Consider the following 72,089-nt stretch of genomic DNA (forward strand, 5'->3'; position numbering starts at 1 on the left):
CTCTTCTTTGATCTTAAACAAGCAATTGTTTTTCGTTAGTGGCAGAATTTCACCTCAAGTGTTGAGATGTTTCCATAAGCCCACTACAAGCTTATTATTTTCGTTGTTGGTTGTCACATCCCTAGCTTCTGGTTTGCTCTGAGCCAGCTAGTCATGTGTTGCATCATGTTTAAATTTTGCCTAAAATTGAAATGGGGATGTTCAAACCCTAGCATAAAATCAACTCAACTAGGGTGAATTAAAATCTTTTCAATAAACCCAAAAGGTTCCTAAGAGAAGTTCATGATTTCTGGTTAAGGTGGAAACCTCTGCCAAAAATGATGAATATATCCTTAGGTCATTTTTGGATTTTTGAATTAAATCATATAGTATTTGACTTTGGGCATTTAAATACTATAAATAATTTAAATGTTCAAATAAATGTTGGAAATTGTTAAGGGTCACTGAAATAATTCAGAAAGCACCCATAATTGTTTCCAGGATTTTATTAAATGATTTGGTATTTTAAATCAAATCAAAAACAAAATAACAGAAATAGAAAAGAAATAAAAGAGAGAGAGAGAGAAGGAAGTTACCTGGCGCCCACTTACCTGGCCCAGCACGGCCCAGCCCATCTCCACTCCCCCCCCCCTGTCGTCTTCCTCTGCCAGTAGGCAGAGGCGAGGCGTGGCGCGCGCCCGAGAGGCCTCGGCCACCTCCTGCTTCCCCCTGGCCACCTCCTGCTTCCTCCTCGACGCCCCGGAGACGCCACGCATCTCCCTGCCTCTCTCCCTCACTCTCCTGCGCCCTCTCTCCCTCCCCTGACTCTCTTCCCCGAGCTCACCCGAGAGTCGCCATCGCCGCCGCTCGCCATAGCCACGGCCACCGACCACCACTCGCCTCGCCGACCAATCCAGAAGGACCGCAGCGTCGTCCTCATCACCTACGCAGAGCCAAGCTACGCCGGACGCACTGCATCACCGCCTTCTTCATCGTCTTCAAGCTCCGGCCCCGAGATCGCCGGCGACCCCGCGCTCGCCTCGCGGCCTCCCCGAGCCCACTGACCACCCTTGCAGACTCGACATGAGCTCCTCTTCATTTCCCCTCCGTCTTTTCGCTCGATTTCGTGCCGTATCCATCATCTCCGCCGAGCCCGAGAGCCCATTGCCGCCGGCCACGAGGTCGCCGTGGCTAGAGCTCATGCGCGTCACGTCCAAGCACACCACCGTGCTCAGCACCACGCCAGGATCCCAAAACCCTAGTCTATTGCTCCTGTGGTGCACCGTAGCCACCGCTCGCGCCTCACCCGAACTCCGGCCGCCGCCGTCGTCATGATTGCCGTCGCCTCCGGCCACCCTAGCTTCTCCCGTTTGCCCTGTTAGATGCGCGCGAGCCTGGGCATCCCGTAGAGCCCGTCCGCCGCTCTTTTGGTCATCGGAGGGCGAATCCCGACGCTCTCTGCCGTCCCTGGCCTCGCCGGCGATGAGCCTCGGGTCAACTCCGGCGAGTTTGACCTGGGTGTGACCCCACTGCCCGGTTTGACTCTTCCCTCTCTCCCACTGACATGCGGGCCCCGCCCGGCTAACCAAGTTAGTTAGGGTTAATTTAATTAGGTTAGTTAGTCCAGACACTGACACGCAGGGCCCACAGGTCAGTTTGACCTGGACCAGCCCGTTGACCTGCTGACGTCACCATGAGGTCATGCTGACGCAATAATTCCTTTCTGGAATTTAAATAAATCCTAAATGATTTATTATTTCAGAAAATGCCCTAAACTTCAATAAATCATAGAAATTCAACCGTAACTCCAAATTAAATAATTTATATATGAAAAATTATCAGAAAAATTCAAGGAATCCATCTGTACCACTTTCATGCATGTTAGAACAACTTATAGCTGCTGTTTAGCACAAATCAATTAAATGGCATTTGAATAATCACATATGGAGTTTGAATTTGAATCTTGTATTCAAACCAACTTCATTTAATCTGTTGCTAGTTGCATTAGCCCAAAACACATTCATTTTGCCATGTCATGATCATGCATCATATTGTGCATTGCATTGATTGTGTTCCCTTCTGTGTTGCCGGTTTTTGTCCCCTCTCGATAGACGTGATACCGATGATGTGATCGTTGACACTGATGAAGACTCAATATTATCTTCAGAAGTGCCAGGCAAGCAAAACCCCTTTGTTCATTCCGATACAATCCTACTCTCTCGCTCATGCTCTCTTTTAATGCATTAGGACAACAACGATTCAACTGTTACTTGCTGCGGTAGCTGAACCCCTTTATCCTTTGCATGACCTGTCATTGCCACAGTAAATAGATGAAACCCACTAGCATGAGTAGGAGTTGTTTGAGCCCTGTTGTGCCTACTCATTCATGTTTGTTTGTCATGCCTGCTACTGCTTAGAGTTGAGTCAGGTCTGATTCATCGGGGATGAATCAGAGGTGTGTGAACATGTCCTACTGTGTGTGAGCTAAGTGTGTGAACACGATTTGGTAAAGGTAGCGGTGAGAGGCCATGTAGGAGTACATGGTGGGTTGTCTCATTGCAGCCGTCCTCAGGAACTGAGTTCTGTGTTTGTGATCCATGATTCAGCTACTACCATACATTGGGCCCTGAAATATGACCCCGCTCGACTTCTTATTCACCCTAGTCCTCTGTCCAGGAGTTGCAAGTAGTTTCTGGTGTTTGTAGTATGCTGGAGGCCGTGGACAGCGCTGACCGTAGGGGTGGGCTGTGATGCGGTAGGCACGTGGCCGGGTATACCGGGCGCCCGTTTGGTGTCACGGAATCCTGTTCACATTGTTTGGGGCTGTGAGCGAAACTCCGGCCGGATCTCCTCATGGATGGAACCCGAATAGGCGATAAACCTGGACTAGAGACTTGAGTGTTTAGGTAGGTCGTGGTCTACACCCACGTCGGCTTTCGCTTGAAGTCTGCCGAGCACATGTCGTGTGCAGACGCTAAGTGGTGGAAACATGTATGAAGAAGTACACCCCTGCAGGGTTAACATCATCTATTCGAATAGCCGTGTCTGCGGTAAAGGACTTCTGGGTTGCTTATATCAGTTCATAGACAAGTGAAAGTGGATACTCTAAAATACGCAAGATAAGCATGAGTGCTATGGATGGCGTTCTCGTAGGGAGACGGGAGTGGATCCATAGTGGTGTATTGATATGGTGAATATGTGGACTCGCGTGTGCCACCTCAAAAAGAGTTACTTGCAGTCGTAGTTTAGGATAGCCACCGAGTCAAAGTTGGCTTGCTGCAGTTAAACCCCACCATCCCCTTTGTTGATAATGATGCATATGTAGTTAGTTCTGATGTAAGTCTTGCTGGGTACATTTGTACTCACGTTTGCTTAATTTATGTTTTGCAGAGAGACCTCTGTCTCGCTAGTTGTTCCACGCGGACTTCGACGTTTAGCTTGTTGCCTCAGCTACGATCTTGTGCCCTCGGCAGGATCTGATAGATAGTCAGGCTTCTCAGCCTTTTCCATTTATAGATGTCTGTACTCAGACATGATAGCTTCCACTTGTGCTTTGACTTGTATGCTCTGATTTTTGGGTCATGAGACCCATGTTTGTAATATCTCGCTCCTCGGAGCCTACTGAATAAATTACTTGAGTCGTAGAGTCATGTTGTGATGCCATGTTGTATTTGCACATATCGAGCATATTGTGTGTATGTTATTGAAATGCTTGGTATGTGTGGGATCTGACCATCTAGTTGTTTACCTTTAGTAGCCTCTCTTACGGGGAAATGTCTCCTAGTGTTCCACCGAGCCATGGTAGCTTGCTACTGCTTCGGAACACTTAGGCTGGCCGGCATGTGTCCTTCTTCGTTCCTGTGTCTGTCCCTTTGGGGAAATGTCACGCATTGAGTACCGGAGCCCTGTTAGTCCGCTACAGCCCGGTTTACTGGAGTCCTGCTAGCCCAGTGCTACAGCCCGGACCCACTTGCTGATGACCGACACGTTCGATGCTGGGTCATGGATGCATGTCCCTGTAAGTCTGTGCCACTTTGGGTTTACGACTAGTCATGTCAGCCCGGGCTCTTTATCATATGGATGCTAGCGACATCATCATATATGTGAGCCAAAAGGCGCAAACGGTCCCGGGGAAAGGTAAGGCGACACCCGTGGAATACCGTGCGTGAGGCCGCAAAGTGATATGAGGTGTTACATGCTAGATCGATGTGGCATTGAGTCGGGGTCCTGACAGCGTTGGTATCAGAGCTTGACTGCCTGTAGGATTACCAAGCCAAACTGGTCGAAGTTGAGTCTAGAAATTCTTTAGTTATATAAGGGAATTGATTGTGGGATGGAACGTAAGGCTCTTTTTACTCCTTACACCTTATGCCTTCTGATCTGAGTCATCATCTTTTCTTCTACGGGGATTAAGAACTAGGCTATCTCTTCTTTCTATCAGGATCACGCGTTACTAATCCGTAGACTTATAAGATTGTTGGATTTAAGCTTGAGTTCAGTTTCTACTACTTCCGTATGTTAATTGTTGATCTCGAAACCTTGATATTGTGCTTCTGAGTGGTTATGCCACCATTTTTGTGAATGTCTCAAATCTCTTCTGAGCATTTACAGCCGTTATGATGTCCGAGTCATTCCAGGTTTCTAAATAGTCTGATGCATTTGCAAAATCCTTTCCCTCTGGTTTCGATGTTCCTTTATGCCAGCTCAATCATACTAATTGTTGAGTTGAGGTATTCTATTGCCTTGACATTATGTTGGAGTTACTATTATGACCCTAGGTGTCTTAGGGGATCATCTAGTAATTTAGCCATGATTTGTGTTCCCAGTGTGATGCTTCTGGCCTTTATTCTCGAAAGCATCCCGTGATGCTACTTAGTAGTAGGTATTCTACTCCTGGGTTTTGAGCCCGAGACTCACCCTACCTACCTCATGTTGATAGTGTTTGCTAGTTCCTTTAGGATATTAGTAACCTTTGCGATAGTTCTCGAGGTTCGTGGTACATCCTTCTTCCAATTACCATGAACCATTCTTGGCAGAAGTTCTTCTGAACCAAAAGATGACAACAAGAGTGCTCTCGATGAGTTCTCCATTATATATTGTGACCCTGCCAGTTCTTTTTTTCTGCATGGGTTATTCGGAAGAAACTTGTTGAACTTGGTTCGACATACTAATCTATGCCTCCACAACTCAGAAAGTTATATGTTCCTTTGAGTTGTCCCTCTTTAGCTGTCTACTGACCTTCGTCTATCAATTGATAGTCAAGAGTATGCGTGCAATCGTTCATCGATACCTATTACTCTTGTGGTCCATCAAGCCATTCTATCCCGGAATGACTAGGAGAAATGAACTCCAGTACCTCATCCATATCTAGGATTGGGTCAACGTAGTCATGCTCCGCAGATCAAAATGCCAGCCCAACTTTTGATTCTGTTCTACCCTGAAGTATTACCATCTTTATATCGGGATTGTTATAGGAATTGCACACCATCCTATGAACTCTTGGTACAGTGATACTTCTTGCCATCATTGTTCATTCCTCGGTTCCTGTGTTATTGTAACCGGAATGTCGACAAGTGAATCGTGATGTGTGAAATCAATACTCCTAGCAACCTCGTTGCTTGGTAGCTAAAGGACAATAATTTCATTCTTAGCGTGTTGGTTCTTGAATCATCATTCTAAGATTGATCGTGCTACCTTGTCCATCTTCCTGGTGCACCTTTCGATTGATGAGTTAGGATTTTGTCAAGTCCTCGCTCATTTGATCATATCGTCTTGCCCTGAAAAGCGAGATTGATCTCGAGCTCAGTAACATACCGGTGGTTCGTGATTTTCTGAATGTCTTCTCAGAAGTATCACCAGGTCATCACCTGACCGCTGTGTTGGGCTCGTGATCAAGTTGGTTTCTTGTGAACCACCCTTCTCCAAGAATCTGTGTTGGATATCCTTGAGCTAGTTGGTTAAGCTAGACAACAACTTGGAGAATTGGAAGATAAAAGCTTGCCTAACTTAGTTCGTTCCAAAGGGATATTATTATGTAGAGTGTGTTGAAGAAAGATGATATCTTCATCGATTGGTCCCTGTGATCAGTTGCTGGACCTATTGTCTTATCAATCCCTTGATTTGAGTGTGGGCTATCGTCAAATCAAATCAGTACCAACGATGCTCGTAATGTTGTCTTACTCGTGGTTGATCCCTCGAGCATACACCATTACATCTTTGGTCTGACCAATGCTATCACCATGTTCACTTGATGGTGGAAGTCCAGTGATATGGAAATTCCGATGAGTTGCTGTTGAGCCCATCAGTAGCATTTTGTCTCCCCCCATGAATCATGTTGAACATCAACCTAGTGTTGAAAACTTGTGTAAGCATTTCTTCGTGTTTCGTTCATGAAGCATATGTTTGGATGAAAGTAGAGACTTCCCCTAATTCATGTGCATCTGATGCAAGTTGCCGCCATGAATTCGAGGAAGATTGTTTTGTTTCCTTGGAATCATCCCAAATCAGTCATGCACACGTGCGAAGTATTCTGTGGTCTGGAGACTTGCAACCTTCATTCCATATGTGTCCCGAGCACACCAAGCCACTAATTGATTTGTTCAAGGAGAAGAAGTTCCTTCATAAGAGCTAATCATATGACTTATGCAAGGACTTCGTTAACCACGGTGATGGTTCCCAACCAGAACTCGGTAGTGTTTTATTGTAAGACTACCACGTGGTCATGCTTGTCTGGGACAACGTGTTCACCTGTTTGTAGCAGAACCAGCTCATGTTTTGGAGCTTACTATCGTAGTTCATTCCCCGAGAATCTCGCAACGTCATCTCGTCGATTCGTGTTGCAAACTTCCGTTTTTCTTCCTAGACTCGATGAGTCTGGAATATCCTGACACCAACCAGATCTGAATCTCAGGCAGATATAATGGTTGGAATATTTCCCAAGAATTATAATATTGGTCGCGCGATAACCGATAAAGTGGATGTCGTGGCCAACACACCCAGCCGGAAGACCTGTTATTATAATATCTTGATTGATGAAGTTGGCCACCCCCCCCCCCATAGGGATTTCGTAGGATTTACTCCCTAGTTGCCCCTATGGATTTCTGAGATCCCGAACTCCGACCTTTTTACTTGATGTTCTAGATATCAAACCATATCTATGAATGGGTTACACTAGCACATCAAGGAGAACATTAGAAGCGGAGTGCTAAATGTCTCTCGGTCGATCATCCAGATTTTATTTCCTTGGCCCCGCCAAGGGTGAAATCTGAGAAGGTGTTATCTTCCTTTGCATCTGCATCCTCCATCACCATTCATCATGGTAGTAAGTTGTGTTACCGGACCCTTGAGATGGATGTTGGTAAAACCTTGATGATTATGGAATTGCTCAAGTTCTTGAGAGCACGCGCAAGTGCTAGGTTTGATCATCGGCATTAACTGTATAGCGCTCTCAGTTTCCTCGGTTATGCTATAACCATTCCAATAGTGGGATAACTCTCTATTGTTGAGCCTCTCCCCAGTTACTAGAATCATTCCCATCATTTTCATTTTGTTCCCAGTTTGCACCGCCAATGTGCCATTCTACCATGGGTCTCTTCCATTTCCGGTGATAAGCAAATTCATCCATTACGTTGTCTTCAACAAGGTAATCCACATCATCCAAGTCCGAGTATGCCATTCTACTGACCCCCTCCAAACGATCGCTTGAGAATTGCCTTAGGCTGGTATAAAGGTTTTCAATGATCTATGAATCAAAGGTAATTCTTTTTGCCACTTAAGGGGATATTTCTACAAGTCACCTTCCCTAAGGTGCCTCGTTGTGGTTTCATGGCAACTCAACTCCTCGCTACGTTGACAACCGTTCACCACCTCTTAGGTGTGGAATTGTGGTCTACCTAGTGAACCTTTGTCATCTGCTTCACTCCAATTCCTATGGATGTGTACTTCGTCTCTCAGCTCGAGAGATGTTGTTATGTCTCATTCCGTGGGTTAATCCTGAGTTGTTCGACCTTCGAGAGGAACAATTCTTTTAGGGTCTTTCCTTTCCTCTCGTTGTCATGATAGTTGGAGTTCTCAAGGCAAGACTTCAAGACAATGATGGTGAATGAATCAACGTTCAATTGAAGTGCACCCTGGATCGTGAAGATTATACTAGTCTGTGTTACCCCTTCACCTTACCCTACGCTTGAATCTCGAGACGAGATTCTTGTTTAGTGGGGGTGAGTTGTCACATCCCTAGCTTCTGGTTTGCTCTGAGCCAGCTAGTCATGTGTTGCATCATGTTTAAATTTTGCCTAAAATTGAAATGGGGATGTTCAAACCCTAGCATAAAATCAACTCAACTAGGGTGAATTAAAATCTTTTCAATAAACCCAAAAGGTTCCTAAGAGAAGTTCATGATTTCTGGTTAAGGTGGAAACCTCTGCCAAAAATGATGAATATATCCTTAGGTCATTTTTGGATTTTTGAATTAAATCATATTGTATTTGACTTTGGGCATTTAAATACTATAAATAATTTAAATGTTCAAATAAATGTTGGAAATTGTTAAGGGTCACTGAAATAATTCAGAAAGCACCCATAATTGTTTCCAGGATTTTATTAAATGATTTGGTATTTTAAATCAAATCAAAAACAAAATAACAGAAATAGAAAAGAAATAAAAGAGAGAGAGAGAAGGAAGTTACCTGGCGCCCACTTACCTGGCCCAGCACGGCCCAGCCCATCTCCACTCCCCCCCCCTGTCGTCTTCCTCTGCCAGTAGGTAGAGGCGAGGCGTGGCGCGCGCCCGAGAGGCCTCGGCCACCTCCTGCTTCCCCCTGGCCACCTCCTGCTTCCTCCTCGACGCCCCGGAGACGCCACGCATCTCCCTGCCTCTCTCCCTCACTCTCCTGTGCCCTCTCTCCCTCCCCTGACTCTCTTCCCCGAGCTCACCCGAGAGTCGCCGTCGCCGCCGCTCGCCATAGCCACGGCCACCGACCACCACTCGCCTCGCCGACCAATCCAGAAGGACCGCAGCGTCGTCCTCATCACCTACGCAGAGCCAAGCTACGCCGGACGCACTGCATCACCGCCTTCTTCATCGTCTTCAAGCTCCGGCCCCGAGATCGCCGGTGACCCCGCGCTCGCCTCGCAGCCTCCCCGAGCCCACTGACCACCCCTGCAGACTCGACGTGAGCTCCTCTTCGTTTCCCCTCCGTCTTTTCGCTCGATTTCGTGCCGTATCCATCGTCTCCGCCGAGCCCGAGAGCCCATTGCCGCCGGCCACAAGGTCGCCGTGGCTAGAGCTCACGCGCGTCACGTCCAAGCACACCATCGTGCTCAGCACCACGCCAGGATCCCAAAACCCTAGTCTATTGCTCCTGTGGTGCACCGTAGCCACCGCTCGCGCCTCACCCGAACTCCGGCCGCCGCCGTCGTCATGATTGCCTCGCCTCCAGCCACCCTAGCTTCTCCCGTTTGCCCTGTTAGATGCGCGCGAGCCTGGGCATCCCGTAGAGCCCGTCCGCCGCTCTTTTGGTCATCGGAGGGCGAATCCCGATGCTCTCTGCCGTCCCTGGCCTCGCCGGCGACGAGCCTCGGGTCAACTCCGGCGAGTTTGACCCGGGTGTGACCCCACTGCCCGGTTTGACTCTCCCCTCTCTCCCACTGACATGCGGGCCCCGCCCGGCTAACCAAGTTAGTTAGGGTTAATTTAATTAGGTTAGTTAGTCCAGACACTGACACGCAGGGCCCACAGGTCAGTTTGACCTGGACCAGCCCGTTGACCTGCTGACGTCACCATGAGGTCATGCTGACGCAATAATTCCTTTCTGGAATTTAAATAAATCCTAAATGATTTATTATTTCAGAAAATGCCCTAAACTTCAATAAATCATAGAAATTCAACCGTAACTCCAAATTAAATAATTTATATATGAAAAATTATCAGAAAAATTCAAGGAATCCATCTGTACCACTTTCATGCATGTTAGAACAACTTATAGCTGCTGTTTAGCACAAATCAATTAAATGGCATTTGAATAATCACATATGGAGTTTGAATTTGAATCTTGTATTCAAACCAACTTCATTTAATCTGTTGCTAGTTGCATTAGCCCAAAACACATTCATTTTGCCATGTCATGATCATGCATCATATTGTGCATTGCATTGATTGTGTTCCCTTCTGTGATGCCGGTTTTTGTCCCCTCTCGATAGACGTGATACCGATGATGTGATCGTTGACACTGATGAAGACTCAATATTATCTTCAGAAGTGCCAGGCAAGCAAAACCCCTTTGTTCATTCCGATACAATCCTACTCTCTCGCTCCTGCTCTCTTTTAATGCATTAGGACAACAACGATTCAACTGTTACTTGCTGCGGTAGCTGAACCCCTTTATCCTTTGCATGACCTGTCATTGCCACAGTAAATAGATGAAACCCACTAGCATGAGTAGGAGTTGTTTGAGCCCTGTTGTGCCTACTCATTCATGTTTGTTTGTCATGCCTGCTACTGCTTAGAGTTGAGTCAGGTCTGATTCATCGGGGATGAATCAGAGGTGTGTGAACATGTCCTACTGTGTGTGAGCTAAGTGTGTGAACACGATTTGGTAAAGGTAGCGGTGAGAGGCCATGTAGTTTAGGATAGCCACCGAGTCAAAGTTGGCTTGCTGCAGTTAAACCCCACCATCCCCTTTGTTGATAATGATGCATATGTAGTTAGTTCTGATGTAAGTCTTGCTGGGTACATTTGTACTCACGTTTGCTTAATTTATGTTTTGCAGAGAGACCTCTGTCTCGCTAGTTGTTCCACGCGGACTTCGACGTTTAGCTTGTTACCTCAGCTACGATCTTGTGCCCTCGGCAGGATCTGATAGATAGTCAGGCTTCTTAGCCTTTTCCATTTATAGATGTCTGTACTCAGACATGATAGCTTCCGCTTGTGCTTTGACTTGTATGCTCTGATTTTTGGGTCATGAGACCCATGTTTGTAATATCTCGCTCCTCGGAGCCTACTGAATAAATTACTTGAGTCGTAGAGTCATGTTGTGATGCCATGTTGTATTTGCACATATCGAGCATATTGTGTGTATGTTATTGAAATGCTTGGTATGTGTGGGATCTGACCATCTAGTTGTTTACCTTTAGTAGCCTCTCTTACGGGGAAATGTCTCCTAGTGTTCCACCGAGCCATGGTAGCTTGCTACTGCTTCGGAACACTTAGGCTGGCCGGCATGTGTCCTTCTTCGTTCCTGTGTCTGTCCCTTTGGGGAAATGTCACGCATTGAGTACCGGAGCCCTGTTAGTCCGCTACAGCCCGGTTTACCGGAGTCCTGCTAGCCGAGTGCTACAGCCCAGACCCACTTGCTGATGACCGACACGTTCGATGCTGGGTCATGGATGCCTGTCCCTGTAAGTCTGTGCCAATTTGGGTTTACGACTAGTCATGTCAGCCCGGGCTCTTTACCATATGGATGCTAGCGACATCATCATATACGTGAGCCAAAAGGCGCAAACGGTCCCGGGGAAAGGTAAGGCGACACCCGTGGAATACCGTGCGTGAGGCCGCAAAGTGATATGAGGTGTTACATGCTAGATCGATGTGGCATTGAGTCGGGGTCCTGACATTGGTTTTCCAACAACTCCGTTATAACCTTCTCGGAAGGGTGCTTTCCAAGCTCATTTGTGGCAGAAGTTGCCATTTTCTTCTCCATTCTTTTATTTCAATGATCTATCTTCTATTCTTTCTTCCGGAGGCATGGTGATGTTGCTCTCTTCACTCAACATCTCGAATTGTGAGGACCGTGTTCTTTTCATGCTTATCCTTTTAACCGGAGTGATGTGTCATCTCTTCAAGTTCTTTTCACCTTATCAAGTTTTCCTTCTTCTTTCAGTCGGAGTGTTGCCCAAATTATATCAATCTTATTCCTTCTCTATCTAGTTTTAACTGGAGTGGTTTCAATATCTATCTTATTACTAAACCTCTTGGTTCTTGTCGTATCCCTTGTTCCTCTTTTCTAACGGAGTGTTTTCAACTTTGCTCATCTTCGTTGTTTTCTTTCTTTCATTTTGCTCAACATCTCAAGGTTCATGGTTTCACTCGTTTGTCAAAGAAGCAACTTAGTTTACCTCTTATCTTCCTCTTCCTTTTCCCTCCGGTGCCATCCTAGATCTCGGGACGAGATCCTCTTGTAGTGGTGGAGTGTTGTAACGCCCCGGATACAACTTTCCATATTCGTAACTCCAACTCTTGCCTTTTCCGGAGATGCGATATGATATTTCCTTCGTGGTTGGGTTTTTGTCTGTTGTTTTGCATTTTGTTCTTGTTATGCATCTCGTCTCATGTCATCATTCGCATTGCATCGGCATCGTTTTCATAAAACTTGCATCCGCTCGTAGTTGCCGTGTCCCCCCTTTGCTTTTGTTGGCTGTTCCAAGACCAACCCGGTTTTCCATTCCCTCTTGTCAAACCAACTAACCTCTCTTGCCAGCTCGCAGCCCCCCTCGCGTGCGTCCGAAACCTGCTCCGAACCCGAATCGGACTGTCGTTACCGATGGATCCGGATCATCTAGAAACGTCCCTAAAACATCTCCGTTTTTTTATTTGGACTTCCTAAGCCTATTTTTCTTGTCCATCGGATTTCGATAGGAAGATCTAAACTTCCCTCCTTTTCATATATATAGTCCACCCCTAATCTAATTTGAGACCAAACCCTAAAACCTAGGGATCTGTCCCATCCATTCCGTGTTCGCCGCTGCCACCAACTCACCATCGTCCTCGGGATCCATCCCGATTCGCCCACCTCCTCTCCCTTCAATTCCCCGTCGAGCCAACCGGCGCCCGCGGCCTTCTCACCTTCAGCCACTCCTCGCCGGCAACTAGAAGGACCGTTGCGTCCCTCTCCGCTGATTCTTCCCGTGCTTCTTCTTTCCCCTGTCTCTCGCTCACATCTTTCTCTCTCCCGTGCACAGGAACGCCAGGACCGTCGCGCAGCCAGCCCGAGCGCTCGATCCCGAATGGATCGAGGCGCTACCTCCAGCCCGCAGTCGCGTGGAGCTCCTATGCGCCCGAGCTGCAACAGGCCCCGAGCGACCTCGCTCCCTTGCCGTCTCCGGCATCGCGCTCGAACCTGCCCAACCACCCGAGCCGCCTCGAGCTCCCCTCGCCTCCACCTCGTCGCTGCCTCGCTTCCCCGTCCGTCTTCGGCGACTGACTGATGACCCGTTGGAGCACCACGACCGTCGCCTCTCTCTTTCCCTCTTTTTTCCCCATCTCTTCAAGCTCTCTCTTTCTCTCATGGCGGCCACTCGGTGTTATTCTTCACAGCGCCGCCGCCATGGACCAAGACGCCGTCTGCGCCCTTCCCCGCTCCAGATCCGGCTGGATCCGCCTCCTCTTCCATCCACGGCCGCCTCGCCGGATCTCCTGTCGCGTCGCACCAAGCCCCTCGCCGTCGTCCTCTGCTCGGGACCGAGCACGGCGCTCACCGCCCTCTGCTTCGTGCTCCTGGGCCTGCATCGGATAGCCTCTTCGCCTTGGGCCACTTCTGCTGTACCGCGCCAAGGCCTAGCCGCGCCAGATCTGCCAGCCCAAGCCAGCCTCCTCCACCAACGGGCCGAAGCCCATGGGTGAGCAGCCCCCAGCGCCTCTCTGTTTTTTCACCGATTGGACCAGCCAGATTCGGCCCGTGACTTGTTTTTTTTCTGTGCTACGAATTTGTCTATTTTCCAGAGAACGCTGTTTTACAGAAAACCCCCTGTTCATCATGCATATAATAACTCTTTAACAGTGCATCATATGTAAAAACTTCATATATGTAAAATGCTTAGAATTTTGTGTAGATTAATAATTTTCCACTTTCATCTATGTTAAATATGTTTAAAATGTTGTTTGCATTTATTTTGCTAAATGCCATGTTAAAATGTTTTATTTCATAACTAAATAACCGTAGCTCCATTTTAAATAAACTTTATATGTAAATGGGGTAGAAAAATGCCTAGTTTAATATGGTGCACTTTATTTTCCTGTTTAACAACTCTAAAATTATGTAATAGGCAGAACAGTACCAAATTTGAAATATGGTCATGAGGATTTTCCGGGATTGTTGTTTGTTGTTCCGGCCTCATTTAAACTTGCCTAGATAGGTAGTTTTCATATACTTCACCCCTTGCCATGTTTAAAAATATTTAACATTGTTGTGTTCCTAAACAAGAGCGAACTAAATAACTCAGATGTGGTGTTTCGTCAATAAGCAACTCGTTGCATATTGAGCTCCACTTAACTCGTAGTGTTGTTTGTGCATATTACCATGCCATGCCTCATTAAACCGGACATGCATCATACTTGTTTGTGCATCATGCCATGTTTATGCTTGTGCATTTACCATGTTGTTTGTTTCTTTCCGGTATTGCTTCTTAGTTCCGGTAATGTTGCGATTGTGAGGATTTGTTCGTCTACGCTTGGTTTGTCTTCGTGGCTTCATCTTCTTCATGGACTCGTTCTTCTTCCTAGCAGGATTTCAGGCAAGATGACCGCTACCCTGGATCTCACTACTATCATTGCTATGCTAGTTGCTTCGTTTTATCGCTTTGCTGCGCTACCTATCGCTTGCTCTTCGAGCCTCCCTAATTGCCATGAACCTCTAACCTTTGACACCCTTCCTAGCAAACCATTGCTTGGCTATGTTACCGCTTTTGCTCAGCCCCTCTTATAGCGTTGTTAGTTGCAGGTGAAGTTGAAGATTGCTCCATGGTGGACAAGATTTTGTTGGGATATCACAATATCTCTTATTTTAATTAATGCATCTATATACTTGGTAAAGGGTGGAAGGCTCAGCCTTGTGCCTAGTGTTTTGTTCCACTCTTGCCGCCCTAGTTTCCGTCATACCGGTGTTATGTTCCCGGATTTTGCGTTCCTTACGCGGTTGGGTGATTTATGGGACCCCCTTGACAGTTCGCTTTGAATAAAACTCCTCCAGCAAGGCCCAACCTTGGTTTTACCATTTGCCTCACCAGCACCTATACCCTTCCCTTGGGTCGGCCAACCCGAGGGTCATCTTTATGTTAGCCCCCCCGGGCCAATGCTTGTCTAAGTGTTGGTCCGAACCAGAGCCCTTTGCAGTGCCCCCTCAGGGAAACTTGAGGTCTGGTTTTAGTTGTACGGATTGCTCATCCGGTGTTGCCCTGAGAACGAGATATGTGCAGCTCCTATCGGGATTGTCGGTGCATCGGGCGGTCTTGCTGGTCTTGTTTTACCATTGTTGAAATGTCTTGTAAACCGGGATTCCAAGTCTGATCGGGTCTTCCTAGGAGAAGGTATATCCTTCGTTGATCGCGAGAGCTTCTCATGGGCTAAGTTGGGACACCCCTGCAGGGTATAATCTTTCGAAAGCCGTGCCTATGGTTATGCGGCAGATGGGAATTTGTTAATGTCCGGTTGTAGATAACTTGACACCAGATCCGAATTAAAACGCATCAACCGTGTGTGTAGCCGTGATGGTCTCTTTTCGGCGGAGTCCGGGAAGTGAACATGGTTCTTGGGTTATGTTTGACGTAAGTAGGAGTTCAGGATCACTTCTTGATCATTGCTAACTTCATGACCGTTCCGCTTGCTCTCTTCTCGCTCTTACTTGCGTATGTTAGCCACCATATATGCTTAGTCGCTACTGCAGCCTCACCACTTTACCCCTTCCTTTCCCTTTAAGATTTGCTAGTCTTGATACCCATGGTAATGGGATTGCTGAGTCCTCGTGGCTCATAGATTACTACAACAACAGTTGCAGGTACATGTTATGCGATGATCATGACGCGAGAGTGATGTTACTTGTTTTGGAGTTCTTCTTCTGCTTCTTCTTCGATCAGGGGATAGGTTCCAGGTCGGCGGCCTGGGCTAGCAGGGTGGATGTCGTTTGAGTTTCTGTTTGTGTTTCATCCGTAGCCGGATGGCGATCTTATGTAAGTTGATGTTGTATTCGTGTGGCATTGTATGCCTTTTGTATGTATCCCCATCTATTATGTAATGTTGATGTAATGATATCCACCTTGCAAAAGCGTTTCAATATGTGGTTCTATCCTTGGTGGGACCTTCGAGTCTCTTTAGGATAGTATCGCATATTGGGCGTGACAAAATCCATCGAGAGAAAATCCCTAGAGCTGAAAAATTAGATCGTGGTTCAGCATCACTCGAATCTAAGTCCAGTACGCTCCGCCTATTACTCTTGAGAGCTGCAAACTCTCTAGACGGTTAGGTGTCAATATCTTCATAGACCAAAAGTAATTGTGGTTCTCGAAAAAGAAGTCTGTAAAGGTTCGGAGATCGCCTCAAGTATCTACCACGAGTGATCGAAATTGGTTGACGAACCAATTGTCGAGGAGAATAGGGCGAAGAGAGTTTATCTTCTGTGTTAAATCACAACCCCTCCAACCAGACATGGTCCTTTTGCAGAAGAGCGAACTGGTCTACCAAATTTCTTGTCGCCATCGAGCATCATTGATTATCTCTGCTTCTCCTATTTACATTCGAACTGTTTCAATCATGTGATTTGTCTTGATGCATGTTTTTAGTTTCCATTCGTTAGTTTGTATTCGCTCACTCTACACTGTTTTCATTCGCTCCGCTGCTGGGTTCCGAGAGTTTTGATATTTCCAAAGAAAATTTAAAACTCCCACCCCCCCCCCTCTGGTAGACATACTTCGTTCCTACAGGTTGGGATCAATAGGGAGGATTTACAGTCACCAGATGAAGGCCTTTTGTGTAGTTTGCAAATTTTGAGATTTTTTTTCAACTATCCGAGAATGAAGATCTAATGATAGGGGTGTATCAGGTTTTTCAATACAAATACAACGAGATCAAGAATATCAAAATTGGAGTTCGTATGGAAAATGACGACCAAAATATGAAACTGTGGGAAGACTCTAGGAGAGAATACGGCGCCTAGTACGACCATACAAAGTCATGCCAGCCCTCGTACTAGGTGCCCATGGCCGCGAAAACAGCCCTAACTTTTGTCATTCTTCATGGAACTAAGACAACTACTCAAACATCATAGAGGGGAAGGCAAGTTACAAGCCGGCATGAAGCCGGTAGAGGAGAGGAGCATGGTTATGGAAGCGGCGCCGGTGATGGAGACAATGGCGACATAGGCGGTGAAGATGGCATCGGCCCGAAGGCTGGCGCGCGTGGCGGCGGGGCCTCCTATTCCTTCTCTTGACTTAACCCTTCTTCTCTCTATGGAGGTAGTCTTGGAGTAGCAATGGAGATGGGATGGATGTGTTGAAGATGATGTAGATGGATGTGGTTGCAGCTAGGGTTGGAGGTGCATATATAGGAGGCCTCCTCGGGTCTCCTCCGTAGATGTGGATCCTCCTCCTTCATCCAAGGGCTCAAAATGAGCCAAATCCTCTCCCAAACTCTTCCTTAGCAGCCAAAGATCATGAAGGAACAAACTAGGGTGAAATCAGTGAAGAACCTCGTCCAGAGAGGCAATTTTCAGGCATGTCTGGACCTGGTACGACCATCGGTGCGACCATTTTTGGTCGTACTAGAGGATGTCTTTAATTCTGACCTCCTCTGGTAAAACGCTATTAATTTTCTCATATGAACTTCGTTTTCGATGTTCTTGTGCTTGTTGAAATCATGAGAACGAGGCCGGTGCACTGGTGGTATTAGATCTTGATTTGGGGAACTTTAAAAAATCGCTGTTTTGACCTTCCGAAATGCTAAGGCTGGTGATGGAAGTCCTCCCTAATGAACCCAAGCATGACATGTTCATCGTGTTTGGTCACAAGTTGCTCCAAAAGACCCGTAGACACGAAAAACGAAGGAAACCAATCAAATCACTAATTATGCAATGCTCATGAAGAAGAGAGTAAAAGCCCGTAATAATGCATAATGGACATATATTTGGTTCAATGGGACATCATATATGCACACAACATGCAGCAAATGAGCTCTAAAAATATGTAAAATATAGAACCATCATACATTGTTTCCCTCTTGAGGGTGCTTTCATGGTTGTCCTTCCCGGGCCAGGACTCCGGGTGACAACATGTATCCATTCCTTTGGACACATTGACAATGAAGCTTTGTGTTGTTTCTCTCCTTAGGGTGCATCTTGGATCTCAGGTGCCTTTGGCCAGGGACGACGCCTGCAGACGCCGTTTACCTCTTGAGCATGTCGTCGTGGTTCTCCTTCCAAAATTAGGACTCTGGGTGAAAACCCTTATCCATTCCTTTGGACATTGCGGCAGCGAAGCTTTGCGCCATTACCCTTCTTGGGGCATGTCCTGGATCTCCGGTGCCTTCCATTACCCTCCTTGGGGCACGTCGTGGATATTAGGTGCCTTTGGTGTGTGACGTTGTGTTCAGCTTCTCGCGTGCTCTTGATTTGCTTTCTAGCCATATTATTGTTTTTAGGGAAAGCCATCTGGCGCATTTTATTGATTGAATCAAAGATACATCAGATGTGAGTCAGGGCAAGAGAAAACTAGGGGGTTCATTGACCCAAGTACAAACTTCAGAAAGTAAAGACATAGACGTAGATACCTCATGTGTCACCATATTGACTTTGTTTGAACAGTGGATAAACCTCACTTCATCAAAACTACTCGCCCTTAGATTGGAATCATAGAAAATTGCCGAGCTAGCTATTTTAGAAAACCCTCCTTTGTTCATAATCTGAACTACCACCTCATTATCTGACTAAATAACAATCCTATTCAAAACCATGTGTTCAGCGAACCATAATCCATATCTAGGTGCCATTGCTTCAACCACTAAAACTTCAGCTGCATTGTCAATTTAGACACTTCTTGCAACAACAAAACCACCCATGGTGTCCCAAATAGCAATGCAAATGAGCATTGTTCTGTATTGGGATTAAAAGTTGCATCCACATTGACTGCATAAACCCCTTCAGGAGGACGACACCAGGTAGAAACTCTTGTAGCAGCTAGCCTTTTATTTTCCCTTGTAAAGTTCAGAACTAGAGCAAAAATCTACATCACCAATCTACTGATTAATGGTATTTGCTTTCCATGTGTTACTTGTCTCAGCTGCCACCACAAAAACCAGCTTGCAGTAAGAACAAGATCACATATTTGTATTTCGGGAACTAAGACCGAGTATTGATTTGTTCTAATCATCCCATCCAACACCATCGATCCCGAGCAATCAAGACACAGGGATTGATCCACCAGATCCTTCAAGCCTAGTTCCTTCTAACTTGCTCTTTCACATTGAAAGATCATGTGTTTTGAATCTTCATAGTCCACTTTGCACAGAGGAAATTGTCCACTCGTTTTAATATGTCTACTCGCCAAGATTCTCAAACAAGGAACAATGCCATGAAGAGCCAGCCATCCAAAGATCTTCACTTTTGCTGGGACATTTGATTTCCATAGTACGGACCATAACTTATTTAATGTAGAGCTTCCGACAATATACGGAGTAGTTGCGAGGGTACTGCATTTGTGATCCCATTTGCCAAAGTAAGATGATTTAACTGAGAAATGTCCACTCTTAAAATTGTGCCAAGCAATGAAATCTTCTCTATCTGTAACAAGGTGAATAAGATAGTGTGGCTTTCGCATCAACCGGCCAAAAAACAAAGCACATCAAATCTTCGTCCCAATTGCTTGTCACTGGATGAATGAGGTATGGGACATTTTGCAACATTATACCTCCTCGAGGTGTTCTCACCCTCAAAGTTGGGCTCAAAGGAACCCAGTTATCATTCCATGTATTAACTTGCAATCCATCTCCTATACGCGAGACATATCCTCTTTTAAATGCTTCCAAGCCTGGAATAATACCTTGCTATGTCATAGATGAGCCCTTCTTTGGTTGTGCATTCAACAGATTTCCTTCTGAGTAGCATTTGGCTCTAGGAACAGAGGCACAAAGTTAATTAGGTTCATCCATCAATCTCATGTCTAGCTAACATGGTTAAAACATTTTAGATCTCTCAATCTCATTCCTCCCATTAACTTAGGAATACATAATTTTCTCCATGACATCCGGTGCATCCTTTTATGCTCTTGTCATTTCCTAGATCCCCTTAATGATTTTTTTCAGGATTTTGGATACTAACATTGCAAACACTGGTATGGACTAAGCCACTGCTTTGTACAACACTTCTTTCCCTCCTGTTGATAGCATTTTTTTTCTTCCTCCTTGCAATTCTTGCAAAAACTCTATGAATAAGATGACGGAAGCAGTCAGGTCGATCCACTCTCACCATTGCACGCAAGCCAAAGTAATGTCATTCAAGGACTATGTCATAATATCTAGTGTTTGGCACACTTGTACCCTTGAGTCAACCTCAGTGTTAGTCACCATCTAGCCTGAGCTCGTACAGTACTCATCAAGGAGTGTTCTGAGACATGATGCATTTTATCCATCTGCCGACATAAGAATAAGCGAGTCATCTTCAAAAAGTAAGTGTGAAGCAGTCATGTTGTTTTTAGTGCTACCGTGCGTTGTTTCTGCAGCGCGATTTATGTTGTGCAACTGTTTGTTTGATCTGGTTGTAAGTACTTCCTAACTACTCCTACCTTATATCGTTCAGCCGTGATCTCTGTAACGAAATATAAGAGCGTTTAGATTACTAGTCTAGTGATCTAAACGCTCTTATAAAAGTTTACGGAAGGAGTATATAATAAAAACGGGTGAAATCCTGTTTGGAGACTTTCATAGCACATAACATTGCACAGTTGAGAACCAACAATTTGAATTGAAAAATCAGGTGTGAAAACATCCACAGAGACTGATACAACATTTTTCTTTCCCAGAATGATAATATGAGTGCTTGAAACTGACTTACGCGAGGCAACCCTCGCTAGAGAGAGCAGATTAGCTGTTGACTATGCACATTCCCCGAATGTTTATTGCACAAGATTGCAAGCCTCGTGGATCCAAACCTTTGGTGGAATGAACCCAGTTCTGGTCATTTTGTGGAGACCCCGTAACCGTGCATTTCTAGTTTCCTACGGCCGTTGCTCCATCTATTCCGCTCGTAGCACTTACCCTTGTATTTGGATCCTGGAGCTGCCTGTTACAGCAAAACATGGCGAATAATAAGCTGTGTGCACTTATCTAGAGTATCATTTGGAACAAACCATGTATGCAGCATACGTACCACAACAGGTTTAACCTCAGTTGAAACACAACTCTCGCTGCACTGATCTGCACCAACACTAGAAATACAGCATCATAAGATACTGGTCATAGCTGGTAAACAAGGTTGTCAACTAAGAGAATCTGTCAACAAGAATCACTAGGTCGCTGGTTTTTCTTGTCAACTGACCTTAATAGAAGAAACCATACCTGTCATACGGCTGCCCATGACTGTCCACGGTAAAGTTAACTTCTGGGTTTGGCGTAATAATGGGAACACCAACAGCACAATTGCCCTCTTCACTACTGTTACTCCGAATTTCCAGTAACAGCTCAGGCTCCGGTTGGTCTCTATCTTCTACCCCCACTGAAGTGCTTTCTTGACTATCACTTTCCAATGCCTCACGGACGATACTAGTACATTCCAGTTGGTAGTCAGATCCTGTAATTGCCAATAAGACTATCAAATCAAAGTTCACCCATACAGTCTTCCTATAAAATAAATAATCGAAGCATGCAAAAGCCAGGCATGTTTGAAGCAACCTATTGCTTCATTAGGTTATTTTGCATATCTATATCTGTGCGGACATAGACAACAAAATTCATATTCAGAGGTAGCATCAATTTTCCAATATGCTTAATAACTAGTTTGATTTCATCTTTCCTTTTTAGGATTCCAGAAACTGACATGACAAGTGCTCCCTAGCCAAGTACCAAGTGAGCGAGAGAGAGAGAGAGAGAGACCATTCAACTCTTCTGGATGGCTAAATGCATTACTTGAAACGTTCTGACAAATAGTGGTTCCCCAAGAGCTGAAAACGGAGTTCTCTGCCAATGCTAGACTGTTATAGTTAGTCTGCGCTGTAACCTTCAACTCTTCTGAATGATTGGATGCATTGTTCACAACCGTGTCACATGCTAAACTGTTATAGTTAGTCTGTGCTGTAACCTTCAACTCTTCTGAATGATTGGATGCATTGTTCACAACCGTGTCACATGCGGTGGTTCTTTCAAAACTGACAATGCTGTTCTTCCCCAACTCAATTTCTTCTGCATTAACCACCAACTGGATGCTCATATCTCTTGGATTATGATGCGTGGCATCTAAAATCTTCTGACAGATGGTGGTTCCCTGGAAACTGAGAATGCTGCTCTCTGCCAATTCAAACCTCTGAGAGAAAGACATTGCTGTGAAACCAAATGATCCTGTCCATGTTTCTAGAAGCTGAGGAATCGCCGGTAAGATAAGCCTTTCCACCCCCAAGCCAGAAAGTAACTGCAAAGTACAAAAAGAAATTGAATAGTGCTACAAAATGCCAGGAATATTGACAATCAAATGGGAACGTGATGTTGCAACATTCAAACTCAATTTCACAACTGCCAGTAATTTTTAAATATATTTATTTAAGTAGTAAAAGTAAAAACCTTCTCCAGTTCATTCATCAGTAGGCGACACATTCCTTGTCGACGATATTGAATTCTTGTGCCAATAAGAGGCAGCTCAGCAAACTTCTTCCCGCATACCCTAAACAGAAAATAAACTGTGATATGGAGAAAAACGATAAACTAAAAAAGTTTGCAATTACCATGGAGGACCACTGAGAAGAGTAAAATACCTAAAAGTGCCGACAGATATCAGCTCACCATCTTTCTGGAGAAGTATCGTGTAGAATCCCCTAAAATTAAGCCGTCGGAGACCTGATCTGTAGATGATTAGATAAAAAATTACAGTCTCCATTTATGATGATTAATAATGAACGGAGAAATACCAGCACATCTAGAATATACAAGCTGTACATAGATGAATTACTGTGATGAAATAGACTAGAAATTGTTGAAGTATATGTGGATTGATCAGTTTGGAGGATTTGGCTCTACTGGTTGGTGCGTGAAACTTAATATGGAATTCGGGCAAAGTGTCCAGCACGTGTGAGGTGAAATAGAGAAAATAAATGTTAAGAGGGAGTTACTGACGAGTCATCCTAGAACTAAGTGAGCGTTGTAGTTAAATTTATGCACTGTAGCAGAATATCCATGCTATAAGAATGATAATACTCCCTGTTGTCAATTGTCATATAGTACCATCTAAATTCAGCTTAAAATGTTTGTAATATAGTACTCCCTGTGTTTCACTGTATCTGTCCTCAGCCAACCATAAGAACCAACAAAACACTATATCTAAGAGCGAGTTGAGAAATGATCATGCATACCCCTATTAAATTACATGCCACAACCACTTAACCTCTTCCAAAAGATTAAAAGTAGGGCAGAGAGCATAAACATTGAAACAAGACTGCAGAGATGAAGGGCAGATATTGTGAAACGAAGGTTCTATAAGCTAATGATTTCCATGATCCCATCAAGCCTACCACACAATGAGTAATCAACACATGATTAATGGAAGGTAAAATGAAGACAGACACATTGAAATGGTGCCATAGCAGTTCTTACTCTCTATTGAACACAATGTCTTCAGAAAGATCTCTTCGTGTGCGGGGCTCGATAATAGTAACAAAACATTCATGAAGAACATCAAGTGCAATGCACAGCTTGCCATACTGTTCTGCCATTATCTCATTGTAAAAATCGCCATGGTCACTGGCATTTTCTCTGTCAAATCTGAGTATGGTGCATGATAAGCCTTCGACAGGAGTTGGAATTGATTTCCCGATAAGCTCTTGCAAATGATGAAATATCTGCACATCAGAATAGATCATGAGACAACATAATGAGCATGCATGAAGTTCAAATTCTAAAGTAATTCAGGGTGGAAACAGCATTTTATCTAAGTTTTGTCATACCTCTGAGCATCCCCTACTGCAAAACCAGCACCCTTCTGGACAGCAGGTGAGCTGATCACCTTTGTTTCTCATGCAACCAACATGATCTACCAAAATATGATAAAAAGGAAATCAGCGGTTTTCGAAATATTATTATATATTATTATCAAGTGTTCAGAAAACCGTACATTCGCGTTCACACTGATCACAATACATAATAGTCTTCTCGGTGAATTGGTTGGTATCAGGATCATAATCACTCAAGTCACAAATACTACATCTACAAGATGGACAGTACCAGCTTCCTTCCGGAGTGGCCTACAAAAGCAGCATCATACTGCATGTCAGATCAACAGACAAGCAAGTGCATATAGAAAGAAGTTGCTTATGTAAAAGAAAAAACAAGGAAATGTAGCAACCGTATGAACCAAGTATGAAGCTAAAACCACATGCTTGTCACATTGTTCAAAACAGATATTGAATAGGCATTCCAAGTGCTCATTAGAAATCATATAAGTTTGCATCTGATGGGAAATATCCAATGAACCACTGGTGATCAAATAAGAAAAGTAAATGGCTTTTTAGTTTTTAAGTATGACTGAAATGACATGCTCCTGTGCTGTAACAGGAGACTTGCGAAAACATATGCCTGAAAAGTTAAAAACTCTGGATGAAAAAGGAGTTTGCTCTGATAAGATAAGGAGTACCTCCAAACCAACACAAGCATGGTGGAAGGATGAAGGACAATTGTCACAAAGTAATATTTCCCCACCCTCATTGCATATAGAGCATATTGAATCACTTTCTGTATCGGAACAATTTGTCTTCAAGCGCACTTGCAGTGATTCTTTGGGCTTGTTTTCACCCATCAATTCAACTAAACACTGTGAGAGGGACCTCCCATCCTTCAAAAAGATATGAGCAGCAGGTAACCGAGTACTGCACCCAGCATGAACCTCAAAGCTTTCCAGAGTGAATAGTTCATTGCAACACCTGCATTTTATTCCATCTTTAGTAACGGTACCTTCCTTTAGCCGAGGCCCATCACTTCTTTGCTTATAAGTAAGTTTAACTCTTGGTAATAGAATATTTTTGTCTACCAAGAGAGACAGAACGGTTTTAGCACGATGCTGATATGGCAGGATCTGACCATGTGTTGAACTCAAAACTCGTGCATGGCTCATAGGCACCGAAGATGATTTTCTTTTCTTTGATTTTACATGACATGTAGGCCAGCTAAACGTGCCATCATGTCTATCTAAAAATGAAACCAGCAGGTCCTTTCTTCCACTTGTATCCGTTGCTCCGCCACCGAGTGCTATAAACGTATCAGTGGTGATCCCAGAGCTTGCATTATTCTCCTTTTGATATCCTTGCTCTAAGTACCCTTTACATGCTGCCAACAGACATTTGTAGGACTTGCCATATGGAGAATGATACCGAAGCTCCCGTTTTTTACTAGATTTCATCTTTTGGCAGACTATCCAACCAGCAGATTTGAGGAACTTCTTAGCTTTTGATCTCAGAAGTTTCTTTTTCCTGACATTCTGCACATCCGCTTCCACACAATCTACATATTTTCCTACAACATCAGATTTATTTTCACGTTTACGCTTACCAAGTGTTGCCAGGTCCCTTGAAACTGCTGCATCAAGATTTACTCTGTGCGCTGCCAAATGATTGCAATTATCAGGAATGTCTTCAGTATTGTTCCCTTTAACTCGTTTAATACATTGAACTGCGAAGCTCCTGAGTACTTGAAGGAAAGAAACATAAGTCTTCCCGGCAGGTGACTTGTACCGGTATCTCTTAATAGTACTTGGTTGACCGTTAGGCCTTATAATATCATCTTCTTTGGACACAATACTCCAACCTAATGCCAGGAGATGCTCCTTCAGCTTCATCCTCATGGTCTCATTAATTTGTCCCTGGGAAAAACTGGTGACCTCTTGGTAACTAGCAAGCAACGACGCTATAGGTGGGGAAAATTTTGCATCTAGCTGTACTGGCATCCAAGAAGCTGAGGCATCCATACTCAACTTATTATGGTGTTTGTTCTCCCTTAGGATAAGATCTGTGCCAATTGAGCTGCAATCTTCATTATTTCGAGTCACACTATGTAAAAGCAAATTATTTGTATGACAACCCTTCTGTGCCAGGTAAGCCTCACATGCTGCTATAAAAGATGCAAACCGCTTCCCATCAGGTGAGACACAATATCTGTTCTTAGCTCTATCGTCTACAAAGGTCCACCCTACTGATTTAAGATGGTGCTTTGCAGACTCCCGTTTGGCACGAGCACTAATCCTGTCGTTATTGCGATAGTATGAGATGAATTCTAACATGGTCCGGCAGATAGCAGCTGATGCGGAATCCAGCTTATCCGAGACAATTGACTCGACATTTTTATTTTGAAAGGCTGCAGATGTTGAAGTTTCTGCTGATCTACAAGAGTCTCCTATTTGATTTCCATCTTGGGTATGTTTGTCACATACAGACCGTAATTCTGCAATAAGGGCTGCAAGTGATCCCTCCCAAAAAGATTCTGTTCCACACATCCACGTATTGTCTTCTGTCGTCAAGGAAAGATTTGACCTCAGGTCATACCATATCTGCCTGACTGATACAGGTAAACCATCTTTCTCTTCATGTGACAACAGCATTTGGAGAAACAACCAGGTTCCTCGTGGTTTCCATGTTCCAGTAACTTCATCCCAGTCCTGAGTACGGCGTAGCTGATCGACTGCCATAATGCGTTCATCGCCTTCATCAGGAAAAAAGACCTTCCTCTCCATGGAGCCTTCAGCGTGATCAGCAATGACACCTTCCCAATAGGATCCTTCCACTAGTGCATCAACCCACAGTCCATAGCTTGCATCAGATACCTGCAGCGGTTGATGTGGATGCACCGGTCTTACTTTTCCACGAGTGGATCCCCGAGCCGCACTTGACTTGCCATCGATAGCATCTGACACCTCAACTTGCTCAACAAGAGGTGACCCGCTACCACTGTCATCAACAAAATCAATGTATCTTACAGAGCGGAAGTTGTCCAAAATTTCAATGACAACAGCCTGATGCCATGATCCGCATAGCCCTGGATCAAAACTAATGACCTGCAGAAGAGAAATATATCAGTGAATCTACTCCCATTCACAAGTATGAGAGTTTTTGTAGTGAGATTGCAAAAAAGAAAGGATAGCAACATTTCCAACACGCATCAGTGGTGGTGATAAATGATAACAATGAAGCCGTGGGGAGGAGATTTTATAGATGATGCCATTGGTTGACCATGGTTCATGGACAAGTAAACTCATTAGGTGCGAGCGAAACAGAGACGACTGGCTCACTTCCTATTTTTCTTTTGTGTTCCTACTAAACCAATACAATGCTACACATTCCAAGCACTAGCACTCAACAATGAAGGGTAATTGTGTGTGCGCAAGACAGCAAAACAATCAAGAAAAATGCTACTGCAAAGTGACACTTGGATGAGAGGCCAATAATAACATTCAGTCAGTCGAGTACCAACCAAGAACCCATGATTCCAAACAATTTTCCACAAGGGTACCAACAAAGCAAAGATCTTTTACCATGTCACTGCATCAGGTAGATGAGATGCAAGCAAAATAACTCGGCAGACTAATTAGGCGACAGGCAGACATGCAAGCGCAACCATGCACTGACTAATGCCATTGTTTGACAAGAACTTCATCGCAGATTAACCCAAACATGCTATTTCTGCCGACAGTCTTAGATCGTTTAGATGGATGCCAACTCAATCGCTCCCAGCTGCACACGATTATCGCGCAAAACAACAATCACCGGCGCGTTCTACCGGAACTAACCACATTAGCACAAGTCATCTGATGAAGGTGCAGTGGGCCTCTGTTCAGAGCCAACCACACTAGACTAGACTACAGGGGAAACACGGGAAGTCAAACCCAGGCGAGCCAGCCGCGCGGGAGCAATGCGTAGCCCGCCCGGCGATGACGGCGGTGCGGATTTCGACGGCGCTGACCTCGACGTGCTCGCCTGGAAGAAGCTTCCGCTCCCCCGCGGCGGCGACAGGGGACGGCTCGCGCCTCCGCTTCACGGCCCCCCGCGGCATTGCGGCGCCGCGAGCGGCGACGGATGGCCTCGGATTGGAGAGCCGGGCCGCGGCGGCGGCGGCGGAGGTGGTTGGGGGAGGGGGAGGAGGCGGAATCCAGGGGGGCGGGGCGGAGGTGGATACAGGGGAGGAGGAGGGGACGGGTTTAATGGAGAGGTTATTTTTACAGCACTCGGCCGGTGCTGCTAGTAGTATTGAGTAATTAACGCCGGCGTTAATCGCCCGGTAATTCACTTAGGGTAAGAAAATCCGCCCTTGATCTGCTATTTGAGTCTCGGCAATTAATGAGGTTCGTGAGAATGTAATACTTGCCAGAAAACAAAGTGGTGGTTTTGGTTGTAGGTCAGCGGTAGTAGTGATTCCGTTTCCTTCCGTTTTGGCAGGTAGATGAGGACCTTTACTGTGTTTTGATCTCGGGAGTAAAAATTGAGATATTTGGGAATGCATTGCATGTGATGTTTACTGCGGCCTTGCAAGGGTTTAAGGTCGCCCCGTCCGTCCTTGCGTTTCCACTTGTCTTTGTCCCGCCACTGCGGCAAGGGCGTGTGAATGGCCGTGATGGAGCTCACAAGATCTCAAATTGTTGTTAACTCCTTAAAATATCTCATAATCAAATTAGTGTTAAGCAATAATATAGGCCGTGGGTAGGCGTGAGACACAGCCAATATAGCATCTGCCTTGGGAGAAAAGAAAAGAAATGAGCTGCGCACAGCTCGGAGCGAACAGTACCTGATCTTAGCTGCAGCCTTGTCTTTACTTGGAGAATCGCTAAAGATATGCAGGTGTGCAACACGTGAGTGCGCCCACCGCTGCTGTGAACCCCTAAATGGTGAAGGACCGTCCTTTTTTTTTGGACAGAGAGAGAGAGGAAGGAGAAGGACCACCACCTTGACCATCCCATCTCTGTCTGGGCTCGAACGGGCATCATATCAGCTCGCTCCTCTCTGTCTACGACGAATTGCCAATGTGGCCATGAACTTCATCGGGGAACATGGCGAAAGAGAATAAAAGAAGTCATTTTTTTCTAAAACAGAAGAGGAAACATTGAGCACCATGCGGGAGCCAAGACTCGAACGCGGTCGGGCTGGCCGCACACTCACACGTTGCTTTTTTATCAAATGGTGAAAGAGAATAAAAAATATATTTTTTAAATAGAAGAGGCAACCTTGAGGACCATGCATGAGCAAAGACTCGAACCCAGGTAGGCGGGCTGGCTGCACATTCGCACGATGCTCTCTTACCACATGGTGAAAGAGAACAAAAAAGAAGTTTTTTATTAATATAAGAGGCTACCTTGTTTGAAAGAGAATAAAAATACCATTATTTTTTAATAGAAGAGGCAACCTTGAGCACCATGCATAAGCCAGGACTCGAACGGGGGAGGGGGGGCTGGCTGCACACTCGCACGATGCTCTATTATCACATGGTGAAAGAGAATAAAAAAGGTATTTTATTAATATATATAAGAGGCAACCTTGAGCATCACACAGGAGCCAAGACTCGAACGCGGACGGGCAGGCTAGCTGCACACTCGTGTGATGCTCTCTTATCATTACATGGTAAAAGAGAATTGGTTCACACTATATGTGATCCAAAGTATATGTCTTTTTAGGGTTTTCTTTACTCAAACATTTCTCACTTTGACCATCTACAAAGAAAAAATGTTAATATATAGAATATCAAAATGATACTTCTAGATCTTAAAAAAATATTAGTAGATTTATCATAAAATACATACTTCTATAATGTATGGTTACTTTCAGTTGAGGCGTCATACTTATAACACAACCTAGACAAAGCACCATCTTCACAGCAATAACATGCGCTAAAAAAACTTTCATTTTGGGTCAAGCTTTTTCATTTGCTATACTAATTAAGTGCTTCTAGTTCCACGATTCTTTTGCCGCACATATAATGCAAGACAAGTGTTCAATGATTTGCTGATTAAATCTTCAAAATTCACAAGCTTAGATAAACTATAAATAGCCGAAACAATATCTCATCAAGTACATACATATACAAAAAAGGTTACTCAACCACAGGCCGACTCTATATTTTTTAGGGTCCTAGGCAAATTCGCCGAAATGTATATGTACGGATAAGTGTATATGTGTATATGTATGTACTTTCATTTGTAAAGTATTAAGATTTGACTTTCAACCACACAATCTTAGTTTGATATAAAGCAATGTCTATCAATAATTGTTGAGCAATGTCAGATTATGCATAGAAAATTAAAAGAATTGCAAAACGAAGTTAGGGTGATTACCTTGGATAGGAACCAACATACAATTACTCCATCCACAATAATGTCTCGGAGCTAAAAATACTTCTTTAGGCATTGACATCAACATTAATTAAGAGGAAAGAAATTTGTTGAAGCACCAATTTGTGATTCAATATACTGATCCTCTCAATTTTCCTTTTTTTTCCCTTTCATCAACACCTGGCAACTACTTCTCGGGCAACATTCTAACACCTAAAGAGTAAAAAATGGAATTTAGAACTTAGAATTTACGAAATTAGACGGTTTTTAAAAAAATGGAAATTAGAAGTTACTCCCTCCGTTCTCAAATATAAGTCTTTCTAAAGATTTCAATATGGACTACATAAGGATACATATAGACATAGTTTAGAGTGTAGATTCATTCATTTTGCTCCGTATGTAGTCCATATTGAAATGTCTAAAAAAACTTGTAGTTGGGAATGGAGGGAGTAGATCCCTAACAATCTAAGATAACATGTCAAGTACTGATAACTTGATAAGGATATGGGGATGGGTCATGTAATAAGCAGGCAATGACCTGAATGATGAGGCAGGCAAGCAACAGATGAGACTGCACGCAGACTAAGGCATAGCCTAGTGGTGGGAAGGGGCTGATGCCTTCCCACCTACCCAGATTCAAGGCACGGTACTTGCAATTTGGGTTTGTTGCACCAACTATAATGTAGAGGGTTCCCTTATAGTCTTTTCGTATAAAAAACAGATGAGACTGCACCTACCGTGTGGCAATGTGACGTGAGAAAGCCACCGTGGTGCCCTGTAGATGGGTCACGACTCGCGACATGAACAACGACCTTATTCCAAGATTATCTAGGTTATTGCTACCTCTTGAGCTTGCATTGGTTTTTCCTTGAAGAGGAAAGGGTGATGCAGCAAAGTAGAGTAAGTATTTTTCTCAGTTTGAGAACCAAGGTATCAATTCAGTAGGAGACAACACAAAACTCACCGAATACCTACACAAACAATCAACAACTTGCACCCAACGTGATAAAAGGCGTTGTCAATCCCTTCACGGTTACTTGCAAAAGTGAGATCTGGTAGAGATAGATAAACGGTAAAGTAAATATTTTTGGTATTTTTGGTTTATAGATCAGAAAGTAAAGATTGCAAACTAAAGGAACGACGACATAAATTGGCAAGATGGGAAAATAATATGATGTAAAATAGACCCGGGGGCCATAGGTTTCACAAGTGGCTTCTCTCAAGATAGCAAATATTACGGTGGGTGAACAAATTATTGCTGAGCAATTGATAGAAGAGCGCATAATTATGACAATATCTAAGGCAATGATCATGAACATAGGCATCACGTCTGTGTCAAGTAGACCGAAATGATTCTGCATGTACTACTATTACTTCACACATCGACCGCTATCCAGCATGCATCTAGAGTATTAAGTTCATAAAGAACGGAGTAACGCATTAAGTAATATGACATGATGTAGAGGAATCAGCTCAAGAAATATGATGAAAACCCCATCTTTTTATCCTCAATGGAAACAATATAATACGTGCCTTGTTGCCCCTACTGTCACTGGGAAAAGACACCGCAAGATTGAACCCAAAAGCTAAGCACTTCTCCCATTACAAGAAAAACCAATCTAGTAGGCCAAACTAAACTGAAAATTCCAAGAGACTTGCAAAGATATCAAATCATGCATATAAGAATTATGAGAAGAACCAAATAATATTCATAGATAATCTAATCATAAATCCAAAATTCATCAGATCTCGGCAAACACAACACAAAAGAATATTACATCGAATAGATCTCCAAGAACATCGAGGAGAACAAGGTATCTAGAATCAAAGAGAGAGAAGAAGTCATCTAGATGGGATCTCATAGGTGCAGAAGGTTGCGGCGATGGAAAAGTGGTTTCGTGGCTCCCCCGGATGTTTTCAGGGGATAAGAGTATATATAGGCGAAGAAACTAGGTCAGGAGACTCACGAGGGGCCCATGAGGCAGGGGGCGCGCCCTCCACCCTCGTGGCCTGGGTATTCCTTTTCTGCGAAACTCTAAAACAGGCAAAAAAACAGAAACTGACACTGGTCTCTAGGTTAATAAGTTAGTCCCAAAAATAATATAAAATAGCATATTAATGCATATTAAACATCCAAAACGGAATATAATAGCATGAAACAATCAAAAATTGTAGATACGTTGGAGACGTATCAGTTATACATGTTGGACTATGGGTTTCCTTTTGGAAAGAAGTATGGGTCTATGTGCAGGAACATATATAAATATCATATAGGAGGCCTGTGCTCGCCCCTCCTGCCTAGGCCCAGAGCCGACACTGCTCACTAACAAAAACTTGTGGGTAATAGTTTCCACGCCTAGAATTACCTAAAAAAGATTTGAGATTTGTGAGATTTTTGTTGAGGCTAACTTTGACTAAAAACTGAAGTGCATCATTGTTAGAACCATATAAGACCGACTCGGTGTGGTTGGTTTGCTAGTCAACTTGTGGGCCCAGTACCTTGTAGTAACAAACAACCTGCCCTAGAGGGGTGCACTAAGTTTCATTTGAAAACCATAAGCCACTCGCCCTGGCATCAATACAATGAATATGTTTTAGTGAGTGAGTGGTTGTCGAAAATTATTTGTGTTGCCATCCGCGTGCCATGGTATATGAGCAATAAATAACGAAGAATGGAATCGTCTATGTTTGTTGTAGAGAAGAAAGTAGTGAACATTATTGATTTACCACATGGTGGGGCAAAAGATGAGGCAACGTTGATGGAGGAGATCGAAAGGAGGCCAACATGTTGTCGGATCCAGAGCTTGCATTACATCTTGTGCACCACCTTCATGTTGGTGCATGGAGGAGGTCTAGAGGGGCTATGATGTTCTCTACTTCAGGACTTTGAAGACATCATGCACGCCACCCTATCCAGCATGTCTCAACACCCTATGATGTGCGCGAGGGTGCATCAAGGGCAGGTAAGGGAGATTCTTCCATCGCTCTTGACCCGAAGGAGATATCGTCAGCAATGCAAATACAAAAATAGTTCATGCAATGATTTTCTTGCGCTAAATTCATATGGATAACATGTTGCGTATGAGACAGTTCTGAAACAAGACCATATCTGTGGAACAAGATCCCGGAGAATTGATTTTTCTTTTTGCACTAGAAATCTTCAATGTGTGTACCATGAATACAAAGTCTTAAGTCAGATTAATAATCTAAAAAATGTATTAAAAAATTTATTGTGAGAACATGTTTATGTTATATGTTACTAAAAACAACTTCAAGATTCAAGAACAATATACGAATTTCTTGTGATTGTGAGCAAATAGAATTGTTTACCGTGTTCAATTCTAATTCAACTTCAAACTTACATTTTTTTGAAAATAAACAAAATTGAAGGGGTTGCTTCTATTTTTAGGCTACTCAAATAGTTTTGACTGATGTATTATTAGTTTATTACTCAAAGTTAAATCAAGTGTTTTTCAACATACCTCCTTTTTCTTTGCGGAAATTCAACATACCTCCTTCGTGAAATAAGATATTAGAAAACAACTCCAAGAACAATATATGAGCCAATACCAAGACATGAAGATTGTTGATTAGATGGCCGGCAACTAGTATATAAAAAAGTTAAATTAACACAAGGATATGTGGGCGATGACAAAGAGGAACAAGAACAGTATGTAAACAAAAACAGTAAAGTAGCACATGATGCAGGGATGAGGAAGAGCGACAAATAAAGATTGACGGTCGAAGGAAGGCCAATGGTGAAGAATGCGTAATTAATAGGGACCGACTAGGATTAGGCGTGGGACTAATCGAGAAGCAACCACACCCTCAACTTGCAATGCCGTTGAGGATGGATGGGAGGGAGGAATGGTCACATGTGGTGCTAGCCATGGAAAGGGGAGAGTGATGGCTGGCGCCACGGTGCTAGGCGGGCTAAGCTTAGCTGAATACCATTGCAAGGAAGAAGAAGGCGGCAATATCGTTTTTCTTTCCTTTAGATTGGATCTATGGAACCTCGAATATTTATAGACAAACTATGTGATGGTTAGGGTTTAATTACAAAGTAAACCACAAAGTAAAAAAGAAAAGAATTTGCGAGATTTGTAACAAGATCCGTTTTGACACGATGAATCTTATTATTCCAGGGTACTAGGATATACGGTTTCACAAATCACTCGATAATAATCGCTCTTCTAGAACCACTCCATAAGTCCAACTCCAGCGCGCGACCCCATCCTATCCGGGTGCGTCCATTTGGGGTAGAACAGATGAATAGCGCGGCCCAACGCGCGGACCCAAAACAGACAAATGTCCGGATTCCGTCCGTTTTCACCCATTCCCGGCACAAACTTGCGCCGAGTTTGGGATGAAACGGACATCGCGTGGACGGGCTCGACACACGCCCTTGTCCCCCCGTGGCCCGCATGTCGGGGACACTAGCAGTCCCTTCGCTTCCAACGCGTCCACCCACTCTCCCAGCACCACCCCGCCGCTGGTACCGCCACTATTATCCGGTCGCCTCCTCACTACACACCCCCGACCGTCCATACCAAACCATGTCTCGACATGGACGCCACCACGCCCGCGCTTTCGTCGTAGTTTTGGCCGTTGATTGGAGGAGATTTGGCCATCGCCGTCGTAGCCGGTGGCAGAGGGGATACGACTGCCAGTGATGTACCACAGCATCTTCCGACGAGTGCTCCAGAGCGGCCAATAGCCGGACGCCAGCCACCCCTGTGATGTCTACTATGCAACCTTCTTCTTGTAGACGTGGTTGGGCCTCCAACTGCAGAGGTTTGTAGGACAGTAGCAAATTTCCCTCAAGTGGATGATCTAAGGTTTATCAATCCGTGGGAGGCGTAGGATGAAGATGGTCTCTCTCAAACAACCCTGCAAACAAATAACAAAGAGTCTCTTGTGTCCCCAACACACCCAATACAATGGTAAATTGTATAGGTGCACTAGTTTGGCGAAGAGATGGTGATACAAGCGTAATATGGATGGTAGGTATAGGTTTTGTAATCTGAAAATATAAAAATAGCAAGGTAACTAATGATAAAAGTGAGCACAAAGGGTATTGCAATGCTTCGAAACAAGGCCTGGGGTTCATACTTTCACCAGTGCAAGTTCTCTCAACAAGCATAACATAATTAGATCATATAACAATCCCTCAACATGCAACAAAGAGTCATTCCAAAGTCACTAATAGCGGAGAACAAACAAAGAGATTATTGTAGGGTACGAAACCACCTCAAAAAATTTCTTTCCGATCAATCCATTGGGCTATTCCTATAAGTGTCACAAACAGCCCTAGAGTTCGTAGTAAATAACACCTTAAGACACAAATCAATGAAAACCCTAATGTCACCTAGATACTCCAATGTCACCACAAGTATCCATGGGTATGATTATACAATATGCATCACACAATCTCAGATTCATCTATTCAAACCAACACAAAGAATTTCAAAGAGTACCCCAAAGTTTCTACCGGAGAGTCAAGACAAAAACGTGTGCCAACCCCTATGCATAAATTCCCAAGGTCACGGAACCCGCAAGTTGATCACCAAAACATACATCAAGTGAATCAATAGAATACCCCATTGTCACCACGGGTATCCCACGCAAGACATACATCAAGTGTTCTCAAATCCTTAAAGACTCAATCCGATAAGATAACATCAAAGGGAAAACTCAATCCATTACAAGAGAGTAGAGGGAGAGACACATCATAAGATCCAACTATAATAGCAAAGCTCGCGATACATCAAGATCGTGCCAAATCAAGAACACGAGAGAGAGAGAGAGAGAGAGAGAGAGAGAGAGAGAGAGAGAGATCAAACACACAGCTACTGGTACATACCCTCAGCCCCGAGGTTGAACTACTCCCTCCTCGTCATGGAGAGCGTCAGGATGACAAAGATGGTCACCGGTGATGATTCCCCCCTCCGACAGGGTGCCGGAACAGGGTCCCAATTGGTTTTTGGTGGCTACACAAGCTTGCGGCGGCGGAACTCCCGATCTAGGTTTCTTTTTGGGGGTTTCTGTATTTATAGGATTTTTGGCGCCGGTCTCACGTCAGGGGGGTCTCCGAGTCGTCCACGAGATAGGGGGACGCGCCCAGGGGGGTAGGACGCGCCCTCCACCCTCGTGGATGGCTCGAGACTCTTCTGGCCCAACTCTTTTACTCTGGGGGCTTCTTTTGGTCCATAAAAAATCATCAAAAATTGGCACGTCAATTGGACTCCGTTTGGTATTCCTTTTCTCTAAAACTCAAAAACAAGGAAAAAACCAGAAACTATCACTGGGCTCTAGGTTAATAGGTTGGTCTCGAAAATCATATAAAATAGCATATAAATGCATATAAAACATACAAGATGGATAATATAATAGCATGGAACAATAAAAAATTATAGATACGTTGGAGACGTATCAAGCATCCCCAAGCTTAATTCATGCTCGTCCTCGAGTAGGTAAATGATAAAAACAGAATTTTTGATGTGGAATGCTACCTAATATATTTATCAATGTAATTTTCTTTATTGTGGCATGAATGTTCAGATCCGAAAGATTCAAGACAAAAGTTTAATATTGACATAATAATACTTCAAGCATACTAATAACGCAATTATGTCTTCTCAAAATAACATGGCCAAAGAAAGTTCATCCCTACAAAATCATATAGTTTGGCTATGCTCCATCTTCGTCACACAAAATATTTAAATCATGCACGACCCCGGTTTCAGCCAAGCAATTATTTCATACTTTAGTATTCTCAAACTTTTTCAACTTTCACGCAATACATGAGCGTGAGCCATGGACATGGCACTATAGGTGGAATAGAGTGGTAGTTGTGGAGAAGACAAAAAAGAGGAATATGGTCTCACATCAACTAGGCATATTAATGGGCTATGGAGATGCCCATCAATAGATATCAACGTGAGTGAGTAGGGATTGCCATGCAACGGATGCACTAGACATATAAATGTATGAAAGCTAAACAAGAAACTAAGTGGGTGTGCATCCAACTTGCTTGCTCACGAAGACCTAGGTCATTTTGAGGAAGCCCAACATTGAAATATAAAAGCCAAGTTCTATAACGAAAATTCCCACTAGTATATGAAAGTGACAAAATAAGAGACTCTCTATCATGAAGATCGTGGTGCTACTTTGAAGCACAAGTGTGGAAAAAGGATAGTAGCATTGCCCCTTCTCTCTTTTTCTCTCATTTTTTTGTTTGGCTTCTTTGGCCTCCCTTTTTTTCATTGGCTTCTTTGGCCTCTTTTTTTTCTCACATGGGACAATGCTCTAATAATGACGATCATCACACTTCTATTTATTTACAACTCAAGGATTACAACTCGATACTTAGAACAAAATATGACTCTATATGAATGCCTCCGACGGTGTACCGGGATGTGCAATGATTCAAGAGTGACATGTATGAAGAATTATGAACGGTGGCTTTGCCACAAACACGATGTCAACTACATGATCATGCAAAGCAATATGACAATGATGGAGCGTGTCATAATAAACGGAACGGTGGAAAGTTGCATGGCAATATATCTTGGAACGGCTACAGAAATACCATAATAGGTAGGTATGGTGGCTGTTTTGAGGAAGGTAAATGGTGAGTGTATGGTACCGGCGAAAGTTGCACGGTAAAAGAGAGGCTAGCAATGGTGGAAGGGTGAGAGTGCGTATAATCCATGGACTCAACATTAGTAATAAAGAACTCACATACTTATTGCAAATATCTACAAGTAATCAAAACCAAGCACCATGCGCATGCTCCCAGGGGAAGGGTTGGTAGGAGTTAACCATCGCGCGATCCCGACCTCCACACATAAGGATGACAATCAAAGAGATACCTCATGCTTCAAATTTGTTACACAACGGTTACCAAATGTACATGCTATGGGACTCACAAACCTCAACACAAGTATTTCTCAAATTCACAATTACTCCACTAGCATGACTCTAATATCACCATCCTCATATCTCAAAACAATCATAAAGAACCAAATTCTCATAGTATTCAACGCACTTTTTATGAAAGTTTTTATTATATCCCCCTTGGATGCCCATCATATTAGGACTAAATTCATAACCAAAAAAAATTACCATGATGTTCTAAAGACTCTCAAAATAATATAAGTGAAGCATGATTGTTCATAAATTTCTTCAAAATAAAACCACCGCCGTGCTCTAAAAAGATATAAGTGAAGCACTAGCGCAAATGACAAACTACTCCGAAAGATATAAGTGAAGATCAATGAGTAGTTGAATAGTTATGCAACTATGTGAAGACTCTCTAAAATTTAAGAATTTCAGATCTTGGGATATTATTCAAACAGCAAGCAAAACAAAATAAAACACGCTCCAAGCAAAACACATATCATGTGGTGAATAAAAATATAGCTCCAAGTAAAGTTACCAATGAACGAAGATGAAAGAGGGGATGCCTTCCGGGGCATCCCCAAACTTAGGCTCTTGGTTGTCATTGAATATTACCTTGGGGTGCCTTAGGCATCCCCAAGATTAGGCTCTTGCCACTCCTTATTCCATAGTCCATCGAATCTTTACCGAAAACTTGAAAACTTCACAACACAAAACTCAACAGAAAACTCGTAAGCTCTGTTAGTATAAGAAAATAAATCACCACTTTTGGTACTGTTGTGAACTCATTATAAATTCATATTGGAGTAATATCTACTGTATTCCAACTTCTATATGGTTCATACCCTCCGATACTACTCATAGATTTATCAAAATAAGCAAACAACACATAGAAAATAGAATATGTCAAAAACAAAACAGTCTGTAGTAATCTTTAACTCTTAAATACTTATGTAACTCCGAAAATTCTGAAATAAATTGTTGTACCTGAGGAATTTGTCTATTAATCTTCTGCAAAAAGAATCAACTTAAAATCACTCTTCTGTAAAAAATTAGAACTATTCTCGTGAGCGCAAAGTTTTTGTTTTTTACAGCAAGATCGCATTAACTTTCACCCAAGTCTTCCCAAAGGTTCTACTTGGCACTGTATTGAAACAAAAGCTATAAACATGATTAATATAGTAGCTTAATCATGTGGACACACAAAAACAATAGGGGTAAATGTTGGGTTGTATCCCAAAAAGCGCTTTTCTTTAATGCCTTTTTAGCTAGGCATGATGATTTCAATGATGCTCACATAAAAGATAAGAACTGAAACACAAAGAAAGCATCATGAAGAATACGACTAGCACATTTAAGTCTAACCCACTTCCTATGCATAGGGATTTTATGAGCAAACAATTCATGGGAGCAATAATCAACTAGCATTGAGAAACAATAAAACGGGGCTAGCTATGCCCCTCCACAGCGATTTGACCTCTTCAGTCGTTGGATTCTGCATACAAACGCAGCAGATCGCTCAACTATCCCACAGTGCACGCATGGGACTTTTTTATCTCGCCATCTCCCGAGGGTCATGACTGGCCCACATCTATGGGCTGCTGCTCCGGTGACCGACTTGGACGTCCTCACGTTAATCGGGTCGAGGATCCGTCAATGGGCCGCAGTTTCTCTCTTATGTACGAATTGGGTGTTAATATGTGGGCTTCTTCTATGCAGTTGTCTCATGGATCGTCGCGCACGAGATGACGGTTGATTGGTGGTGGCGGCCGGCGATGTGGAGCAGGTGGAGGTGCGGCACCAGCAACGACTTGAGAGTACGAAGAAAGAAGAGGAGTGCTTTGATCCATCTAACACAGCTGCTTAGGAGGAGATAAGGGATTGAAGAAGACATGGGATCCGATCCAGGTGTCCATCGCTGCACCATCTGGCTGCAACATCTACGATTTACCACAGTCTGCGCCTTCTGTCATGGTAAGATTTCGTTATGAGTTGTTACTATGATTCCTGCATGGTACAATTATTTTGTTCTGCTCCAATTAACACTCAGATCTTAGTTAGTTCGTGCTGCGAACCTTCCGCTGCCAACTCCCTCTGGATGCCCACTCAACTCCAAATTAATGGAAAAGCAAGCAAGCGACATGAGCAAATTGTACCATGTAGCTTGGCAGTCCCATCATGATTATAGATATATATATGTTGTTTGCCATCACAAAAAATGCAGTACAATATGATTAAAAATATATATGTGTATACACTGCCTCCGTGGAGACCCTATTTTTATTGTTTTTTGTTTACGGGCTGTTTCTATGTTGCTCCTTCAATGTATGGTTGCGAGCTCTCTTGAGCATTGGTGTGGCCGCCAGCAAGCACTCGTGGCGCTTTAGGCCTCGGTTCATTTATTCGTGTCCTGTGCGAGGTCTAGGTTAGCTAGGGATTTTTTTTGCCATTCGACGAGGACGGTTCGTTTTGTATTTTATTTTAGTAAATATTTGTACAATTGGTGATTCGCACTACCTTAGTGATGTCTTCATAAACAATGACGCACTCCCTGGCATGTTTAAGAAAAAACATATTTCTGCTTGGATTTCTCCATTGTTAATTCAATTGTTACAACGGTGGTTCTGCATCTAAATCTTTACGACAGTAGGCTAAACATGGAGACGGAGTGTGGTCGTTAATTTTCATTTGCTTCGATGAGAACATATAGCAAAACCTCTTTATCTTATGAATCCTCCTTTGTATTGACGGGTGCTGACATTACTCCCTCCATCCGCGAATAAGTGTACTTCTAGGTTTTGTCCTAAGTCAAAGCTTTAAAATTTTGACCAACTTTATAGGAAAAAGTAGCAGCATTTATGACACTAAATTAGTATCACTAGATCCGTTTTAAAATGTACTTTCATAATATACTAATTTTATGCCATATATATTACTACTCTTTTCTATAAAATTGATTAAACTTTTAAAAGTTTGACTTATGTCAAACGCTAGAAGTGCACTTATTCGCGGATGCAGGGAGTATTTATTATGGCCTTTCATCTAATATACTCTAATTTGGATGTAACAAATATTTATAATACCAAGAATTTTATTTTCAAATTTTTATGTCATTTCATTCTTAAGATGAACGGGCGCGGCAACGCGCGCTATCATGTTCTAGTAGGAAGGTAAAACAAGCATAACTTCAAGATTTTCAGCATATAGAGATGGAACTTGATATTATTGCAATTCCTACAAGCATACATTCCTCCCTCATAATAATTTTTAGTAGCATCATGAATGAATTCAACAATATAACTATCACATAAAGCATTTTTTTCATGAGGCACAAGCATAGAAATTTTATTTCTCTTCACATAAGCAAATTTCTTCTCATGAATAGTAGTGGGAGCAAACTCAACAAAACAACTATCATGTGAGGCATAATCCAATTGAAAATTAAAGTCAAGATGACAAGTTTCATGGTTATCATTATTCTCTATAGCAAACATGTCATCACAATAATCATCATAGATAGCAATTTTGTTCTCATAATCAATTGGAACCTCTTCCGAAATAGTGGATTCATCACTAAATAAAGTCATAACTTCTCCAAATCCACTTTCATAATTATCACAATAAAATTCAACACCCTCCAAAATAATGGGATAATTACTTTCTAAAGTTGATACTCTTCCAAACCCACTTTCATCAATATAATCATCATAAATAGGAGGCATGCTTTCATCATAATAAATATTCTCATCAAAACTTGGGGGACTAAAAATTATCATATTCATCAAACATAGCATCCCCAAGCTTATGGCTTTGCATATCATTAGCATCATGGATATTCAAGGAATTCATACTACAACATTGAAATCATGCTCATCATTCAAAGATTTAGTGCCAAACATTTTAATGCATTCTTCTTCTAACACTTTGGCACAATTATCGGAATCCTTATTTTCACGAAAGACATTAAAAATGTGAAGCATATGAGGCACCCTAATTCCATTTTTTTGTTTTCTATTATAAACTAAACTAGTGAAAAACAAGAAACCAAAAGATTCGATTGCTAGATCTAAAGATATACCTTCAAGCACTAACCTCCCCGGCAACGGCGCCAGAAAAGAGCTTGATGTCTACTACGCAACCTTCTTCTTGTAGACGTTGTTGGGCCACCAAGTGCAGAGGTTTGTAGGACAATAGCAAATTTCCCTCAAGTGGATGACCTAAGGTTTATCAATCCGTGGGAGGATTAGGATGAAGATGGTCTCTCTCAAACAACCCTACAACCAAATAACAAAGAGTCTCTTGTGTCCCCAACACACCCAATATAATGGTAAATTGTATAGGTGCACTAGTTTGACGAAGAGATGGTGATACAAGCGTAATATGGATGGTAGATATAGGTTTTATAATTTGAAAATATAAAAACAGCAAGGTAACTAATGATAAAAATGAACACAAAGGGTATTAAAATGCTTCGAAACAAGGCCTAGGGTTCATACTTTCACTAGTGCAAGTTCTCTCAACAAGAATAACATAATTAGATCATATAACAATCCCTCAATATGCAACGAAGAGTCACTCCAAAGTCACTATTAGTGGAGAACAAACGAAGAGATTATTATAGGGTACGAAACCACCTCAAAGTTATTCTTTCCCATCAATCCATTGGGCAATTCCCATAAGTGTCACAAACAGCCCTAGAGTTCGTAGTAAAATAACACCTTAAGACACTAATCAACGAAAACCCTAATGTCACCTTGATACTCCAGTGTCACCACATGTATCCGTGGGTATGATTATATGATATGCATCACACAATCTCAGATTCATCTATTCAAACCAACACAAAGAATTTCAAAGAGGGCCCCAAAGTTTCTACCGGAGAGTCAAGACGAAAACGTGGGCCAACCCCTATGCATAGATTCCCAAGGTCACGGAACCCGCAAGTTGATCACCAAAACATACATCAAGTGAATCAATATAATACCCCATTGTCACCGCGGGTATCCCACGCAAGACATACATCAAGTGTTCTCAAATCCTTAAAGACTGAATCTGATAAGATAACTTCAAAGGGAAAACACAATCCGTTACAAGAGAGTAGAGGGGGAGACACATCATAAGATCCAACTATAATAGCAAAGCTCGCGATACATCAAGATTGTGCCAAATCAAGAACACGAGAGAGAGAGAGAGAGAGAGATCAAACACATAGCTACTGGTACATACCCTCAGCCCCGAGGGTGAACTACTCCCTCCTCGTCATGGAGAGCGCCCGGATGATGAAGATGGCCAACGGTGATGATTCCCCCCTTCGACAGGGTGTCGGAACAGGGTCCTGATTGGTTTTTGGTGGCTATAGAGGCTTGTGGCGGCGGAACTCCCGATCTAGGTTTCTTTTCGGGGGTTTCTGTATTTATAGGAATTTTTGGCGTCGGTCTCGTGTCACGGGGTCTCCGAGTCATTGATACGTCTCCAACGTATCTATAATTTTTTATTGTTCCATGCTATTATATTACCCGTTTTGGATGTTTATGTGATTTACTTTACACTTTTATATAATTTTTGGGACTAACCTACTAACCGGAGGCCTAGCCCGAATTGCTGTTTTTTGCCTATTTCAGTGTTTTGAAGAAAAGGTATATCAAATGGAGTCCAAATGGGATGAAACCTTTGGGAGCGATTTTTTGGAACAAATGCAAACCTAGAGACTTGGAGTGGACGTCAAGCAATAAACGAGGCGGCCACGAGGGTGCCCGGCGCGCCCCGTGGGGGTGGGCGTGCCCCCACCCTCGTGGGCCCCTCAAGCGTCAACCGACCTACTTCTTCCTCCTATATATACTCCCGTACCCTGAAAACATCAGAAGCGACCACGAAAACCTAATTCCACTGCCGCAACCTTCTGTATCCACGAGATCCCATCTTGGAGCCTTCGTCGGCGCTCCGCCGGAGGGGGAATCGACCACGGAGGGCCTCTACATCATCTCCAAGGGCTCTCCTATGAGTTGTGAGTAGTTTACCACAGACCTTTGGGTCCATAGTTATTAGCTAGATGGCTTCTTCTCTCTCTTTGAATCTCAATACAAAGTTCTCCTCAATCTTCTTGGAGATCTATTCGATGTAACTCTTTTTGCGGTGTGTTTGTCGAGATCCGATGAATTGTGGGTTTATGATCAAGTTTATCTATGAGAAATATTTGAATCTCCTCTGAATTCTTTTACGTGTGATTAAGTTATCTTTGCAAGTCTCTTCAAATTATCAGTTTGGTTTGCCCTACTACATTGATCTTTCTTGCAATGGGAGAAGTGCTTAGCTTTGGGTTCAATCTTGCGGTGTCCTTTCCCAGTGACAATAGGGGCAGCAATGTAACACGCACGATGCGGCTATATCTCCCACGTGTCGAAGCACGACTTAGAGGCATAACCGCATTGTGGTTTTGTCGCAAGAAGGGTCATCGTCACACAATCCCATGTAATGAACAAGAAAGGGATAAAGAGTTGGCTTACAATCTCCACTTCACACAATACATAAATAAGATCATACATCATTCAGAGTGCACACATATAGTCCGACTACAGACGAAGCCAAAAGAAAAGAAGATAACCCAACTGCTAGATCCCCGATCGTCCTGACTGGGCTCCACTACTGATCATCTGGAAACGAAACATAGCAACGACCAAGATCTTCGTTGAGCCCCCATCTGAGCTCGGTTGCATCACCTGCACTGGTATCATCGGCACCTGCAACTGTTGTGATAGTATCTGGTGAGTCACGAGGACTCAGCAATCTCAAAACCCGCGAGATCAAGACTATTTAAGCTTATGGGTAGGAAGTGGTAATGAGGTGGAGTTGCAGCAAGCACTAAGCAAATATGGTGGCTAACATACGCAAATAAGAGCGAGAAGAGAGCAAACGGAACGGTCGTGAACTAGCAATGATCAAGAAGTGATCTTGAACTCCTACTTACGTCAAACATAACCCAAAACCGTGTTCACTTCCCGGACTCCTCCGAGAAGAGACCATCACGGCTACACACGCGGTTGATGCGTTTTAATTCGGATATGGTGTCAAGTTCTCTACAACCGGACATTAACAAATTCCCATCTGCCACATAACCGCGGGCACGGCTTTCGAAAGATAATATACCCTGCAGGGGTGTCCCAACTTAGCCCATCACAAGCTCTCATGGTCAACGAAGGATATTCCTTCTCCCAGGAAGACCCGATCAGACTCGAAATCCCGGTTTACAAGACACTTCGACAATGGTAAAACAAGACCAGCAAGACCACCCACTGTGCCGACAAATCCCGATAGGAGCTGCACATATCTCGTTCTCAGGGCACACCGGATAAGCTAAGCGTACATGTACCGACGTAATCCAAGTTGCCAAGGAATGGTCCCGCACGGTGCTCTAGTTTGGACCAACACTCAGAGGAGCACTGGCCGGGGGGGGGGGGTAAAATAAAGATGACCCTTGAGTCTGCAGAACCCAAGGGAAAAAGGCTTAGGTGGCAAATGTTAAAACCAAGGTTGGGCCTTGCTGGAGGAGTTTTATTCAAAGCGAACTGTCAAGGGGGTCCCATAAATCACCCAACCGTGTAAGGAACGCAAAATCAAGGAACATAACATCGGTATGACGGAAACTAGGGCGGCAAGAGTGGAACAAAACACCAGGCATAAGGCCGAGTCTTCCACCCTTTACCAAGTATATAGATGCATTATAATTAAATAAGAGATACTGTGATATCCCAACATAATCATGTCCATCATGGAGCAATCTTCAACTTCACCTGCAACTAACAACGCTATAAGATGGGCTAGGCAAAAGCGGTAACATAGCCAAACAACGGTTTGCTAGGAAGGGTGAAAAGGTTAGAGGCTGACATGGCAATATGGGAGGCATGGTAAACAAGTGATAGGTAACGCAGCATAGCGATAGAACGAAGCAACTAGCAAGCAAAGATAGAAGTGATATCGAGGGTAATGGTCATCTTGCCTGAAATCCCGCAAGGAAGAAGAACGAGTCCATGAAGAAGACAAACAGACGTAGTCGAACGAATCCTCACAACTCCGGAACGAAACCAAAGCTAACGAGAGAAGCAAACCGGAAAGAAGCAAACAATATGGTAAACACACAAGCATAAACATGTCATGATGCACAAACAAGTATGATGCATGTCCGGTTTAATGAGGCATGGCATGGAAAAGTGCAACAAACAATACTACAAGTTAAGTGGAGCTCAATATGCAACGAGTTGCATATTGAGAAACACCACATTCAAGTTATTTAGTTCGCTCTCGTTTAGGTACCAAACAATATTAAATGTTGATTAACATGGCAAGAGGTGAAGCATAATTAAACTAACTATTTAGGCAAGTTTAAATGAGGACGGAAACAACAAACAACAATTCCGGAAATCCCCATATGACATTTAGTAGTTTTAAAGCAAACAACAATTTTAAACATTTTAAATGTTGTTATCATGATGCGGATGACATAATCAAGGTTTATGCAATTTTTTATGAAAAAGTTGACATCTAATATGATAGGGAGCATTTGGTCACCATGGCGGAACAAAACGGGTGCCACGGCAACGAATCCGAAAATGACGCCACAACAACATATCGGTTCCGGTAGCTCACGGAGATACCGGTGCAAAAGGAAGTGAGCGTGAGCGAGTCATGCAAGGATGGTGGGGTGCTCCCGAATTCCAGGTTCCCACGGGACGGCGGCATGGCAAACGAGGAACGTGCAAAGACCTCTCTCAGACAGGGTGCAAACACGAGCATCTCATACAACACATAAGCATTCGTTCACGGGCGGGCGTCTCGGGGTTATACCTTTGAAGCGTGCATTTTCAGGGTGGAACGAGTTCGTAGTGGAAGTAGTCATTCACGGGCCGTAGTGGAGGTAGTCGTTTTTGCAACGGTAGTGGAAGTAGACGTTCACGGGAACGATAGAGGTACTCGCGATCTTGGCGAATCCAACATCTTTGGGGCGACGGTAGTTGTACATGTTCGTCTCGGAGAGGTACTTGATGCTTCATCGTGTAGTCGTACTCGAGGTCCTCGCACACTTGATGACTTCGGAAGAGGAACTTGGCACCCATGTTGTTGCGGCCATGGACTTGACGTCAACAGTGATAGGCAGCGGAGGGCACGCACAACAGGGCACGGCAGAGGTTGTGCATGGCAGCAACGGGTCGGCCAAAAGAGGCAGAGGCCATGGTGCCATGGATGAGCGGCAGCGGCGGATCCGGGTCGCGCGGGGGCGGATCCGGCTGGAGTCGGGATGAAGGCGAGCTCCAGCAGCGGGACTTGGTGGCGGGGCCGGCACGAGGGGACGGGGCAGCGTCGGGCGCGGGCGAACCAAGGAGGCTGGCGGCCCTGGCTCCTGCAGGAGGTGGGCGACTGCAAGGCGACGAGGAGAAGGCAGAGGGCGGCGCAGGAACATGGCAGCAGCTTGGCCAGGGGAACGACGGAGGCAGCGGCGGTCGCTAGTCGGCGAGGGGTTGGTGAGGCACGGAAGGAGGCCTCCAGGCGTTGGCGACCGGGCTCAAGGGGATCTCGCTCCTCTCTATGTGTGGGTGGCGGCGCGAAAGGAGAAGGAGACGAGCGAGAGGAAGGAGATCGAGAAGAGTGGCGGCGCGAGGGAAGCAGGAGGGGATCGAGGCAGTTGGGGATCAGGGAGAGAGCGTGGTCAGGCTAGGGTTAGGTAGGGCCGCGGCTGGGCCTTGGGCCGGCTTAGTTGGTCGGGCCTAAGAGGCCTGGCTGAGCTCTCTTCTCCCTCTCACTTTAATTAACAGAGAACTGGAAGAAAGGAAAGGAGAGAAGAGAAGGTTAGAGGAAGAATTTGGGCATGCGGTTAATTTTCCCGGACTCGCAAAAATGCGCTGGTTCCAAGGAAATAGAAATGGCCAAGATCGAACGATGTAAATTCAAACTCATTTGAATTTCACTCAAATGGGTTTGAACTAGGACTTGGTTTTTGAAGTGTCCAAAAATGTTGAGATTTTTGGTGGAGCTCCGAAAAATGATGAAAGAAATTATGGGCAAGGTTGGAGACCAAGAATTGAGATAACAACGGCATGGGATATTTTGCAAGTGGGTTATGGTTAATTCCAAACTAATGGAATATTTATTATAACTCCCTAAATATCGAGAGGATATGTTATAAAGAGAAATCACCATGTGAATCCCTCGATTTAAATGGATCGAAAAATCCATACAATTTACTAAAAGAGTTATAAAATTAATGACATGATGGCATGATGCAATGCAAAAGATGCAACAAACAAAACAAATCACACGACGAAACTCGGAGTAGCTGGAAGTCTTCTGTAGCGTCGGTCTCGGGGCGTTACAAGCAAGGCATGTATTGTATTGTTGCCATCGAGGATAAAAAGATGGGGTTTATATCATATTGCATGAGTTTATCCCTCTAGATCATGTCATCTTTCTTAATGCATTACTCTGTTCTTATGAACTTAATACTCTAGATGCAGGCAGGAGTCGGTCGATGTGTGGAGTAATAGTAGTAGATGCAGAATCGTTTCGATCTACTTGTCACGGACGTGATGCCTATATACATGATCATGCCTAGATAATCTCATAACTATGCGCTTTTCTATCAATTGCTCGACAGTAATTTATTCACCCACCGTAATACTTATGCTATCTTGAGAGAAGCCACTAGTGAAACCTATGGCCCCCGGGTCTATCTTTTATCATATAAGTTTTCCATATACTTTTATTTGCATCTTTTATTTCCAATCTATATCATAAAAATAACAAAAATATTTACCTTATCTTATTATCTCTATCAGATCACACTATCGCAAGTTACCGTGAAAGGATTGACAACCCCTTTATCGCGTTGGATGCGAGGTTCTTGTTTGTTTGTGTAGGTGCGTGGGACTTTTGAGGAGCCTCCTACTAGATTGATACCTTGGTTCTCAAAAATTGAGGGAAATACTTACGCTACTTTGCTGCATCACCCTTTCCTCTTCAAGGGAAAAACCAACGCAAGCTCAAGATGTAGCAAGAAGGATTTTTGGCGCCGTTGCCGGGGAGGTCTTTGCTCAAGTCAAGACATACCAAGTACCCATCACAAACTCATCGCCCTCACATTACATTATTTGCCATTTGCCTCTCATTTTCCTCTCCCTCACTTCACCCTTGCTGTTTTATTCGCCCTCTCTTTTCCAATCTCCTCTCTCTTTCGCTTGCCTTTTTGTTTGCTTGTGTGTTGGATTGCTTGTTATGATGGCGCAAGATAATACCAAATTGTGTGACTTTTCCAATAGCAATAATAATGATTTCCTTAGCACTCCGATTGCTCCTCTTAATGATGTTGGATCTTGTGAAATCAATGCTGCTTTGTTGTATCTTGTTATGAAAGATCAATTCTCCGGCCTTCCTAGTGAAGATGCCGCTACTCATCTAAAAAACTTTGTTGATTTGTGTGATATGCAAAAGAAGAAAGATACGGATAACGATATTATTAAATTGAAGTTATTTCCGTTTTCACTTAGAGATCGTGCTAAAACTTGGTTTTCGTCTTTGCCTAAGAATAGTATTGATTCATGGAATAAATGCAAAGATGCTTTTATCTCTAAGTATTTTCCTCCTGCTAAGATCATCTCTCTTAGGAACGATATTATGAATTTTAAACAACTTGATCATGAGCATGGTTCCCAATCTTGGGAAAGAATGAAATTAATGATTCGCAATTGCCCTACTCATGGTTTGAACTTATGGATGATCATACAAAAAAATTATGCCGGATTGAATTTTGCTTCTAGAAATCTTTTAGATTCGGCCGCGGGAGGCACTTTTATGGAAATCACCTTAGGAGAAGCTACTAAACTCCTTGATAACATTATGGCTAATTATTCTCAATGGCACACTGAAAGATCTACTAGTAAAAAAGTGCATGCTATAGAAGAAATTAATGTTTTGAGTGGAAAGATGGATGAACTTATGAAATTGTTTGCTACTAAGAGTGCTCCTATTGATCCTAATGATATTCCTTTGTCTACTTTTACTGAGAATAATAATGAATCTATGGATGTGAATTTTGTTGGTAGGAATAATTTTGGTAACAATGCTTATAGAGGAAACTTTAATCCTAGACCGTTCCCTAGTAATTCCTCTAATAATTATGGTATTCCTACAACAACTCTTATGGAAATTTTAATAGGACGCCCTCTGGTTTTGAGAATAGCGTTAAATATTTTATGATCTCTCAAAAGAATTTTAATGCTTTGCTTGAAGAAAAATTGCTTAAAGTTGATGATTTGGCTAGGGACGTTGATAGGCTTTCGCTTGATGTTGATTCTTTGAAACTTAGATCTTCTCCACCTAAGCATGATATCAATGAGTCTCTCAAGGCCATGAGAATTTCCATTGATGAGTGCAAAGAAAGAACCGCTAGGTTGCGTGCTAAGAAAGATTGCTTTGTAAAAGCGTGTTCTTCTAGTTTCCATGAAAATAATGATGAAGATCTAAAAGTTACTGATGTGTCCCCTATTAAATCCTTGTTTTGCAATATTAATCTTAATAATGATGGGACTGTAGATGAGTCAACTTTAGTTAAAAGGCATCCCAATAATTCGGAGTTTTTAGATCTTGATGCTAAATTTGGTAAAACTGGGATTGGAGAGGTCAACACTTTAAATAGCGTTGAACCCACTATCTTGGATTTCAAGGAATTTAATTATGATAATTGTTCTTTAATAGATTGTATTTCCTTGTTGAAATCCATGTTGAATTCTCCTCATACTTATAGTCAAAATAAAGCTTTTACCAAACATATTGTCGATGCCTTGATGCAATCTTATGAAGAAAAACTTGAGTTGGAAGTTTCTATACATAGAAAACTTTATGATGAGTGGGAACCTACTATAAAGATTAAAATTAAAGATCATGAGTGCTATGCTTTATGTGATTTGGGTGCTAGTATTTCCACGGTTCCGAAAACCTTATGTGATGTGCTAGGTTTCCATGAATTTGATGATTGCTCTTTAAATTTGCACCTTGCGAATTCCACCATTAAGAAACCTATGGGAAGGATCAATGATGTTCTTATTGTTGCAAATAGGAATTATGTGCCCATAGATTTTATCGCTCTTGATATAGATTGCAATCTTCCATGTCCTATTATTCTTGGTAGACCTTTCCTTAGAACGATTCGTGCAATTATTGATATGAAGGAAGGGAATATTAGATTCCAATTTCCATTAAGGAAAGGCATGGAACACTTCCCTAGAAAGAAAGTTAAATTACCTTATGAATCTATCATGCGAGCTACTTATGACACTAATGGAATCAGGATCTTTGTCGTCAGCTAGATATTTGCCGTCAGCTAGCTGACGGCAAAGAAGATCTTTGCCCTCAGCTTAATAGAAGTTGACGGCAAAGATCCTGTTGGCGGCAAATATCATGTTTGCCGTCAGTCAATCCTTTGCCTTCCGCTAGCGGACGACATAGAATATTTGTCGTCCGCTAGTGGACGGCAAATAATGAGGGTGGCCCACTAACGAGTAACACCTAACAGACACTTTCTTTGTCGTCCGCTAGCTGACAGCAAAGAAAGTGACCAAACTAACGTCCGTTAGCTAGGATCTTTGCCGCGGCAAAGAACCATGCCCTAACTAAAATCCATCGACGCCCGCCCGGCCGCGCCCCACATCTATCTGTCCCCTCTCTCTCTTCGCCCATGCCCGAGCTGCCGCCACCCCGCCCCCGTGCCGCCGCCTCCCCGCACCACCCCTGTCGCCGCGCCGCCCCAGCAGCCCCAGTGACCCCCCTTCCCCGCCCCGCGCCATCCCCGTCACCGTGATGTGCCGCCCCGGCCCGCCCCGTGCCTGAGCTGCCGCCAGACCGCTAGGGCTGGGGGCCGCCGGACCGCTGCCACCGCTGGCCGACGAGTTCCCCTCCCCCCTCCGTCCTCCCGCCCCTGAAGCTGCCGGATTCGAGGTACCTCCACCGCCCGACGCTCGACTCGCCGCCGCCGCTAGAGTAGGGCGCCGCCCCACTTCTCCATCACCGTGTACCCCCTGCTCTCCCCTCTTCCCCAACGTTGCTAGTTCGACTAGCAACCGCACCACCGCCCGGAGTCGTACCTGCAGCCGCCTCCCCGTTCCCCAAACAGGTAATGCTCCATCCCACCTTCATCCCGTTTTCTTCAGAAATTTCTTGCACTTTAATGTACTCTGAAGAAGTAATGGTAGTTAGATTTGGCTATGTTGCACACATCTTGCAAATCTTCAGGGTTAGGGAATAATGGCCCGGGAATTCCGACTCTGCATAATACCTATAAAGGGACAGAGGGAGTAACTATTTTTTTTGGTCAAATAGAGGGAGTAACTACTTCTTTGGTCAAACAGAGAGAAAAAGTAACTTACTCACTTTGCTAAAACAATAAAGAATGGTTATTGTCACAACTCTAATCTTACACTATACTGGTCAAAAAAGTTGATTAACATCCCAGTATTGGTATTTCCACACATTTGTTCTCACACCGTGCTGTATGCCTACTTTTGTTTTGAAAGTTGGGGGGCTTACCTGAAGAATTTTGTGGATCAGTCGAAATGTAGTTCAATATAAGTCTACCTGAAGCATATTTTAATTCTATCTGCTTTTCATAATTTCAGCATATGTAGTACAAAGGGATAATGTCTTTGTATGCATGACGATTATGGCATTGTTCATTTGTTTGCTTGCACTGATATAGGAGTTCAATGGTTGAAACCACTACAATTTTGTTTACTGTTTCTATTCTGTTCATCGCTTCTGAATCTGAAGAGTCTGGCATTTTCAATTCACTTCTATGAATGAACAAGGACACAACTGTAGTACTATTGGTATTCTCTCTATTAAACGAGCATGAATGTCTTTATTGTAGATAATTTTCAAGATAAATAACACGACACAATGGTACACTGATACGTCTCCAACGTATCTACTTTTCCAAACACTTGTGCCCTTGTTTTGGACTCTAACTTGCATGATTTGAATGAAACTAACCCGGACTAACGTTGTTTTCAGCAGAACTGCCACGATGTTGTTTTATGTGTAGAAAACAAAAGTTCTCGGAATGTCCTGAAAATCCTCGGAGGCAAGTTTAGGAAAATATAAAAAATACTGGTGGAAGAATCAAGACCAGGGGGGCCACACCCTGTCCACAAGGGTGGGGGTGCACCCACCCCCACTGGGCGCGCCCCCTGTCTCGTGGGCCCCCTGAGGCTCCGCCGACCTCAACTCCAACTCCATATATTCCGTCTCGCGGGGAAAAAAATCAGAGAGAAAGTTTCATCGCGTTTTACTATATGGAGCCGCCGCCAAGCCCTAATCTCTCTCAGGAGGGCTGATCTGGAGTCCGTTCGGGGCTCTGGAGAGGGGGATTCGTCGCCGTCGTCATCATCAACCATCCTCCATCACCAATTTCATGATGCTCACCACCGTGCGTGAGTAATTCCATCGTAGGCTTGCTGGATGGTGATGGGTTGGATGAGATTTACCATGTAATCAAGTTAGTTTTGTTAGGGTTTGATCCCTAGTATCCACTATGTTCTGAGATTGATGTTGCTATGACTTTGCTATGCTTAATGCTTGTCACTAGGGCCCGAGTGCCATGATTCCAGATCTGAACCTATTATGTTTTCATGAATATATGTGCGTTCTTGATCCTATCTTGCAAGTCTATAGTCACCTATTATGTGTTATGATCCGACAACCCTGAAGTGACAATAATCGGGATACTTCTCGGTGATGACCATAGTTTGAAGAGTTCATGTATTCACTATGTGCTAATGCTTTGTTCCCGTTCTCTATTAAAAGGAGGCCTTAATATCCCTTAGTTTCCACTAGGACCCCGCTGCCATGGGAGGGTAGGACAAAAGATGTCATGCAAGTTCTTTTCCATAAGCACGTATGACTATATTCGGAATACATGCCTACATTACATTGATGAATTGGAGCTAGTTCTGTGTCACCCTATGTTATAGCTATTACATGAGGAATCGCATCTGACATAATTATCCATCACTGATCCAATTCCTACGAGCTTTTCACATCTTGTGCTTTGCTTATTTACTTTTCAGTTGCTATTGTTACAATTACTACAAAACCCAAAAATATTACTTTTGCTACTGTTACCTTTATTATCATACTACTTTGCTACTAAATACCTTGCTGCAGATACTAAGTTATCCAGGTGTGGTTGAATTGACAACTCAACTGCTAATACTCAATAATATTCTTTGGCTCCCCTTGTGTCGAATCAATAAATTTAGGTTGAATACTTTACCCTTGAAAGCTGTTGCGATCCCCTACACATGTGGGTTATCAAGACTAATTTCTGGTGCCGTTGTCGGGGAACATAGCTCTGTTCTTTGAGTCACTTGGGATTTATATCTGTTGATCACTATGAAGAACTTGAAAGACGCAAAAACCAAGATTTTGCTCTCAACTACAAGGGGAGGTAAGGAACTGTCATCTAGCTCTGCACTAGATTCTCCTTCTGTTATGAGTAACTTTGCGACACCTAAAGCTGCTACTTCTATGAATTTTGATATGTCGCATGTTATTGATGATGCCACTTCTGCTATGCATGATACTTATGATGAAACTACTTCTGTGTGTGATACTACTTTGCCATTAGGTGAATTTCTTGATGAACGACTTGCTAGGGTTAGAGAGAATGAAATTATTGAAGATGCTATTATTGATGATAGTGATGATGAAAGTTCTCCCCTGATTATGAATTACCTGTTGTTCCTGAGGGTTATGTTATGAATGAGGAAGCTGCTAGAGCTATCTTTGCTTGTAAAGATAGATATGATCTTAAGAAATTATTAGCTAAATGGAAGCAGCAGTCTCTTAATGCTAGAATGAAACCTGACCCTGCTTTTGCTACTTTGCCTATATGTGTTACTAATAAGGATTATGAATTCTCTGTTGATCCTGAGATAATTATTTTGGTTGAATCTGATCCTTTTTATGGCCTTGAAACTGAAACTGTTGTGGCACATCTTACCAAGTTGAATGATATAGCCACCCTGTTTACTAATGATGATAAATCTCGCTATTACTATATCCTTAAGATATTTCCGTTCTCATTAAAGGGTGATGCTAAGACTTGGTTTAATTCTCTTTGTCCAGGTTGTGTGCGTAGTCCCCAGGATATGATTTATTACTTCTCTGCTAAATATTTCCCTGCCCATAAGAAACAAGCTGCCTTGCAGGAAATATATAATTTTGTGCAAATCGAAGAAGAGAGTCTCCCACAAGCTTGGGGGAGGATTCTTCGGTTACTTAATGCTTTGCCTGCTCATCCTCTTAAGAAAAATGAAATACTTGATATCTTTTATAATGGACTAACCGATGCTTCCAAGGACTACTTGGATAGTTGTGCTGGTTGTGTTTTCAGGGAAAGAACAGTCGACGAAGCTGAATTACTATTGAATAATATGTTAACTAATGAAAATAATTGGACTCTTCCTGAGCCAATTCCTGAGGCAATTCCTGAACCAATTGAGCCAACTCCTGAGCCTATTCCTAAACCCACTCTGAAGAAGAGAGGTGTTTTATTTCTCAGTCCTGAAGATATGCAAGAGGCAAAGAAATCAATGAAATAAAAAGGTATAAAAGCTGAAGATGTTAAGAATTTACCACCTATTGAAGAAATACATGGTCTTAATATACCATCTGTTGAAGAACCACATTGTCTTGATAACCCGACACAGGTAGTAATGGTAAATTCTCTCTGTAGATATGATAAAGTTGAAATTCCCTCTACTAAATTTCATAGCCCATGCTTAGATGAATTTGATGACTTTATGGCTAGACAAGAAAGTTTTAATGCTTATGTTGGTAGAGAATTAAAGAATAACGCTTTCGAGATAGGACGCGTGAATGATTATATGGCTAGAGTTAAAGGTGAACTTAAACTCGTTAGAAAATATGCGTCTATGGTTGCTACTCAAGCTGAGCAAGTACTTAAAGCTCAAAATGATTTGCTTGATGAATTAAATAATAAACCTGATTTTGCTATTAGAGTGGCTACTAGAACTGGTAGAATGACTCAGGAACCTCTGTATCATGAAGGCCACCCTAAGAGAATCGAACAGGATTCTCAGAGAAATAATTTAGAGGCACCTAGTTCTTCCAAAAAGAAGAAAAAGAAAGACGATAGGACTTTGCATGCTTCTAGTGAACCTGTTGTAGACACACGTGAGAATCCCAATGATATTTCTATTTGATGCTGAAACACAATCAGGTGATGAACATGAACCTAGTGATAATGTTAATGATAATGTTCATGTCGATGCTCAACGTAGCAAAAATAATGAAGTAGAGATTGAACCTGAAGTTGATCTTGATAACCCACAACCAAAGAATCAACGTTATGATAAGAGAGATTTTGTTGCTAGGAAGTACGGTACAGAAAGAGAACCATGGGTTCATAAACCCATGCCCTTTCCTCCTAAACCATCCAAGACAAAGGATGATGAGGATTTTGAGCGCTTTGCTGAAATGATTAGACCTACTTTCTTACGTATGCGCTTAACTGATATGCTTAAAGTAAATCCTTATGCCAAGTATATGAAGGATATCATTACAAATAAAAGAAAGATACCGGAAGCTAAAATTTCCACCATGCTTGCTAATTACACTTTTAAGGCTAGAATACCAAAGAAACTTGGAGATCCGGGAGTACCAACTATACCATGCTCCATTAAAAGAAATTATGTTAAAACTGCTTTATGTGATCTTGGAGCCGGTGTTAGTGTTATGCCTCTTTCTTTATATCGTAGACTTGAATTGAATAAGTTGACACCTACTGAAATATCTTTGCAAATGGCTGATAAATCAGCTGCTATACCTGTCGGTATTTGTGAGGATGTGCTTGTTGTGGTTGCAAATGTCACTATCTTAACGGACTTTGTTATTCTTGATATTCCCGAGGACAATAGTATGTCGATTATCCTTGGTAGACCTTTTTTGAATACTGCAGGGGCTGTTATTGATTGCATCAAAGGCAATGTCTCTTTTCATGTTAATGGTAATGAGCATACGTTACACTTTCCGAGGAAACAATCTCAAGTTCATAGCATCAATTCTATTGGAAAAGTTCCAACTGTCATTATTGGAGGTTCTGAATTTCCTCTCCCTACTGTCAAGAAAAAGTATGATATTCTTATTGTTGGGGATTTTCATATCCCCGTTGAGGTAACTTAGTGTTATTCGAAATTTCTTCGGTTCCGTGTTACTCGGAATGAGTTTTTTAACAAGACTTGATCAACCTTGTTAGTGGATTCATTTTGATGATCATGAGATGGATGAAACTAGAAGGCACAACCTTCTGTACTCTCTTTTTACTTTCTGTTATTTAGAATAAATAAAGCAAAAATAGTATTATCCGTCTGTTTTCTAAATTATCCATGCAATAAAAAATATCCCGAAAATAAAAGTGCTCCAAATGCCCTGCAAATTTAGTATGATTTTTTATGGAATATTTGAGGATTTTAGGCACTGAAATCACTGCGGGAGGGGCAAGCACCAGGCCACGAGAGTGGAGGGCGCGCCCACCCACCCTGGGCGCGCCCACCTATCTCGTGGGCCCCTAGTGGCCCCCCTCCACTTATGTCAGCACCCACACACTCCATCTTCTTCCCAAAAAAATCCCCATCCAGCTCAAGCACGAGTTCTAGCTCATTTTGCTGCGATTTTCGATCTCCTTGCTCAAAGCTCCATTCACAAAACTGCTTTGGGAGATTGTTGCTTGGTATGTGACTCCTCCATTGGTCGAATTAGTTTTTGTTCTAGTGCTTTATTCATTGCAAATTTTTGCTGCATAGGTGACCCTATTCTTGAGCTTGCATGCCAATATTATGAGGTCCCAAGTAGTTCTAATGCATGATATAGGCTCTAGGCACTTGTAGGAGTAGTTGCTACCAATCTTGTTTAGTTTTATTCACTTTTATTTTGAAGTTACTAAAATTTCAGAAAATTTTCAGAAAAAGAATTATGTCTAGGAGAATGTACCAAGGTGGTTCCTCAATAAAGAAAGGACCCAGGATTGCTATACGTGAGCAAGACGTTGAACTACCGAGGGATGCAGAAGTACGGGCTTGTGAGTGGCCATCTGATGATTTTATGGTCGAAGCAGGATTTAAGGAGGAATATGACGCATATGTGCGTAATGCCGATCTGGAAGAATTCTTACAAGATAATTGTCCTCAGTACTATCAATTGACTGATTCATTTGTGCGAAGGTTTAAATATAAATATACACGTAATTCTCCGAGTGTCCTATTTGATATCTATGATACATCTTATACCATGGACTTAGAGGATTTTACAACTACTTGCAAACTTCCACCGTGGGGCAATATTAATGATCCCCACAAATCTGAATTTAGAGATTCCCTTGCTAGTATCACTGTGGGAGAATCAAGGGACATAGCACAAGCTACCATAGGGAGCATTCACTTTCCTGCTATACATTATTTTGCTCTTTTCATTGGTAGATGCATTAACGGTAAAGATGAAGCATGTCATATGTGTGTCCCTGATCTTTGTGTCCTCAAGAGTGTTGTGTTAGGTTGTAAAGATTATAACTTGGGGGCAATAGTTGCACGTAGGTTGCATAAAAGTGGTACAACTGGAGATTTATTTGGAGGAATTTATGCGACCCGTGTGGCTAATTATCTTGGTATAGCCCCACGAGAGGGGGATATGATGTTGCCTCCTGCTTATTTAGATTATGACGCTATGGTCCAACATCATCTTCTTAAGAGGAATGAACAATTCCTCCAGTATCGACTAATCTTTGACAGACGTAGTGCTGTCCATGTTACTCTTCCTGCTCCTTCCCTTTTTGATTATCAGGCAAAAGGAATATATGTTGTTACCAGGGAGGAAGCAGCTGAACACGAGGGGAGAGCGGAGGCGGCTTGCCAACATGCCGCAGCTCAGGAGGCATTTGCTGCTGCATCTCAGCACGACCCCAGTTACAACTACGGATATCAGCCAGGCTACCCTTGGCATTAGACCAACTTAGGCCAAAAGCCTAAGCTTGGGGGAGTACGTATTTCTCACCGACTTTACATTCATGTTCACACACTATTCTAGTCATCGGTGCTCATACTCTTTCATTGTATTATCCATGCTAGTTTAATTTTCTTTTTCTAGTTTTATTTTTGTGTGTTTGATAAACCTTAAGAAAAACCAAAAAAAAATAGTTAGTTTAATTTCCATGCTTGTAGTCGAGTTAAAATGAAAACCCAAAAAAAGATTTACCGTTCTTCTTTTACTTGTTGGGAGCTTTCCCGTGTAAATAGTTTTCTTTTCTTTTCTTTCCTTTGGGGGTCGAGAGTAGAAGACCATATCGAAAATGCTTAGTGGCTCTCATATGCATGATTGTTTATTTAACTTAGAGCCCATATTACCTTGTCCTCTCTCTTAAGTTGAATGCTTGCAGATTCCAGCTTAGTCCAATGCACGTGCACTAATATTATTATACACATCGTTCGGTCGTGCAAGTGAAAGGCAATAATAACGATATATGATGGACTGGTTGAGATGAGAAAAGCTGGTATGAACTCGACCTCTCTTGTTTTTGTAAATATGATGAGTTCATCGTTCCTGATTCAGCTTATTATGAAGTAAACATATTTGCAATGACATTTAGAGATTATAGTTGCTTGTGCCATGCTTGATTAGCTATGAGTTACAATGGTTTACCTTGCGTGCCAACATGCTATTAGAATGATTGTGATGTGGTATGATGGGATGGTATCCTCCTTTGAATAAATTGAGTGACCCGACTTGGCACATGTTCACACATGTAGTTGAAACAAATCAGCATAGCCTTCACGATATTTATGTTCATGGTGGATTATATCCTACTCATGTTTGTACGCGGTGTGAATTAATTTTAATGCATGTTTATGACTGTTGTCGCTCTCTCAGTTGGTCGCTTCCCAGTCTTTTGCTAGCCTTCACCTGTACTAAGCGAGAATACTTCTTGTGCATCCAAACTCCTTAAACCCCAAAGTTATTCCAATGAGTCCACCATACCTTCCTATACGTGGTATCTACACTACAAAAAAATACACTTCCGTGATGATACGTGTTTGTCACAGTAGGTCGCGTTTTTTGTCATGCATGTACATCCATGACAATTTTATGACAGAATCAAGATAGTCATACATGTGCTGTCGTAGAAGTGTTCCATGACATTACCAAAATTATCATCACGAAAGTGTCCACTTCCATGATGATAAATCACGCGTCACAGAAGTGCTTTCATCAAGGGTGACCGACACGTGGCATCCACCGTAACGGAACGCCGTTAAGCTATCGGGTCGGGTTTTGGCTCCGATAACCCGTTATCAGCCCCGACCAATGGGGATTTTCCACGTGTAAAATCATCATTGGCTGGAGGAAACACGTGTCGGCTCACCATTGGGACAGATGTCATCCGTTCATTGGACCAAAGTCACCTATGATACGGCGACATGTGGCACGGCCCAACAGAGGCCCATTCCTGTGAAAAGGCCGGCCCGTTTGACTTGGTCAAAAGGTGGCGGCCCGGTCCACGGAAAGCCTGTTAACAGCCTGTTCGCATATAGCCCATTTACAGCCTGCTAACCCAGGGCCCGTTACGCCCTATCCGAATTAGGCCCGATAGCGTCAACCGGGCCATCCAATATGATTCAGCCCGTTTTAACTTCCGGCCCATGTGTGGCCCATGACTTCTTTTGGGCCATATGAGGACCTTTGTGACTCTTGGCCCATTAACGGCCCGTGGTGAAACTGGCCCGTAATGAACAGTGTATCACTTTATACCCATTAATGGCCCGTTATTCCATTGGGCCGTTTCCAGCCCAAGTTATCTTTCGGCCTTCTCAGGGCCCATTGATTCTTGGGCTCATTTGCAGCATTCGGTTACATACGGCGCGTTACTGTCATTTTCTGCTTGTGGGCCAAATTAAGCCCATCGTTACAGTCGGCCCATTTGCGGACCGTTAATACGTTGGGCCGTTTTCATGTCAAAAAAACCCGTTGGGCTGTTTTCATAGAGTTATCAAATACGACCTATTAACGGCCCGTTATGGTCCACGAATAGTACGACCCATGATTGGCGAAATGATGATACACCCCGTAGAAGGCCCATGGATCCTACGGCCCGTATGAGGCCCATGGATAGTATGGCCCGTAGAAGGCCCATGGATCGTACGGCCCGTAGAAGACCCATGGACCCTACGGCCCGTAGAAGGCCCATGGACCCTAAGGCCCGTATAGAAGGCCGATGGATCCTACGGCCTGTATAGAAGGCCAATGGATCCTATGGCCGGACGAAGGCCCATGGATCATACGGCCTGCAGGAGGCCCATGGTTACAACAGTCTGTGTGTTGCCACGATTATTTTGGCCTAGTTACCAAAAATAGGCTATTGTGGCCACTAGAAAAACACAGAAAAAGAACTGCAGTGACTACAAGCAAACAACTAAACAAGACAATAAGGAAATAAATAAGCAAGCAATTAAGGCTAGCCTATTACCGTTATTGCACATATTACATCCACTGGGCATCAAAGTTCGCCACCAGTGCAAATATAGGGAACAAAGCAGCATATTACATACACTGCCGTCAAAATTGGCCACCACTGCAAATAAACGCGGTAGCAAAACAAGAGCATAACTGAAACAACTTCAGAAGAGCTCAAGAAACGTTATCCTGGGTATCCACCATGCTGGCAATAAGCTTAGAAAGCTGATTAGCTTTGTCTCGTTTGGCGCTAAAATCCTCCAACGCTTGCTGTTGCACTAGAAAGTATGCATCTGAATGCTCCAAGGACTTCCGCAGTCCTTCTGCTTCTTGTCGCAGCACAGCTGATCGATGTCTTTCAGCTTGTAGTTGAGACTCAAGAAACCGAACTGATTCACACAGTGAGTTTGAATAGCGTGTGCACGCGGTAGTGGCCAGTAACTCGAACACTAAACCAAGACAGGACTTTGGGGTTGTCTCGCTGTCTTCAAGATAGTCTTCCTTAGCTGTTTTATCAGCTTTGTTGGAGACCAACAAGGATGTGTCACTATCCTGAACCTTATCTGCATTACTTCCTTTACCATTGCTTAATAAGGCACTCTTCCCCAATATTCTGTCAGCATTCTAAAAGAAGAAACAAGCAGATACATAACAAGTTTAGCATGTACTAGTATATGAAACTCATTTCGGTGAACCAGTTCATTAGTAAGGTGGAAAGGATTAAACTACCAAGTCTTCTATTGCCAAGTACTAGTACATAATAAAAGCATCAAATAAACATATATCTATGTCCTATGGTCACTGCATTGTCTTGCCAAATCAAAATAGAGACACGGTTCAAATCATATCAGTTCAAGACAAAGCAGCAGTGAAAGAATACAAAGCATGGGAAACTACATGGCACAACAAGATTTCAGATGGGTACCACGGATCTACATGTACAACAACACTATTGTCTCTATTGATGCTAGTAATGTGCATGATATGAAAGTCAACTATATACACAATTGAAATTGAAATCAACAGAGCTATTGATAAGAGCAAACCTATTAAAGAAACATGTGTGAACATACCTGCTGTGCCATTGGAGTTTCGATTGGATCCTTCAATTTAAAAATAAGTTTGTATGAGTAAATACAGTGATACAAGGGCAAAGAAATCATAGTTAAAAAAGGCACGCCTAAGCGAGCACTTAAGCGCGCCTAGGCTCTAGGCGTTGGCAAAACGCATTGCGCATAACTACGCATAATCTATGCATACCTGCGCATAAGCATGCGCTTTGGCCAGTAAAGCGCAAGGCAGTGGCAAAACGCACAATTAACGCCGAGCGCTTTTTTGAACTATGATAGCAATGGAATCTTAAATTAGAACAGTTGTTCTTCAGGTTTAGGCACTTGTTCTACATGAACAGAGTACAGTAAGATGCAAGAATAAAATACTTTAAAATAGAAAATGAGCTCATAGACCTTACCACATTCTTGGTTCGGCACCAGTACAGAACAAGGTGTTCCCAGTCATCGTCCAGTAAATGTGTCTCAGGAGAACGTAAGGGAATTTGATGAGTTTCTTTGCCGGTGAAGTACGTTTTCTTCAGGTAATTCCGATACTTCCACCAAGCATTCTTGAAGATAGCAGAGGTATGAGCACAGGTTACCTCATCCTGAGTTTCCAAATCGGTCCTTCTCTATAGAGAAAAATGGGAAAATTTGTTGTATTATAACCATCATGGAGGTAGGATGTATGGGACGAAGCAAAGTAATTGCCATGAATAACATTACTTACACATAACTCCTGGACAAACACCTGCAACTGGCATTTTCCTTCATCTTCAGTATAATATTTCCAAGATGGGAAGATATGCACATACGATTTAACAACATCAAATGCGATAGATGCTAAACTACGACTGGCTGGTTGTGCTTCCTCCATAGGAATAGGCGTACTAACTAGTGGAGTTGGGGTTCGCCATGATAGTACTGGCCCTTTGGGCACTGGAGCTGCCTTACTAATTGCTCTTGTTTGGGAGCTCTGTGGTGGAGATGGTGCTGTGTCAACAGGAACTGGGTTACTATCGGCTGGGGTTGGGGTTAGATTGGGTGAAGTTGGTTCTCTGTCCATCACAGTAGGGGTACAATCTGCTAGAGTTTGTGTTATTTGTGGTAGGGCTGGTTCTTGTGCATGTACAACCGGGGTGCTATCTCCACCAAGAGGTAGCACTGTTTTATTTAAAGACCATGTTTTTATTCCGCTAGATACTGGCATCACCCGCTCCAATTCAAATGGATGATAAACAGGAAACATAGTTGAATGTACAGACATTGTATGAGAGACAGATGCAATAGATAGTGTGGAAAAAAGAGGGCATGAAATAGTTGACATGTATATTTTTTAACTAAAATGGATAGCATGACATAATTTCACATATATGATGTCTATCTAAACTGGATAGCATAGCATAACATAATTCAAAGATATGATGAATAACTAAACAGGATCGCATGACATAATTCACCTACCTGTTATCTAAGTAATCAGGATCGCATCATTTAATTCACATATGTGATTTATATGCTAAACTGAGGGCATTCGATATGATGTCTGAACTAAGAACATGGTGTTGAATATTGTGTATATGATGTCTAAACTATGCAATGCAAGACACCGTATGCATGATATGAGCAGTATAACCGTGCCAAGTTAGAGCATACACCTTAGTGGGGGAATAGGACTGGTCATCTGTCTCTGAATCCATCTCTGAGGAGCTATCGGGACCCAACAAGAGATCTGATTCAACAGGTAGCACTGTCTGCTCTGAAGGCCTTGTTTTCACTCTAGATTTTTCCATATCCCACCCAAATGGCTGATTCACAGGAAGAGTAGTTTAATGTACAAACATTGTCGACAAATGGAAATGTAATGAAGAAAAGGATGGGCAAGATTTCATTCAAATATATGATGCCTGGTTAAACAGGATGGGATTGCACATTTCACATATATTATGGCTGGCTAAAAGACATGAGACTGCATAATTCCCATATATGATATAGAAACTAAACAGGTGGCATTACAGAACATGTCTAAACTAAGCAGATGACATATATGATGTCAAAAGTAGGCACTGCAAGGCAACATATGCATGATATGACTAACATCATCATGCCAAGTTAGAACAAACACCTTGGGGGGTAAATAGGAGTGGTCAGCGGCGTCTGAATATGCCTCGGAACAGATATCTTCCTCTGGATTACAATCTGGAGAGGGGTGGGGAGGGTTTGCCATTGAACCCACCATGGAGCGATGTCTGCATGACATTGTATTGCCACGCAAAACTCTTCTCCTTTTCTCTACATGTTCAGCATGACTGTGTACAATATCTGGCATGCATACGAAAAAAATATGGTGAGATTATGTAAGGAGAGCATGCAGAAATTTAGAGTGATGGTAACAACCAGTGGATCGGCGTTTTTCCGTCGAACCAAAATAGCCCTAATGGATCGACGTGAATGTATAGTGATAAGTGATGCAACAAGTGTACAACCTCTTTGCCGTAGCCGTGTCGACCTCAGCATCATTGGGTTGGTTGCTAAAGCAGTTAAGGCAGAGGTGGTTGTCGGAGGTGTGGATGAAGATCTGAGGAATCTGTAGACGGCGTCCAGGGCACTGCTCTGTTGTGATGGATCGTTCTGTCGTTGGAGCAGCTCCGGTGAGCCGTAAGACATCAAGGCTGAAGCAGCACAAGACAGACATCGTCAATCTCAAGTGGAATTCTAATATCATCTCCAATAGATGATGTAAAATGGATGTAAAATTAACATCACCAAAAACCACCTGACTACAACAGATGAGGTAAAAATTGTTGACTCTGAACTTAACTGTCGAAACTGAAATTTACTGTGAAATCTGAATGCTACTGTCGAAACTGAACGCAATGGTAGCAGAGAGGCACTTGACATGTAGTTTAGGGAGGGCCTGCAGTTCATCTTCAACCTGCACCCCCCTGAGCCGCCAGCCACCACCGGTCGAACCGCCAGCCCCAGCGCCGCCTCGCCGCCCCGAAACAACTCGCCACCGCCGCCCCGGCCAGCCCTCTAGGCCCCCCAACCCCACCCTGAACCCTAAGATAGATAGTGGGGTACCTCTCTTGCGAGCCCCCGTCCCCGCTGTGGGTGGTTCTTCCTTAACTCCGGCGAGCCCCCCCCCCCCAACCCCTGAAAATCGACTGACCCAAAAGTCAATTCAGTCGACTGAAGTGTGGCTTAATCGGAGTAGAGCAGCAGCACGAGCGAGGGGGAGAGCAGCAACAGAAGCTGGGCGAGCGAGCGATCGAGCAAGAGCCGGAGCAGCAGCAGCAGCGCGAGCGAGCGAGCGAGAGCCGGAGCAGCAGCAGCAGATCCGGCTGGTATCAACGCTGCTGCCGAAGGGGCCTCGCACTAGCGGAGAGCCGCCGTGGAGATGTCGCCCGCGGCGCCGGCTTCAAGGTAGCCGCTCCATGGGGGTGCGGGATGGAGCACCGTCGGTGCCGGGAGGCCGAGTTAAGGAGAAGGTGCGATGCGATGAGTGTACAACCTCTTTGGTGGCGCCGAGTAGGCCTCGGCTTCGTCCGAGGAGTCGGTGAGGATGTTGCGGTTCCGATGGAGCAGGTTAAGGCGGCGCTGTGGGGATGGAGCAGCTGCGATAGACGAGGCGATCATCGGAGCAGCTCCTTCGAGGTGGAGGACGGGGCGGCTGAACCGGCTGGACGGCGAGATGGACGACGGATCCTCATCCGAGGAGGTGGACGAGGGATGTCGAGCTGTTGCGGTGGACGACATCGTCGGGGAAGAGGCTCCGGCTGGGCAGCGGTGATGTGGCGGACGAAGGAGGGTGGGGTTTCACGGCTGGAGCGGAGAGGTTATGGCGGCCTGGGATTTTGAATGGCGAAAAGGAGGCGATGGGAGGGGGTGAAGCATGACTTAGGGACGCGCTTGTCCAAAATGTAGGGTGTGTTACAAAAGTACCCCCCACCGATTTGAACTAGCGGCCCTTTCGGCTCAGGATTAGAAGGGGGATTTCGAGTGTCGGGATTTGGCAGCTGGAGGGAGTTTTTGCGCGCATTGTAATTTCGGGATAGCAAGGCGCGGGTTGTGAAGGCACCAGTTTTGGGAGCACGATATCTGAATTTTCGGGATATAACAAGACGCGGGTTGAATTTTAGGGACAATCCTAACGTGTAGTAATATCGTACTTGTACATACCAAATCAATTCGCACTTCCCTCAACCAAAAAGAAAACGAAAAAAAATAAAACTATTCACACCACACAAAGAGAGAGTCTTGCCCCGTTTTACTATACAAATGCTATTCAAAGCTACTCCCTCCTTCCATCTATATAGGGCCTAATGCATTTTTCGATGCTAACTTTGACCAAATATTAGAGCAGTGATATATGACATGCAACTTACACAAAGCACACCGTTAACTTCGTCTGTGAAAGGTTCTTTCAATGATATAATTTTCACATTGTGCATGTCATGTACCATTAATCTTGTCAATAGTCAAAGGCAGTCTTAAAAATCTCATTACACCCTATATAGATGGAAGGAGGGAGTATGAATCCATGTTATGTCCGATTAAATTTTTTCGCTTGCTGTATAATGCATGTAACCTACTCATACCAACATTTTAGTGCATTCCAAATGTCTATACTACCACTGCAATTCGAACTAAATTTGAATTTTTTTTCTCTATTTCAATAAGAATCTACAATCATGATTGTTGCCGACTTCAACCATCATAGTTTCCTTGCTATCCGCCAAATATAAATCGGACGGCCTATAATGCAGGATGGCAGGCACACCAGCATCAACAACTCCGTTTTTTATAAGAGTAGAGATAAAATATATTAAATGTAGTATAACATGTTCATAAACACACCATGTGTATCACCGTTATATATATTCACACATGCGTCGGTTTAAAACACTATGATAAATTCTTCAAATATCTGAATTCGCTTTTTATAATGAAGTATATATGATCTCTATTCGTCTTTTACACCACACAACCCTCTTATCTTTGTAGCTAGCGCTAACTTTCTCTTGTGCATGCACACGCCCGCATCCCTCTCACCCTCCCTCAGCATTGTCTAGCTCCATCGCGCAAATTCGTCTTTTCACTTTAGGTCGTTCACCCACGATGTGTGTAGGCCCCCGGCTCCTTTACGGCACACATCGATCGATATGCCTCTCTAGCCAGGTGTGCCTAGCACAAACACAAGCTTCCCCTCTTCTCTTGTCACCGTCCATGCCTCACTCCCACCACTCTTTTCATCGTTCTCGTACTCGCACACTCCTCCCCGCTCGATATAGTATGCCTCTCTTACCACCTCCTACATGCATCTCTCTATCTCTATCCTTCTCCTCGTGCCTCGTTTGCTTCTAACACACACATGCATGTATACCGATCGATCTCCCAACATATACCTGGATCAACTTTAACTACCCCCCATCGATCGACGTACCTCACAAGTTATGTCTCTCCTTTCTCTAACAAAGGGCGATTGATCTTCCTATGTAGTTATGTCTGCTTACCACAGCCACATCGTCCCCCCTCATCGTTCGTGCATGCCTCCTGACCTGTCTCTCACACGCACATGCACAGACAACAAGCAGCCATCTCCTCTCTTATTGATATTGCAGGCGTGCCCTCCGTTTGTCTAGCAAGCCTATCCCACTATTTGTTAGAAGCAACTCCACTACCACCCCCTCCAACACTCTAGCTCTGTCTCTTTCCCAACCTTATTCCTCTCCTGCACATATGCATGGATGCTGATCGATCTCCCTTAATACATGAGGCAGATCGATCTCCTTAATACATGAGGTAGGCCTCTCTCCTCCTCCACACATATACCAGCCATTGTACCTCTATAGTTAATTGGGCCTCCCTCTTCCCCCACCACACACCGATAGTCAAGCGCTGCAGGTAGGTATCCATGCCACAGAGACAAACTGCACATGTCCCCTCTCACGTTCCAGTAGGTGCGGTTCAAAAAAAAACGTTCCAGTAGGCCAGCCACTCTATATCTTTGAGGTGGGCACACACAAATTCGACAGCACTCTTTATCGATCACACGCGCGCACACACACACATCATCCCTCTTTTCGATTCTATGGACACCTCAAGCCGGTGATACCTCCACTCTCTTCTCGTGGATCGCCCCCTCTATATATATGTTATGTCCAGGACTATTTACACACATTGCATATGTTACATTTTTTGATTGAACCCCCCCCCCCAAAAAACTCTCAAGAACCCACACACTATATCTCTCTAGGTTTGTATCTCTCTCACACAACCCCACGTAGGTGGTATACGTATACAAGAAGAGAATAGGTGCACCGTGCACGTACTCACGCTTCGTGCCCAGCCACACCCGTGTGGGTACACGGTGGAGCTCATTTCTTTACGAAATGGCAGCCCACGTGCTAATTTGAACGCCTGTAGCGGTTGTTTACCTAGGGAGGTCGTGTACCATGCCTGCACGAAACAAAGTTTGACTTGACGCGTTGCCGCATTATTTTTAAATAAAGTTATAGCGCTCAATGGCACGTACACAGAATATAAAACGATTTTTATGGAGAAAAAGGTAGTTCGCTCACTATATACAATGGAGCCTTGCGTGCCTGGTTTGTCGCTCTTCAGAGTATCTCACACAAGGCTGCGGTGGCCTCTCTCTCTCTCTCACCGTTGGTCACTGATCCGGCCACATCCCGTCCGCCGGGGGAAAGGGAGTGCGGTGGCCTCTCTCTCTCTCACCGTTGGTCACTGATCCGGCCGCATCCCGTCCGCCGGGGGAAAGGGAAGAAGTGCATCGTTTCTCCGTTCGACGGCACCATGGCAGCATGTCCCGATCTGCAGTACACGTTGTTCTCTCTGACCAAGCTCTGGCGCGGCAGGGCCTACGCCACCTGTTCGCAGATTCTGCCCGCTGCCTCTCACCTAGTTACACCCCAACGGCCTCCAGGTATCCCCTCCGGCCTTGCTCCACTGCTTGTCTTCCCACGTTGCTGCATGTGGATCTTCCATAGTTCTTTGCCCAACACGTAGCTCGTCCAACGTACTTTCCATATTGCATTCTCGTCCTCACACCGTTTTAGACAAACACAACCGTGTTGTTATCTTCTCTTAGGGCAAGGAATATGCTTCTTTTTTGTCGTCGCATGTGTAATCAACTGTTATTGGCCAGTAATTGTTTCCTTTCTACCTCTTTTTTGCAAACAGGGCTATCCATTTCACCTCATTGCTATTGCGACCTTTTGGTGAACTGCACAAATCACTTTTTTCTTAAGAGTGTTTTGTGCAGTTGTACTAAAATGTCACATGGGCAACGTCTCTACATTTCGGTGCGACTGCGCAAAGGGAGATTGGTTTTGCTCTATCCTCCTCATCCAACTCCGAGCCTAATCTTCTCCAACTAGTTAGTCTTAAGAGAGACTGCAAAGGTGTCCGGCTTCTATTGATGTGTTTATTGTTTCATCAGCAGTCCTCTATTATCGTAATCACACTTAATATCTTTGGAACAGGGACGCTCAGCTCTATTTTAGTGGAACTGCACAAAATGATCGGAATGTTGCATGCTCCAGACAACTACTTTTTTCCCAACATGCCTTGTTGATTTAGACTCGTACTACTGCGCTTGGCTCTTCGCCTCTTCGTGAAGTCGAACAATGATGATACTCCGCATGTTGGGTACTACAGTGTATGCCTCTGACAATCTGACACCGAATGGACTGATGCATGTCCACCGAGGGTAGGTTGTATTAGTCAAAAGGCGTAAGCGAGCTTCACCTTGTCCTGCAAGCTTCTCCTTGTTCTGCGAGTTAACGGGACACACCAAAAAGTAGTGCTAGTCCATACTCCCTCCTTTCCGGTTAATATGGCTTAATCTTTTTTGAGGGTAAATGAGAGAGCTTTATTCATATATAAGCATTCTTAGGACAATCAACCAAGACACTGGTCACTAGGAAGCGAGGTACCCCGCAAAAAAAGAAGTAGGAAGCGAGGTGTTTCATCAAGCCAGCTCTCGGCCACATTCAAAGTGCAGCAAGCACAGTTCGCACGAAGATGCGCCGCAAGGTTTGCTGACCTGTTTACATGCTGAATAACAAAAAAAGAGGAAATATTACCGAGCGCTACTATTTGTAACAGGATATGAGCCAAAATTAAGCGAGAATTGTGGTGAGTGTTCCATGCAATCAACTTCCATTATCACATGCGAGAACGCTCAAAGAGAACCAAATGTGTTGAAGATGGCTTTATCACATTTTAAAATTATAATAAGAGTGCAGACGCTCCTCCATCCGGTTCCTAGTGTTGGAAATATGCCCTAGAGGCAATACTAAAAGTATTATTATTATATTTCCTTGTTCATGATAATTGTCTTTTATTCATGCTATAACTGTATTATCCGGAAATCATAATACACGTGTGAATACATAGACCACAATATGTCCCTAGTGAGCCTCTAGTTGACTAGCTCGTTGTGATCAACGGATAGTCATGGTTTCCTGACTATGGACATTGGATGTCGTTGATAACGGGATCACATCATTAGGAGAATGATGTGATGGACAAGACCCAATCCTAAGACTAGCACAAAAGATCGTGTAGTTCATTTGCTAGAGCTTTGCCAATGTCAAGTATCTCTTCCTTTGACCATGAGATCGTGTAACTCCTGGATACCGTAGGAGTGCTTTGGGTGTATCAAACGTCACAACGTAACTGGGTGACTATAAAGGTGCACTACGGGTATCTCCGAAAGTATCTATTGTTTTATGCGGATCGAGACTGGGATTTGTCACTCCGTGTAAACGGAGAGGTATCTCTGGGCCCACTCGGTAGGACATCATCATATGCGCAATGTGACCAAGGAGTTGATCACGGGATGATGTGTTACGGAACGAGTAAAGTGACTTGTCGGTAACGAGATTGAACAAGGTATTGGATACCGACGATCGAATCTCGGGCAAGTAACATACCGATAGACAAAGGGAATTGAATACGGGATTGATTAAGTCCTTGACATCGTGGTTCATCCGATGAGATCATCGTGGAACATGTGGGAGCCAACATGGGTATCCAGATCCCGCTGTTGGTTATTGACCGGAGAACGTCTCGGTCATGTCTGCATGTCTCCCGAACCCGTAGGGTCTACACACTTAAGGTTCGATGACGCTAGGGTTATAAAGGAAGCTTGTATGTGGTAACCGAATGTTGTTCGGAGTCCCGGATGAGATCCCGGACGTCACGAGGAGTTCCGGAATGGTCCGGAGGTAAAGATTTATATATGGGAAGTCCTGTTTCGGCCATCGGGACAAGTTTCGGGGTCATCGGTATTGTACCGGGACCACCGGAAGGG

The 72,089-nt window shown here is 43.6% G+C and overlaps 1 protein-coding gene across 4 annotated transcripts; it reads right to left on the reverse strand.

The window, feature by feature from the left end:
* Nucleotides 1-20,616: 20,616 nt before the first annotated feature.
* On the reverse strand, nt 20,617-28,105 carry LOC123092455 (uncharacterized). Of its 4 annotated transcripts, none has more exons than XR_006444602.1 (11): nt 27,878-28,105; nt 24,564-26,972; nt 24,045-24,174; nt 23,878-23,963; nt 23,528-23,772; nt 22,693-22,779; nt 22,502-22,601; nt 21,821-22,352; nt 21,267-21,518; nt 21,099-21,156; nt 20,617-21,011 (listed from the first exon to the last, which is right to left on the reverse strand). XR_006444602.1 is itself a non-coding variant. In XM_044514237.1 (11 exons), the coding sequence occupies exons 1-11, from the start codon at nt 27,965-27,967 to the stop codon at nt 20,907-20,909; spliced, it is 4,041 nt and encodes a 1,346-aa protein (XP_044370172.1). In that variant the 5' UTR covers nt 27,968-28,105; the 3' UTR covers nt 20,617-20,906. The 4 variants fall into 4 exon arrangements, 3 of the variants coding, with proteins under 3 accessions (XP_044370172.1, XP_044370173.1, XP_044370170.1); XM_044514237.1 differs by having other exon boundaries at nt 21,287-21,518; nt 21,854-22,352; XM_044514238.1 differs by having other exon boundaries at nt 21,099-21,145; nt 21,287-21,518.
* Nucleotides 28,106-72,089: the final 43,984 nt, after the last annotated feature.

The sequence above is a fragment of the Triticum aestivum genome, chromosome 4B, assembly GCF_018294505.1.
Source record: "Triticum aestivum cultivar Chinese Spring chromosome 4B, IWGSC CS RefSeq v2.1, whole genome shotgun sequence".
Classification (NCBI taxonomy): domain Eukaryota; kingdom Viridiplantae; phylum Streptophyta; class Magnoliopsida; order Poales; family Poaceae; genus Triticum; species Triticum aestivum.

Bases quoted from the DNA above. Each gene is read 5' to 3' on its own strand.
- LOC123092455 (XM_044514235.1), bottom strand. From the start codon at position 27,967: ATGCCGCGGGGGGCCGTGAAGCGGAGGCGCGAGCCGTCCCCTGTCGCC. The intron at 24,175-24,563 runs GTACTCCTTATC...CTGCTTTTGTAG, and splicing joins ATGCTTGTGTTGGTTTGGAG to GCCACTCCGGAAGGAAGCTG. The intron at 21,157-21,286 runs GTATGGTTTCTT...CTGTATTTCTAG, and splicing joins CATGGGCAGCCGTATGACAG to TGTTGGTGCAGATCAGTGCA.